Below are 70,042 nucleotides of genomic sequence, written 5' to 3' on the forward strand. Positions count from 1 at the left end.
TTCCCGATTCATGCGGGAAGCCTCGGTCTACACCGGGCGCACGCGCAACACCGCGCCTGCGGCCCCGGGCCACCTCGGCAACGAGCACCATCGACGCGACCGTCGGGCTCACCTCGACGAAAGGGTGCGCCGAGGCTACCACCCCAGGCGTAGGGGGGCGCTACGACAGCGGGGAGGATCGGAGTCCCTCGCCCGAACCACCCGGTCCGCAGGCCTTCAGTCGGGCCATCCGACGGGCGCCATTCCCGACCCGGTTCCGACCCCCGACTACTATCACGAAGTACTCGGGGGAAACGAGACCGGAACTGTGGCTCGCGGACTACCGCCTTGCCTGCCAACTGGGTGGAACGGACGACGACAACCTCATCGTCCGTAACCTCCCCCTGTTCCTCTCCGACACTGCTCGCGCCTGGTTGGAGCACCTGCCTCCGGGGCAGATCTCCAACTGGGACGACTTGGTCCAAGCCTTCGCTGGCAATTTCCAGGGCACATACGTGCGCCCCGGGAATTCTTGGGACCTTCGAAGCTGCCGGCAACAGCCGGGGGAGTCGCTCTGGGACTACATCCGGCGATTCTCGAAGCAGCGCACCGAGCTGCCCAACATCACCGACTCGGATGTCATCGGCGCGTTCCTCGCCGGCACCACTTGCCGCGACCTGGTGAGCAAGCTGGGTCGCAAAACCCCCACCAGGGCGAGCGAGCTGATGGACATCGCCACCAAGTTCGCCTCTGGCCAGGAGGCGGTCGAGGCTATCTTCCGAAAGGACAAGCAGCCCCAGGGCCGCCCATCGGAAGAAGCTCCCGAGGCGTCTGCTCCGCGCGGCGCCAAGAAGAAAGGCAAGAAGAAGTCGCAATCGAAACGCGACGCCGCTGACGCGGACCTTGTCGCCGCCGCCGAGTATAAGAACCCTCGGAAGCCCCCCGGAAGTGCAAACCTCTTCGACAAGATGCTCAAGGAGCCGTGCCCCTACCATCAGGGGCCCGTCAAGCACACCCTCGAGGAGTGCGTTATGCTTCGGCGTCACTTCCACAGGGCCGAGCCACCCGCCGAGGGTGGCAGGGCCCGCGACGACGACAAGAACGAAGATCACCTAGCAGGAGAATTCCCCGAGGTCCGCGACTGCTTCATGATCTATGGAGGGCATGCGGCGAATACCTCGGCTCGGCACCGCAAGCAAGAGCGCCGGGAGGTCTGCTCGGTGAAGGTGGCGGCGCCAGTCTACCTAGACTGGTCCGACAAGCCCATCACTTTCGACCAGGCCGACCACCCCGATCATGTGCCGAGCCCGGGGAAATACCCGCTCGTCGTCGACCCCGTTGTCGGCGATGTCAGGCTCACCAAGGTCCTGATGGACGGGGGCAGCTGCCTCAACATCATCTACGCCGAGACCCTCAAGCTCCTGCGCGTCGATCTGTCCTCCGTCCGAGCAGGCGCTGCGCCCTTCCATGGGATCATCCCTGGGAAGCGCGTCCAGCCCCTCGGGCGACTCGACCTCCCCATCTGCTTCGGGACACCCTCCAACTTCCGAAGGGAGACCCTGACGTTCGAGGTGGTCGGGTTCCGAGGAACCTACCACGCCGTGCTAGGGAGGCCATGCTACGCGAAGTTCATGGCCGTCCCCAACTACACCTACTTGAAGCTCAAGATGTCGGGCCCCAACGGGGTCATCACCGTCGGCCCCACGTACAAACACGCGTTCGAATGCGACGTGGAGAGCGTGGAGTACGCCGAGGCCCTCGCCGAGTCCGAGGCCCTCATCGCCGACCTGGAGAACCTCTCCAAGGAGGTGCCAGACGTGAAGCGCCACGCCGGCAACTTCGAGCCAGCGGAGACGGTCAAGGCCGTCCCTCTCGATCCCAGCAGCGACACCACCAAGCAGGTCCGGATCGGTTCCGGGCTCGACCCCAAATAGGAAGCAGTGCTCGTCGACTTTCTCCGCGCAAACGCCGACGTCTTTGCGTGGAGTCCCTCGGACATGCCCGGCATACCGAGGGATGTCGCCGAGCACTCGCTGGATATTCGGGCCGGAGCCCGACCCGTCAGGCAGCCTCTGCGCCGATTCGACGAGGAGAAGCGCAGAGTGATTGGCGAAGAGATCCACAAGCTAATGGCAGCAGGGTTCATCAAAGAGGTATTCCATCCCGAATGGCTTGCCAACCCTGTGCTTGTGAGGAAGAAAGGGGGGAAATGGCGGATGTGTGTAGACTACACTGGTCTCAACAAAGCATGTCCGAAGGTTCCCTACCCTCTGCCTCGCATCGACCAAATCGTGGATTCCACCGCTGGGTGCGAAACCCTGTCCTTCCTCGATGCCTACTCAAGGTATCACCAGATCCGGATGAAAGAGTCCGACCAGCTCGCGACTTCTTTCATCACGCCGTTCGGCATGTACTGCTATGTCACCATGCCGTTCGGTTTGAGGAATGCGGGCGCGACGTACCAGCGGTGCATGAACCATGTGTTCGGTGAACACATCGGTCGCACAGTCGAGGCCTACGTCGATGACATCGTAGTCAAGACAAGGAAGGCTTCCGACCTCCTCTCCGACCTTGAAGTGACATTCCGGTGTCTCAAGGCGAAAGGAGTCAAGCTTAACCCTGAGAAGTGTGTCTTTGGGGTGCCCCGAGGCATGCTCCTAGGGTTCATCGTCTCCGAGCGAGGCATCGAAGCCAACCCGGAGAAGATCGCGGCCATCACCAGCATGGGACCCATCAAGGACTTGAAAGGGGTACAGAGGGTCATGGGATGCCTCGCGGCCCTGAGCCGCTTCATCTCACGCCTCGGCGAAAGAGGTCTGCCTCTGTACCGCCTCTTAAGGAAGGCCGAGTGTTTCGCTTGGACCCCCGAGGCCGAGGAAGCCCTCGGCAACCTGAAGGCGCTCCTTACAAAGGCGCCTGTCTTGGTGCCCCCGGCGGACGGAGAAGCCCTCTTGGTCTACGTCACCGCGACCACTCAGGTGGTTAGCGCCGCGATTGTGGTCGAAAGGCAAGAGGAAGGGCATGCATTGCCCGTTCAGAGGCCGGTCTACTTCATCAGCGAAGTGCTGTCCGAGACTAAGATCCGCTACCCACAAGTTCAAAAGCTGCTGTATGCTGTGATGCTGACAAGGCGGAAGCTGCGACACTACTTCGAGTCTCATCCGGTAACTGTGGTGTCATCCTTCCCCCTGGGGGAGATCATCCAGTGCCGAGAGGCCTCGGGCAGGATCGCAAAGTGGGCGGTGGAAATCATGGGCGAAACGATCTCGTTCGCCCCTCGGAAGGCCATCAAGTCCCAGGTGTTGGCGGATTTCGTGGCCGAATGGGTCGACACCCAGCTGCCAACGACTCTGATCCAACCGGAGCTCTGGACCATGTTTTTCGACGGGTCGCTGATGAAGACGGGGGCCGGCGCGGGCCTGCTCTTCATCTCGCCCCTCGGAAAGCACTTACGCTACGTACTGCGCCTCCATTCCCCGGCGTCCAACAATGTGGCCGAGTACGAAGCTCTGGTCAACGGATTGCGGATCGCCATCGAGCTAGGGGTCAGACGCCTCGACGCCCGCGGTGATTCACAGCTCGTCATCGACCAAGTCATGAAGAACTCCCACTGCCGCGACCCGAAGATGGAGGCCTACTGCGACGAGGTTCGGCGCCTGGAAGACAAGTTCTTCGGGCTCGAGCTCAACCACATCGCTCGGCGCTACAACGAAACCGCAGACGAGCTGGCTAAGATAGCCTCGGGGCGAACGACAGTCCCCCGGACGTCTTCTCCCGGGATCTGCATCAACCCTCCGTCAAGCTCGACGACGCGCCCGAGCCCGAGGTACCCTCGGCCCAGCCCGAGGTACCCTCGGCAGAGCCCGAGGTACCCTCGGCCCCCGAGGGCGGGGCACTGAACGTCGAGGAAGGGCAGAGCGGGGCCACGCCAGACCAAGATTGGCAGGCCCCGTACCTGCAATATCTCCGCCGAGGGGAGCTACCCCTCGACCAAGTCGAGGCTCGGCGGGTAGCGCGACGCGCCAAGTCATTCGTCTTGCTGGGCGACGAAGAGGAGCTCTACCATCGCAGCCCCTCGGGCATCCTCCAGCGATGCATCTCCATCGCCGAAGGTCGGGAACTGCTGCAAGAAATACACTCGGGGGCTTGCGGCCACCACGCAGCGCCTCGAGCCCTTGTCGGAAATGCTTTCCGGCAAGGCTTCTACTGGCCAACGGCGGTGGCTGACGCCACTAGAATTGTCCGCACCTGCGAAGGGTGCCAATTCTATGCGAAGCGGACACACCTGCCCGCTCAGGCTCTGCAAACAATACCCATCACTTGGCCCTTCGCTGTATGGGGTCTGGACCTCGTCGGTCCCTTGCAGAAGGCGCATGGGGGCTACACGCACCTGCTGGTCGCCATCGACAAATTCTCCAAGTGGATCGAGGTCCGACCTCTGAACAGCATCAGGTCCGAGCAGGCGGTGGCGTTCTTCACCAACATCATCCATCGCTTCGGGGTCCCGAACTCCATCATCACCGACAACGGCACCCAGTTCACCGGCAAAAAATTCTTGGATTTTTGCGAGGATCACCATATCCGGGTGGACTGGGTCGCCGTGGCTCATCCCATGTCGAATGGGCAAGTAGAGCGTGCCAACGGCATGATTCTACAAGGGCTCAAGCCTCGGATCTACAACGACCTCAACAAATTCGGCAAGCGATGGATGAAGGAACTCCCCTCGGTGGTCTGGAGCCTAAGGACGACGCCGAGTCGTGCCACGGGCTTCACGCCGTTTTTTCTGGTCTACGGGGCTGAAGCTATCTTGCCCACTGACCTGGAATACGGCTCCCCGAGGGCGAGGGCCTACACCGAACAAAGCAACCAAGCCAGCCGAGAGGAATCGCTGGACCAGCTGGAGGAAGCTCGGGACAGGGCCTTACTACACTCGGCGCGGTATCAACAGTCCCTGCGATGCTACCACGCCCGAGGGGTCCGGTCCCGAGAACTCCAGGTGGGCGATCTGGTGCTTCGGCTGCGGCAAGACGCCCGAGGGAGGCACAAGCTCACGCCCCCTGGGAAGGGCCATTCGTCATCGCCAAAGTTCTGAAGCCCAGAACATACAAGCTGGCCAACAATCAAGGCGAAATCTACGGCAACGCTTGGAACATCAAACAGCTACGTCGCTTCTACCCTTAAGATGTTTTCAAGTTGTTCATATACCTCGCACCTACGCAAAGTTTAGTCGTCAAGGAAGGGTCGGCTTAGCCTCGGCAAAGCCCGACCCTCCCTCGGGGGCTAAAAGGGGGGAGACCCCCTCTGCGTCGATTTTTTCCTCGAAAAAGGATCTCTTTTTAGCAGGATTTCTTTCGTGCTTCTTGACTACTTCGGAAAGCGGATCCTGGAAACGACGGAGTACACGTAAGCAGCCAAGGCTGACCGAGCCGAGGGACTCCTACGCCTCCGGGATACGGATACCTCACTCATCACCTTCTGCGATAAGTAACTTGCGCTCGGATAAAGCGACTCCGTGGACCGAACAAGTCTTCACGTTCGGAAGCTCTCCTGCCGAAGCAGTCCTTCAAGCTTTCTCGACTAAGTCGGGGACAGGGCCTCATGGACGGGTGAAGAGTCCAGATGCTCGAAACAAGAGGAAAAAAGACGCAGCTTCGCAAGCGCGGCGAGGGTGTGTTTTTCTGGCCTCGGCGGCCGCAGAAAGCACACGCTACAAGATGATCTGATCCTGCAGGCTCGGGTCTTCACGCTGAAGGGAGCCGTAGCACCCTCGGCATCGACGACGTCTTCAGCAAAGTCCGACCCAGCCTCGGGCGGCGACGCGGTCCAGGGACTCCTCCGGGAATCCGGCCCGAGCAGGCGGCTCGACCGGTTACCCCTGGGGCCTCGGTCAACCGGCTTCCAAGGGCGCTAGCCCGACCCGAGGCCTCGACTGATCGACTTTGGCGTCGGCTCCGCTGACGAACAACACGACTAGGCTCCGGCCAACCAGGTTCCCATTCTCGAGCCAACTCCGCCTCTGTTCATACTGATATCGCTACCCCTGGCCTCGGTCCACCGAAGGGCGGCCGAGGGGTCTCTTTAACTAAGCTAGAGGAACCCCAGACAACAAGGCCGAACGGGCCGAGGGATTCCTACGCCTCCGGGATACGGATACCTCACCCGTCACCTTGACACGGGGCGACTCATGCTTGGTAAAGCGGTTCGGATAATCAACAGGCGAGACTTAGTGCTCGAAAATGAGGAAAAAACACGGCTCCGTGCCAAAATTACATACATGTTCAGGCCCCGACAGCCACAATGAACAAAAAACACTGGCATTCGAGATGCCACTACCAACGGAACTCCGGTTCCCACCTTCGCAGGTACGAACAACCCCCCCCCCCCCCCCCCCGAGGGGGAAGGCCTGCGGAGTAACTGAAGAACGATGAGCGGCTCGCTGCCGCCCGTTCCAACCGCGACGACAACCACCCCTGCCCTAGACAGCGAAGCTGCTTAGGCAGCAGCTTTGGGGCAGGTGTCACGGCAGGAGGACTCCCCCCCGCTGAGGACGAAAACCAGCCATTCAGGCAGGGAGACGGAGATCCAGGGCCACTAGCGCCCTACATATCCCGGCATGGCTGGAGGAAGTCTCCGTGGGGCTCAAGGACGCCCTTCACCCCCGGGCGCGGGGGGAAGGAAAGGGCAGCCGACCCACGCGGGGGCGGCCCCCCGACTCGCCTCATCTTCCATCTTGGCCTGGATGACGAAAATCCTTGAGGCCGAGGGAGGAGTAGAGGCCGCGGCCTGGCCCGCTTTCCCCACCGTCGAACTAGAGGTCACCATCTTGAGTGGCCACCGGTGGCGGAGCGTGGCCAGGCTGCGTGATGAAAATCCTTGAAGCCGAACGATGGCTGAGAGGTACCAACTCCCATGGAGTTGCGTTCCTCCAACGAGGAGGCGGAGAGGCGGCGGATACCCCCCATCCGGGGGCTTGGAAGATGGGAAGACACGACGCTTAAGGGAGGAAGAAGACATGGTTGCCTTCCGAAAGGAGTCTCCCTCCTTTTAAAGGCAACTCTCCCTACGTGCGCCCCCAGGCGCCACGGGCTGAGTCTTCTCCAACACGCTCCAAGGCCCTTCCCTGCGACTCGGGGGCTGGGTCCCGCATGTCATGCAAGCCGGCTCAGGGCAGAAGAAGCCAAACCGCCGCGCGTGGTGCGCACGGCCGTCCAGCGGTTACAAGCGACCCCCCATTTTCGCCCAGACCAACGGGCAGAAGGGGCGGGCAGCCATGCAGGCGGCATGCAACCGCGCCAGATGGACGCGCTTCTCCAACTTCTGACACGCCAGCTTGGGAACCCAGGCCCACGCGTCGAGCAACCGGCGCGCCAGTTGCTGCATGCAAGCAACCGCACCGCCACTTGTGCCACCGTCGCGCCTCTTCGGTTGCGGAGCCAATGCCGCGACTTGAGGCGACCCATCAGCGCCAGCCTGGCGCGTCGGTCAAAGCGACCGAAAGCGGGCCGGCAGTGATAGCGGTGGCAGGAGGGCGGGCGCAGCGGTCACGTCGTCAGCCAGGCTCACGTCCCATCCTGGGACAGCAAGAGAGCCTCCTCTCACGGCGTGGAGACGGTGCACCCGTGACCCGTTCCTCGAACGGATCGCACGCGCGCAACGGCCGCCCCGCCAACCACTCGCCCCGTCGCATTAACTCCGCGGCGGGACACGCGGCGCCTCTGGCAGGAGGAGCGCGCGACGCTTCACCCTCGCCGTAATAATCGCGTCAGAAAAGGTACGCCACGTCGTCCGATTTCGTATCCTTTTCCGTTTTCCTCTTTCTCTATCTCTTGCAACAGGGACCGGGAAAGGGGGATACCCCGAAAGGGATCCTTCTCCGCGAAGGAACCGGGCTCCGAGCCCCCCACTACTGATCAGGGGTTCGAAGGCTGGCCCTCCGAAGGGTTCAACAGCCGCCTCAGATCGCGTGGGCCCGACACCCACTACTGGTCAGGGGTTCGAAGGCCAGCCCCCCGAAGGGTTCCATGGCCGCCTCAGGCTACTCGGGCTCCGCGCCCATTACTGATCAGGGGTTCGAAGGCTGGCCCCCGAAGGGTTCACAGTCGCCTCAGACACCGAGCGAGGGATGACCAGGGGTACGTTCGATACATAACCAAGGCTCGGGCTGCGCTCCCGAGGTACCCTAGGACATTTCCGAGACCAGCGGGAACGATCTTGTAACGGAATCCCATCGGAGGGAGGCATCGAGCCCTCGGACCCCGTCGCCAGGGGACCGGGTCCGGCAAATCACCCGCAGGTACTTTTGGGCGTGCCTCTGGGCCCCTAGCCGACCCCAACGAACGGGGCACGGACGTCCACTCGGATTACCCGCTTGCAGCTCACCGGAGACACCATGTTCGGTGCCCATCGAGGGTAACATGGCGCACTCCCCCCCTCCTCCTTGCGGAAAGGCGACGTAGGGGCGTATGTAAAAAGTCGATTCTGTCCCTGATCGCCCTCTCGCCCTGTGCAGAGGCTCGGGGGCTGCTCTCGCAAAAACCGGCTCCGGCCAAATCGTTGACAGCGTCAACATACCAGCCCGAGAGCTTGGACCCCGACCGTGCACCCGGGCTACGGCCAGTTCGCATGAGGGAACGACCAGACCAGCCGAAGCATTGCGCGAGGTATTAAGACCTCGAAGGAGTGTAACCACTCCTCCGAGGCCTCGGGGGCTACACCCGGCGGGTGCGCTCTCGCGCACCCACCGGAACGAAATGCAACCGAGAAAGGCTGGTCCCCTTGCAAAAAAGTGCGACAAAAGCCTCCAAGCGAGTGCTAACACTCCCTTCGAGGCTCGGGGGCTACTGTCGGGGACCATAATTAGGGGTACCCTCAAGACGCCTAATTCTCAGCTGGTAACCCCCATCAGCATAAAGCTGCAAAGGCCTGATGGGTACGATTAAGTCAGGGATCAGTCCACACGAGTGACTCGATCACGCTTCACCCGAGCCTAGCCTCGGCCAAGGGCAGCCGACCTCGAGAGACTTCCGTCTCGCCCGAGGCCCCCTTTTTATGGCGGACACATCACCGGCTCGCCCGAGGCCTTGGCTTCGCTCAGAAGCAACCCTGACTAAATCGCCACACCGACTGACCAAATTGCAGGGGCATTTAACGCAAAGGTGGCCTGACACCTTCATCCTGACACGCGCCCCCGGCAGAGCCGAAGTGACCGCCGTCACTCCACCGCTCCACTGGCCAGTCTGACAGAAGGACAGCGCCGCCTGCGCCATTCCGACTGCAGTGCCACTCGACAGAGTGAGTCTGACAGGCAGTCAGGCCTTGCCAAAGGCGCCACGGCGAACTCCGCCCCGCCCGACCCCAGGGCTCGGACTCGGGCTAAGACCCGGAAGACGGCGAACTCCGCTCCGCCCGACCCCAGGGCTCGGACTCGGGCTAAGACCCGGAAGACGGCGAACTCCGCTCCGCCCGACCCCAGGGCTCGGACTCGGGCTAAGACCCGGAAGACGGCGAACTCCGCTTCGCCCGACCCCAGGGCTCGGACTCGGGCTAAGACCCGGAAGACGGCGAACTCCGCTCCGCCCGACCCCAGGGCTCGGACTCGGGCTAAGACCCGGAAGACGACGAAACTCCGCTTCGCCCGACCCCAGGGCTCGGACTCGGGCTAAGACCCGGAAGACGACGAAACTCCGCCTCGCCCGACCCCAGGGCTCGGACTCCGCCCTGGCCTCGGCCGAACGACTTCCGCCTCGCCCGACCCCATGGCTCGGGCTCGGCCACGGCAACGGAAGGCAGACTCTACCTCGGCTTCGGAGGAACCCCCACGTCGCCCTGCCTAGGGCACAGACCGCCACGTCAACAGGAAGCGCCATCATCATCCTACCCCGAATCGACTCGGGTCACGGAGAACAAGACCGGCGTCCCATCCGGCCAGCTCCGCCGGAGGGGCAATGATGGCGCTCCACAAGCTCTATGACGACGGCGGCCCCCAGCTCTCTTACGAAAGCAGGACGACGTCAGCAGGGACTCGACCGCTCCAACAGCTGTCCCTCCACCAGGCTCCGCCGCACCTCCGACAGCCACGACATCACGCCAGCAGGGTGCCCAGATCTCTCCGGCTGCCACATTGGCATGTACCTAGGGCGCTAGCTCTTCCTCCGCTAGACACGTAGCACTCTGCTACACCCCCCATTGTACACCTGGATCCTCTCCTTACGACTATAAAAGGGAGGACCAGGGCCTTCTTAGAGAAGGTTGGCCGCGCGGGACCAAGGACGGGACAGGCGCTCTCTTGGGGCCGCTCGCTTCCCTCACCCGCGTGGACGCTTGTAACCCCCCTACTGCAAGCGCACCCGACCTGGGCGCGGGACGAACACGAAGGCCGCGGGACTTCCACCTCTCTCACGCTCGACTCCGGCCACCTCGCCTCTCCCCCCTTCGCGCTCGCCCACGCGCTCGACCCATCTGGGCTGGGGCACGCAGCACACTCACTCGTCGGCTTAGGGACCCCCTGTCTCGAAACGCCGACAGATAGACCTTAAATAAATGATATAGCTATTTTGCATTTTTTTGTTTTATTAAACGAACTGAATCCGAGCCCGTTCCGTTTAGAAACGGGCCGAAAACGTTGAACGAGTCCGGCTGGGCCCTGACCCGCATAGAACGGGGTCGAGCTCGGATCGGGCCCAAATAGCGGGCTTCGTGCCGGGTTTGCGGGGCACGGGCTTGATGGCCATCTGTAGCTTCAACCCACTACACCATAAAACGACGCTGGTTGTCTCACGCTTCGACCTTTGTCGCTTCCTAGTCACACTACAACATTGGCTAGCAGATAGGGGTGTAAACGGTACGAATATTATCTGAGCATCCGACCGTCCGAAGAAGCTAATTATCCGACTGGATAGTTTTTTCGGATATCAGTAGAATTTCCGGATTTCGGATTCGGATATTACAGTTCGGATATCGGATATGGATATGAGATGACTGATATCCGTTGGATTTCGGATATCCGTATAGCTTCTCGGATACCTATCCGGATTTCAGATTTCGGATATCCATACATCTTCCCAGATTTCGGATATTCGGATAGTTACATGTGGAATCGCCTAAATATTCAAATTTTAACATAATCAATTCTTCACTTTATCATTTTCATATGGGGTCTTAAGGTTATCTTCTTATATGATGTTTATTAGTTTTGGTAACTTGTTTGCCATTTTCGATCGACATTAGAATATTTTATGGATTTAATAGCATTTTGATGATTTTCTAGAGAAAAAAATAATAATATACAAATAGCCTAAAAATTTATGAAATTTGACGGAGGGTAACATAAGTCCACATAGAATTCTAAAAAATGTTTGGACCATAAATTTCATAATGTGCCAGGGATTCTTTTATTTCACTTCCACTTATTGCGTGAGTTACATGTGAAATCACCATAAGTATCTAAATTTCAACATAATCAATACTTCATTTTGTCATTTTCACATAGGGACGTAATATTATATTTAATAGAATGTTTATTGGTCCTGGTAAATTATTTGCTATTTTTTGTAGACACTAGATTATTTTATGAATTTAATTGCATTTTGATGATTTTCCATAGAAAGAAATTAATATACACAAATAGCCTCAGAAATTCATAAAATTTGACGAAGGGTTAACATTTGTCCACATAAAATTCTAAAAAATGTTTGGGTAATAAAGTCTATAAGATGCCAGTGAATCTTTTTATTTCACTTCCACTTGTTGCGTAAGTTACTCGTGAAATCAGCTTAAGTATCCAAATTTGAACATAATCTTTACTTCACTTTATCATTTTCATGTAGGGACTTGAGGTTATCTTCTTATGGAATGTTTGTTAGTCTTGGTGACTTATTTGCAATTTTCGGTCGATACTAGAATATTTTATGGATTTAAATGCATTTTGATGATTTCCTGTAGAAAGAAATTAATAATACACAAATAGTCTCAGAAATTCGTGAAATTTGGCGTAGGGAAACATATGTCCATATAGCATCCTTAAATATGTTTGAACATAAAATCTACAGGATGTCAGCGATTATTTCATTTCATTTCCACTTATTTGTGTGAGTTACATATGAAACCACCATAAACATCTAAGCTTCAACATAAACAATATATACTTTACTTTTATCCTTTTCATGTGGGTATTTGATGTTATATTCTTGTAGAATATTTAGTAGTCTTGATAACTTATTTGCAGTTTTCGATTGACGCTAGAATATTTTATGAACTTAATTGCATTTTAACGATTTTCTACATAAAGAAATTAATAATACTCAAAAGAGCTTTAGAAATTCATGGAATTTTATGGAGGCTAGCATATGTCCACATATAATTCTCAAAAATGTTTGGACTAAATATGAGGGGCTAAATAATTACAACTATAATATGTGTGGAATGGTGTCTTACACGATATCCGACAAAAATATTCGTTACTGACACTATCCGTGTCCGACTAGTTTTGTATTTGATCCACGACTATCCGTATTCGAATTCGAAGCGAATAAAAATATGAAAACAAATATGATTTCATTGATATCCGCAGTATTTGATCTGATTACACCTCTACTAGCAGATATCGAAGAAGCGGAACCACCGGAGGATCCCCAGGTACACGTGAATCATCCCATGGGTTTGTCGACGAACCAAGTATATCACCAACAGTATCTGTCATAATCACATCACCCCATGTCTACATATTTAGCACATGATTAGTCATATGTTGCGGGTGCAGTGCAGATCATCTCCAAAAGAAGTATTCACATTTCAACGTCAATAGTGGAATGCAACTAGCGGCCTACATGCATTAAGATGGCATTTATCCTGGAACCATCCCTGGTCTGATCATGAACAGAGTCCAGCAACTTCACAAACAATGGATCCCGTGGCGTCGTACCCCGGCCGGTACCGTTCTAGTATACGCGACCCGCCTGTGGAAGGCATGTTGGCGGTGCAGAGGTTGTCCTTCACTCCCATAAGCACTCCAGCAAGCGGCCCCAATACATTCTTCTCGCCAGAGTGTTAACACTCGCGATCACGATCGGTACATGGATCTCACTCAAACGTAGGTGCGATCGATCGATCTCTGATCGCCCTCGCCCCTCGGTCGCGGCTTATTTCCGTCCTAATGTTCCTTGTATGATACTCTCGTATGTATGTGTTACTCCTATTACATTAGGCTGTCTCCAGCAGCTCTTTATTTTGTCGCGTCCACTATTTTACACGATCCATAGAATACAATCTTAGGTCTAGATTGACCATCGTGGTCCGCTGTATCTAGTATTTGGCTCGTTGGCTGCCCCTGGCCGTCGCAGCTCCGAGAAGTGACCCTGACCGTCGCAGCTCTGGTCTTCTCGCACAATGCTGATATGTATCGCTGACATCTCCTCCTTGACTATCTGCTTGTCTTCAAGCTAGCGCCAACGAAAACTGATCCTGGATCACTTGTTCAACTTACCATGTAGCGAGCGAAGAAGGCTAGCTAGACCAGCGAATGAGTAGTTGAGGGACCACATAGCTACCACGTCAGAGGAGACGTGAATTCAATACTTCTTCCCGAATCTAGAATGCCTTAGACAAATTAGGGAGCACAGAACTGACAGGGGTGTTAGCACTAACAAAAGGCTTTAATTGTGAAACTTGAAACACCAGATGAATGGCGTTGTTAGGTATAAGAGAAAGTTGGTAGGCCATTGGATTGAATCTTTTGATAACTTGGAATGGTTCAAAAAATCGGAATGACAAATTGTGACTCCTGCGTTCAACAACTGACGTCTGGGAATCCCTGTTCTTAGGATTAGGCGGCTGCATTCCGCCACCCCGTTAGAGTTTACTCTCCAACAATAACCATGAATACCACTTCAGACATGAATGGACAAAGCAGTGTATATAAGCCTCCAAATATTGATTGACTCGCTCCGTCTGTCCATCGGACTAGAAATGGTATGCACTGCTGAGACACAACTTGGTATCGTTTAGTTGAAAAACCTCCTGCCAGAGTTTGCTAATGAAAATTGGGCCCCAGTCCGAGATGATAGAAGCCGACAACCCAGCAATTTGTAGACTTCGCCACTTCGGCTAGATACACCTTAGCTACCACTAGTGATGTGAAAGGATAGGCTAAAGGAATGAAATACGCATACTTTGAGAATTGAGAATTTGTCAACCACCGGCATGATGCAGTTGTACTTACAAGAATGAGGGAGACCTGTTATGAAGTCCATACTTACGACTTGCCAAGTGGGATCTAGAATGGGCAAGGTGAGACCACCTAGAGAGGGGTGAATAGGTGATTCTATAAAAATCAATTCTAAACAACATAAACTTGGTTTATAACGAGTGTTGATGAAAACTAAAACCAAATTGTTGTGAGTAGAGATGGAGATAGAGAACTCTTCACTTGATTGCTCTTTTTAAATGTGTATCAAACTTAAGAGCAACAACACAAGTGAATATGAGAACTTAAGAAGTCAACAATCAGAATAAAGTAAATGCACAAGAGACACGACGATTTTATCTCGTGGTTCTGACAATGCCTACTCCACGTTGTTGTGACCTCCTTCGGTCAAGAGTTGCACTCAACCCCTCTCAAGTGATCCAAAGACCAAACTTGAGTACCACGGTTTTCTTCCTTATATAAAATCTCCTTTGTGAGGAATCTCCACAAGTTGGAGTCTCCCACGCCTTACACAAATGGTCTTAATCAAAGCATAAGAGTAAGGGGGGAGTAGCAATACACATAAGAAGTTAATTCATAACAACAACACGCACACGAGTGTAAGAAAAGAGCGCAAGTAAAAACAACGGAGTCACAACTCAAGATCGCGCTCAAATCTTTGTCTAGTGAAACATCAGCGTGGTCGCGGAGTCTCGGAGTTGTAGTGTTCCCATTTCTCAAAGTATGTCTGCGTAATTGCTCCATGCGCCTAGGGGGTCCTTTTATAGCCCCAAGGGCCAAATGAGCCGTTTGATCTTCATTTGGAAGGCGCTGGTTGCCTTCTGTTCGCGGGTGCACTGGATTGTCTGGTGCACACCGGACAGTGAACAGTGCGTGATTCCTTTCTTTCCTCGCGAAGTCGACTGTTGCCGGCTGTTGGGCCCATGGCACACCGGACAGTCCGGTGCGACCTGGTAACCGTTGCTCAGCACATGTGGCAGCCGTTGATTGCGCGCCGCCCGTTGATGTAGGCGTGAGCCATTGGCTGCCTAGATCACCGGACAGTCCGATGAATTATATCCAGAGCGTCCAACCAATTTCACGAGAGTGGCCAGTTTGACCACGGTGCAGTATGGCATACAGGACATTGTCCGGTGCTGCCTAGACAAGCCCAATTTTGGCCAAACTTAGACAAGTTTCTTTTCTCCAATTTTGTTTGACTTGAGGAGCTTCCTAGCACTTAGATGAATATAGTCATCGACTAGAACAATTTACTAAGTGATAGATTCATACCTTTGTTCCTTCAATTGAATATGATTTGCAATATACACCTATATTTCTCAATTTGCATTTCAATATACCTGTGTTCATACTCATAGTAGACATGTTAGTTCAAAGTGATGTGTTTGGCACTTAATCACCATAACACTTAGAAATGGCCCAAGGGCACATTTCCCTTTCACAAGGGAACCAGAAGTCCTGAATACTAGTTGGCAGGATCTGGCTTTGCCTGTTAGCAAATAGTACACGATTTCACAAAGTCTTTTATTCCATGTTTCATTCTAGACCAGCGGAAGGTGATCTTGATACACCTCTGTAAGTCTCGAGGAAGCCAGAGTGGCCCCGAGGGCGCTCTCATGAGGTGCATGCATCACTACCTTCTCTTGTAGCTCCTTGTTTGAACCTAACCACACTCGTCCCTTTTGTTTGATTACGCCATGAGGGCGCTCTCATGAGGTGCATGCATCACTACCTTCTCTTGTAGCTCCTTGTTTGAACCTAACCACACTCGTCCCTTTTGTCTGATTACGCCATTAGGCAAAAGACTCTAGCTGTCCATATGTGGCAAGAATGCCAATCACTAGTAAGGAGGATGAACGATCCAGTGAGCTATATAAAAAAAGGTCGAACTTCTATTCAACTTATATATTTATCGGTCTTTTGACTGAGATAAAATATAATATCTGTTCTTATAAGTTTAATATCTGATATGTAGATAATATGTTTAATTGGTATAAATTTATTTTTCATGGTTATCAAATATGATCGTGTGCCCTCGTAACCCAGGAGCATTGTACTTAACAACTGTAGTCCATGATCTTCTAATTAGGGCATGTACAGTGGGTATCTTAAGTTGTGTCTTAGAGTGTGTCTAGGGGGGTGAATGTAAAAAATCTCAAGACATGTATCTTGACGAAGACACAGTGTCTTAGCTCTATATTCGAGACAGGAGACTATCTGATTGGTCACTTTAATTTATTGAATGCTCTGATTGGTACAATGAATATGGTAAGACACATGTTTTAGACATGACCACTGTATTATGTTGTGTTTTAGTTGTGTCTTATACTTGGAGTACCGTGCAGCTGTATCTAGGTTGTACATGCCCTTAGATGTCATCAGCCATGACAATAGTGATAACATTACCATTATTATTATATAAATATAAATAAACCCAGGGAAAACACAGTCAGCAAGCGAAGAGACCCATAGATTGGTGTACGCCGGGGGAAGGGCAAGGAATGCCATCAGCCACATCGCCCTCTCCAGCTCTCATTAAAAAACCTCTTGCCTGGGGGCGGAGCTTTCGAAGCTCGCCCATTGCCTCCCAGTCTCCCACCCTCGCAACCATCACCGCCGCCCACCGTTCCCACCGCCGCGGCCTTTATTTCTCCCCCTTCCATGCCCCGCTCGCCTCCGCCACCTCCCCCTCCTCCCGCCCCTAGGTGACTGTGACTCCCTCCGGCGCCTGAATCTCCATCTCGCTCCCCACCCGCCGCCTCCGCCGCGAGATCTCCGGCTGCCCGCGCCATGGTCGCCGCCTCCGGCCTTGCGCTGCCGCGGGTGGCCGCACCCTGCCCGGCGCGCCCGCGGGGTGGTCTCCGCCCCGCCTTGCTCCGATTCGCGCCGCCCGTGGCACTGCCACCGCACCAGCTCCGGTGCTGCGCGTCCACCGTCGATGACGGCTTGGTGTCCGCAGCGGCCTCCAAGCCCCGCCTCCCCAGGTAACGCCGGTGTCTCTCCCCACCTGGGAACCTCGTTCGCGCAATGATTGGATGGGTGGGATGTGATTGTTTCCGTGGATGGTGGGATTGGATGCCTCTAGTCTGCTCTCGTACGAAGTGGTGCTATTCAAACGTGCTGGGGCGGCAATACAGCTGTTATTGCGCGAAACGAGGGATTTGCTCTCGTTTTTGTGAGAATGACGTGATATTCACGACACACCTATTTTGGTTTTGTCAGTTTATGTCGCTATAAGGTTGGTTCCAACCGCATAAGGTAACTCCGGGGCTTGCGTTTCTTTACTATGGGCTATATGCTCATCTTATGATCGAAATCCAGTAGTTTCATGTAGTCAGGATGCCATAGCTCATAACTGTTCTGTATGCTCCATCCTTTGATGCTCTGAAGGTGTGCTGTAGACTGTAGTGTAGACGCCTCAAGTTGATAGTGCTACTGTGTTTCACTACTCACGGGAATAGGCCACCCTGATTATAAACTAAAGTCGACGGTAGGTTGTGTTTTTTTTCTGATTGTTGACCGGGATCTGCATGTGATATGCTTGCTTTTAAATGTGATGGTGAATGTTTCCATTTTTGTAGCCGCCATTGTATGGCAATGCTTGTGCTGGCCCAACTGTATTGCTAGGATGAATCCATTTATCTGTGCCCTTTTTTTTATCATGGAGCGGAGCCTACAATATCCACCAGTGGAATGACCTCTGCTGGATGATATTACAGGGTGGTTGGTATGGGTTCAAAGCTTGTCGGATGTGGATCAGCCATCCCAACACTTGGCGTTTCAAATGATGACCTTTCAAAAATAGTTGAGACGTCAGATGAATGGATTGCAGCTCGAACTGGGATTCGTAACAGGCGAGTTCTTTCAGGTAATTATGTTTCTTTTTTTTTTCTTTCAATTAAGTAACCAAATTAAGGACACAAGTTTCATCTAGATTAAATTTATACTGCTTTTGGTTGTTGTTACTCATTTTTTATTTTAGTGGTAACCGTAAAGGATGTGCACAAACCATTTGTCATATTAGTTCTTTATTTTAGTAGTTTTCTGACATGAATAATATTTTTATATGTCTAAACAATATCATATGGGAATTCTATTACTAGAAAATAATGTAAATGTTATTATGAATAAAAACAAAAAATGACTTTACAAAGTAAAAGTACAGTGCTATTAAGTGTATATGCCTTGTTATCTTAATAAGACACGGTGTATACTGCCTTATTATCTTACTATCTTACAAATAAATGCTGTATCTTTTCTTGTAGTTCGACTACTGATTTTCATAGTCACCAGTTAGGTTTAGGACAACACCTAGAATAATTCTTTTACCATCTTTGGAGTGGTACCACAGAGGCACTAATTATAACATGAGGTATTTAAATTGGTACTCAGGTACCGAATTATGGTACCTCTTGGTACTTTCCCAAGGCCTATGGAAAATAAAAATTGATTTCTGCCCACCTTTATTGAATCTCAACAGAAAATTTTTGATTGTTGCTGGAAGCTTGTTTGGTAGTACTAATTTACTATATATGTGGGTAATAACGTTTAAAAGCTTGTGTCTACATGTCAGCTGGAAAGCATATTTTACAGTCACACTTTCAGTTGCAATAGATTCTTGGTTTTGCTTCCCCTTGGTTTTCCTTTCTTACTTTCCAAATGTGACAGGAGATGAAACATTGCGGGGGCTCTCAATAAAAGCAGCTCAAAGGGCACTTGAAATGGCCAAAGTAAAAGCTGAAGATGTTGACCTTGTTCTCCTTTGTACATCTACTCCAGATGATTTGTTTGGAGGTGCCACTCAGGTATCGTGTAACATATATTTAAGTGTTATGGCATTTGCCATTAATATATTAGAAAATTTGTTTTCTACACGTGAGAAGCCTCATGTGGCTCTTTCTCAGTGCATTGAAACCTGTCTCTGAAAAAAAATGAAAGAAAAGCTTTGCTTAACTTTTGAAATTTTGTGTTGTTATTCTGAAATGTAAAGTGATAATGTCAATCTGTGGACATTAACATGGACAATAATCTTGCACTATTTTTATATATTTCTTGCTAGTATTTAGAGAGTACTGCCCATTTATACTTTCAGTGGGCACCATTATTTGCCCGACATCCATTGTCTACTTTACACTTTTATTGTCTGCACCATGAGCTAGGCCTAGTTTGAAAGGGTACAATTGTTATGTGGGGTCACACTTTCACCTATGGTTGCTGCAACAAGAACAATCCGGTGCTTCCCTTGCCAGGCTGTAACATCGATTTTCTCGTTGCCTTTTGAGGATTGATATTGATATAACTGTTCTTTATAGTCTTATTTTCAGTTGTTACTATGAGCATGTTGTTTTGGTGTTTTATTAGAAGTTCCAATCCACCCATATCTATCAGGTGCTGACGGACGTGGGGTGCACAAAGGCTTTTGGATTTGATATTACAGCTGCTTGCAGTGGGTTTATAGTTGGCTTAATCACAGCTACTCGTTTTATCAAAGGTAATTAAAATATTAAATATTTATCTGGTTGATGGTGAATGGCTTCCACAAAAACAATATGCCGCATGAATAATATAAATGCATACTTCTGTAGGTGGAGGTTTTCAGAATATCCTAGTAGTTGGTGCTGATGCTCTTTCAAAATATGTGGATTGGACAGACAGAGGTACATGCATCCTTTTTGGTGATGCTGCTGGTGCTGTGTTGGTACAGGTATAGCTTATCCCCTGTGTAAATATTTATATTTCTCCCTATCCCAGTAAGTCAGTGTTCCATGGCTAAATCTGATTGAAATATGGATGGAACTTGTTCAGTAAGAAGCATGAGCAGCCATGCTGTGGGTGATGTGACACTGTTAATTATGAGACCTTTATTCAAATTCTCTTGTCCATTTTTTTAATTTAGAATTTTGCAGGCATGCAGCGCTGATGAAGATGGCTTGCTAGGTTTTTGTGTTCAAAGTGATGGCAATGGGCAAAAGTGCGACTTCCTTGAGAATGTTGTGAGATGCTGAGAATCCATTCTAAATATATGTCGGCTTACATAGTTTCTCTTTATTTACATGTAGACACCTAAATGCCGCAACGGCAAACGATGAGTCAATCTTGTCCAATACCAATGGTGTTCCTGGATTTCCGCCAAAGAAGGCAACCTACTCATGCATTCAGATGAACGGAAAGGAAGTTTTCCGCTTTGCTGTCCGATGTGTGCCACAGTCCATTGAGAAGGCACTCCAAGAAGCTGGTTTGCCCGCCTCCAGTATAGACTGGTTGTTGTTACATCAAGTGAGTGTGCTTAACTAGAAATATGCTTGACCTGAATCATTGCTATTATAAATGATCTTCTGCGTTGCAGGCTAATCAGCGGATTATTGATGCGGCTGCCAGCCGATTAGATATCCCGTCCGACAAGGTTATTTCAAATCTTGCCAACTATGGCAATACCAGTGCGGCATCCATCCCGTTAGCTTTGGATGAGGCTGTTCGCAGCGGCAAGGTGAAGGCTGGCGATATTATTGCGGCGTCAGGTTTTGGTGCTGGACTTACCTGGGGTTCAGCTATTGTCAAGTGGGGCTAATTATTCAACGTGAACCGGAACAACACATCAATGAGATAGCTTCAAGCTTTCAAAGGCCTTGGGAGGCCTACATCTGTTGGTTCTTTCCAGTGTTTTTCTGTGCAACATTTTTCTTTCGCATGTGCCAGTTTTCCTTGCACATGAAAATGCAGTGCGCCATTTTACCGTAATCCATCTGTTCCTTAGGCTCATTACACAGTTGAGAGAGATTGTAATGTAGTTGGCAGTAGTTTGAGTGGTGGATGTAATGTAAGTTCTTGAATTTTGCATGGAGATAAATTTGGTGGGGTTAAAAGATGAGATCACACTGTAAAGCTAATTGGCCTTTTGTCTGGGAACTGTACTGAGCGGTTTCCGATCTTGTGGCCCCAGGCAATAAGCATGTTACAAGGAGAATTGGACCGTGGACGTATGCTGTAGGTCAATTCTTAGTAATTTTGATCTGTTTTTATTATACACCATTCTTCGTGTATTTTTTTTTCAAGTGGCCTTGGTTTGTGCGTTGTTAGATGTTTTGTGTTTCAGCTATCCAATCGAGGTATAGCAGGAATGTAGATGACATAATTGCTTTGACGGTATCTTGAATTTCCAGGTCTATAAAGTATATAAACATATTGCTACGGAGTACTGACTAGCCGCGATAGTTGCATTGGAGTTTGGAGATTCGATATGTGCTGAGTGCTCAATCGTGGCGGTACCATTTAGTTTTCTTACTGCGAATGGCAAGTTTGATGGCAACGTTTGTTCATAGGTCTTCCCATAAAAGAAGCTAGAATCACGTCCCGGTCACGGCGGGAAGAAGGCGAGCAGAAGGAATAAAAAGAGAGAAGCAGAAGAAAACACAAAAAATTAACATTTCCATTGCCGGGATTTGAACCCGGGTCGTCTGGGTGAAAGCCAGATATCCTAACCGGACTAGACGACAATGGATTTGTGCTATGTGAATCTTTTAATGATATGTATACTATGCTTTACCCCACCCTCAGACCTCCTCTCCCCTCCCCAAAAAGAAAACCCGCACACAGATCATCACCCCCTCTAATTCTAGGTCGCTTCCAAAAGTGTCAGCCAGGTTTTTAATCGCTTGACCTTGTCAGCCAAGAGTATAGCATTGTGATCCTACAATAGTATCCTCCATTTCTTGACAAAACAAAAAAAATTGTCATTATGTGATTTTGCAAACTCTTCTCTATCCCCATTTTGTTCCTAACATTCCACAAACACTACAGGTTAATAGCTAGCATAAACATTTCATATGCTAACCCTCAAACCGAATCCAATTCTCAAAAACATAGTGCAAACTACAAGGAACCCTATTCCAGCCTATTGCTGCCATCCTTAAAGCAGGACCAAACTGAACTAGCTATATGAGTATATGACATGAGAATAAAATAGTGATCAGCTGATTCAGAGACCCCGCAAAGGCAGCAATTTTCGTTTTTCCTTTCCACTTTTTCCTTTTGAGATTTCCCCGCCTGTAATGTGTCCTGCATAGCCCGCCACATGAAAACCTTAATTTTATTTGGTTGCCCGCTTCTCCGTAGTTTAATCACTTTTTATTAGTTATATTGAATTTGTGATTCAAATTCTGCATATAGAAGCCGTGTTGACGAGCGGAGCGGAGACCCATCGTTGAGAGACTTGGGCCCGAGCGTAGCGACGCCAACTGACCCATCGGCCTACAGACATGCACCATGGGGTGCCGGGGCGGAGCCCCCTACGGTATAGGTATATATTAATGACCCTAATTAAAGTTTGCTACGCGTCGTCATTTACTCCTCTTGTAAGCCGCCGTCTATGGACATCATCTGTATATATTCCACATATAGTGAAGGTTTCGACTGACTGATGCATGTGGTTTTTCCATTCGCATAGAAGTATTTCCACGTAAATCTATATGTCATGCTCCGTGTTTTATTGGTTGATCTACTTCATTTTTCCTGCCATTTCTGCTAACAAGTCACACCCATAAAACTTAGCCTTCTATACATGGATCCTGTAGTGTATTTTTCTGATCCGTTCAGCATCCAAATAAATTGACCCTCTTCCTTGTTCAGCCTGTAAGCTTCCAACACATTCTTGTTTCTCGAGGAGTCAAATAATCTTAGGTTTAACAAAATCTAATTAAACAATATCATATTTTAATATTCTTATATAATTTATTATAAAATATACCGTATAATTAATCTAATAATTCTTTTTTTTGATAATGGAAACATGAGTTCTGGCTTTAGCATGGTAATGCGTATAGCCAACACAAGACAATTATTACATCCGAGAAATGTTGCATAGAAAATGAAACTAATTCTTATTACACATCATACATATGGTTTTTTTTATTTAATCGACTCGTTGGGAGACGACATCTCCATTTTTTTGGTGGTGGTGCAGGTTCCATTTTTGGGAGACATCATAATATTCTTGGGAATCGAAAATAAAACTTGTAATTAAGAATCAGAGAATCGACAAAAATCGATAATAACCGCAAGAATTATGCCTAGGGAAAAGCGGAAACAACGACGACAGTGCGTAGCTGGATTTGTTGTTTATTTAATCTCGATTTTAATGATAGCAAGCATGGTGCGTGCGATGGCCAGACTACAACAATCTTAACAAGAGTAGACACAGCCATTTGTGTGCAGGTTGCTTGTTTATGCAGTTTCTGCGCCTAGCAAGCTAGATGGCGTAGTGGGTTATGTGGACGACGTCCTCGGGCCTCGCCGGTGGATGGGTCTTGTTCCTCATCCGCAGCTGCATGTACTCGTTGTACACGAACCCTCTGTACCGCGCCGCTTCGCCGATCTTGGCCGTGAACTCCGGCAGCGGCTCGATCCACTTGGCCCCGTGGATGTTGAAGAAGAACACGAACGAGTGCCTGTGCACGGGCTTCCTCACCACCCGGTGCGTCGCGCTCTTGAGCTTGTTGTTACTCAGCACCTACAAAGTGGCCTTGCCTGTTTTAGTTTAAACGGATAGTATGATGTAACTTAATACAATTTTTGTTTCTTATAACAGTATAAATGTAACATGATGTTTGTTGATACAAAAATATAGAATTCACCGAATCCAAATAGTAATCACACCTAGTAAAACCAAAACAGCCGGCTCACATGGAGATGGAGAAGCGTGTGTTCTCTGTACGTAGTACCTGTATGACGTCGCCTAGGTTGACGATGATGCTGCCCTCGACGGGCTCCGCCGGGACCCAGTCGCCGTCGTCGTTGAGGACCTCGAGGCCCCCGACGCCGTCCTGGATGACGAAGGTGATGCAGTTCCCGTCCTCGTGCGCGCTGATGCCGTTGTCCTCCTCCTCCGTCGCCGGGAAGTAGCGCAACGCCGCCAAGAAGTCGAAGCTGCGGTCGCTGTTGTAGTCCGTGAGGAAGCCCGGCGGGAGGTCCATGCACTCGTTCAGGACCTCCTGCACGAGCAGCCCCAGCTCGGTGAGCTTGGTGTAGCACTCCTCCACTGCCTCTCTGGATCGACCGCGGTTTGGTGAAATTGACAATTGAAATATGATCCAAATTATATAAGTTAGAATACGACCTTTGATTCGGGTTATATTAACTAGCGGATTCGTTTCAGTTGCTCGCGAAAATAGACGATTCGTTATATTTTCTGTATTGTTTATAATTTTCTAACGATATTGAAGATTGTCGACTGATTATGAGATAACACTTTCTATAAATCCTGATGATCAAACAATACTCCAATTCCTTCGTGCAAACTAAATCTTGCATCTCGAGTTGGGTTCTCGATCGACTGACCTGAATCCTGATGGCTCGGCGGGGTACACGTTGAACCCAAGCTTGGGACCAAACACCAGGAGGTACTCGTTCTTGTCCGCCGAGTGCGCCGGCTGCCGCGCGTAGCCCGCGGGGAGCGGTGCTTCGGAGCCCTCGGGCGCCCGAGCCCTGGCCTTGTCGTCGTCCGGCAGCGCGAAGAAAGCGGACGACAGCTCGAGCGCGCGCGCCATGAGGTGTGCCGGCACGCCGTGGTTGACGACGCGGAAGAAGCCATGCGTCCGGCACGCCTGGCGCACGGCTTCGGTGGCTCTGGCGCGGGAAGCGCCGCCCTCGTCGCCGTCCGTGAAGAACGGCGCCAGGTCCACCACGGGGAGCGCGCCGCTCGCCGCCATGTCCATCGCCAGTGGTGACACGATCGAAGATGCCGCACAGCTCGTCGTCATGTCCCTATGCTATGCTATTATATTGTTTGTCCACATGGCTCCGCTAGTAGACAAGAGAGTAAGAGACAATGCCACAGTCGTTGCTTAGTAGTAGGTTGTTGTCACTGTTAAGTAACCCTAGTTAGGTTTATGTGGGCCTTTGCCTCTGAGAGGTATCACATCTCTATATAAAAAACCTGTACACCCCTTCATATTATAGAGATCAGAAAGAGGCCAGAGGCTCAACCCTATATCCAGTGTCTCGTGTGTTTTCTCTGTCGTGCTTATGGAAAGGGAGACGGGTTCTCTACATCTTCTTGCGCCTCTACTGCTGACGAGAGGGAAGGGAGCGGATCTGGTGATCCGTGGTAACGTAGTTCTTAACACGTTATCAGCACGCTCTACCTCGCCGTTGCTGCGGCGAGATCAGATCTGCATCAACTCTCCGTCAAGCCGGCAGGTCTCCGACCTAGCCGAACTCTCCTACGCGAGAGACTTCGATTTTTCCTCTACGGAATAGATCGGTATGTTTAATGTTCTTGATATGGACTGTGATCCATGCGCGATAAACTACCATCGCCGATGTGCTTCTACGCACGTGCCATGACCCCTACTCCCACGCATGGATAAAGGGGGAGCTCGGTCAAAGTGCTACCGAAAAAAGTGGATCTGACGGGTTAAAACTTGAGAGAGGATAAAGGGAAAAAATGCTTGCATGCATGCTCTCGGGTAAACTGGATCCGAGACAACGTCTGGCGCTCCCTCGAGTGAGAAAAGAAAGGCCCGTCAGAGCTGCCGTGCATGCGTACGAGACAATAGTTTTTCCATAAGTTCTTAATTAACAAGTTTCGCTACAATTCTATACTATACTTAAAGCACCAGTTTCAACGGTCGTCATGCGTCATCTTTTTACAAATATCCCCTCACAGCTATTTCAAATTAATCTGTTGCACGTCTATAGATGCCAAATGACGCCCGACACGGACTAGATACACGCGGTCTACAACTATGGACAGACACGTCATGCCGCGCCCGACACGAGCTAGATGCACGCGGGCCACAACTATGGCACAAGCACGTCATGCCGGTCTACTAACTGTGTCGGACCAGCCCGCTAGCCCGTCAATCTATTTAATTAAATCAGCGTAAAATGTTAAAAACGGTGCAGGAGGTGGGGTTCGAACCTATGCCCTGATGGAAGAAGGGCGGAGGACACTGGGTGAAACTGTCTAACCAGTAGAACATCATGCTAAGATGATTTTAATATTGAATGTAAATTGTATATAGGTATATACATTTTTTGTAAAATAAAAAAATAATTGTGTCGGGCCAGGCCAGCACTACGGGCCAAGGCTGCAGCCCAAGCACGACACGACGTTCTTTGCTCTTGCAAGCATTAGGTCGTTTCTGAGACCACATTGGCGCAATGGACTACATGGTGTTTGAGGTTGCTGAATTGGATAGAGCAGCAATGATTTGTCACACTAACAGCAAAATGAAAGGTTATTTATTGGTTTTAAACGTTAGTAATTGCTACGAAGTAGCGTAATTTATATGGAGCACATCCAGTTTTTATTGATGTCTGACTTTAGCAATCACTCCACATTTTGATCTATCTTTTTTTGTAAGTTTGACTTCATGGGACTTATTTTATAAACTTGATCTCACAAACTTTCTCTTATTTGGTCTCTGTATGATGGAATTATGTCATTTTATAATCTCTGTTCATTCAGTCAATCGTTGTGAACTCTCTTCTAATCGCTCACTTCATTGGCCGTGTTGTACCAAGATATATTTGTATGGAGTAAACAATAACATCAGTTAGCCAAATCAAAAAATATATTATACAGAGAGCGGAGACAATCAATAATAAATCTTGAATTTTTTTTTGATGGATAGTTTACGTGGGTATTGTTGTAAGCCGTCGCAACGCACGGGCAACCGACTAGTTTAATTTATATGTGTGCTCCATATTACTTATTCTATTTATTCCTATTGCAAATAATAAATAGAATAAAATATGTTTTATGTTGCAATTTCTACCTTAATTAATTATTTCCTGACGCAAATAATTAGTAGAAAAATACATGCTTGATTATGGTAAAATGATAGTTACACCTGATGTGTTATGTTTGTGTATTAATTATGGTGTTCATTTTTTTCTGCATTAATAATTATTTCCCGTAGTAAATAATTAGCAGAAAATTATTAAAACGTGTGTGCAGACTATACTACGCAGACTAAAATCGCTCTAAATATTTATGATGTGTTGAGCTTTTGGACTCACGTCGAGCGATTAAATTGTATAATGAGTACTCAGACACGCCGATCAGGCTGCGTTGGTAATCGGCTGAGTCATGACATTAGCTGAATATTGACTGCGCCCTGGCAATACGACGCAATATTTGTGCCGTTCGAACTTGGCTGCGTCATGTGATTACTATGTCGCGCTCTCCATTAATCAGATCGCTCCCGTTGAGTCAGACTGTCATCGCTGAGTCGCGTATTTTTTGCATGCCCTGTAGGCACTGTCTGTCTGCCGCGAGCCACGATTGTGCCTGTTGCGCACGTTGCGTGGATTTATCGTGTACCACAATTACCGAGCCATAATTGTGCCTGTTGCGTTTATTACGAAGGCTTGCTATATTGTCGTAGCCCTGATGGCCGCACACGTGTTGACGCTAGATACGCTAGAGCTTGTACTCGCGTGAATTGTGGTGGGTTGTTCAAGCCCCTAAAGTCACATTATGCACAACCTTCGTAAACAATTTTGTTTAGCTCTATATTTTATTTGATTGTGTTGTGTGGCATTATATATTTATATATCGCCAAGTGGCCATAACAACTATATCAAGCTCTATAGTGCTTGAATAATCTGGGAAACTAAATTGAAATACAACAGAACTTGGATAAGTTAATTCTCTACTCTCTCCTCATGCATAAAATTTTACCCGAAGTAACCCGAAAATATATAATATAATGCATGAAAGCCTTTTTGGCATAGAAGATATCACAAATTGAGATTATATTAGTAAGCAAAAAGACCTTACCAAATGATTTAAGATCAGAAATCTCAGTCATACATTGCTCAACCAGATGTTAGCACATTGCTCTCTTTGTCGCTGAATGACATGAAGCAAACTATGAGATAAAAGGATATGTAACCGCTAGCAACACGATGTTGCGAGTATACCGAGAGGTTATTCTAAAAAAATTCACTATGTTGGTGTGAAAATCATAGTGTGTTCCCGTCGAACCACTTTACTCGTTCTATCTAGAACCTCTATGCTTGTGTCGCATACATCTCTCGGAATTGTAAATACTTATAGTCACTGAATTGACTCGGGATAGTCTTTTGACAAGTTTGGTATATACTGTAAACTAAATGGTAAAGGTCGGTCCTGAATGGACACATACCTGGGGTTTATGTAGCCGAACTACACTGAATTCCACCCTTTGGCATGCTTACCATTATCTACCTCCGATCTACCTCCAGATGAACAATGAGACATATATCTTGAAGAATATGCTTGAGTTATGAGGGATAACGACTTTGACAGATGTCATCGTCAGGGGGAGTGAATGCTTATATTGATCAGAATCGTGAGACAATAAATGTCATATTCTATGCCCTGAAGGCGTGAGCTTGATGATCAATATGTGAACCTTTATGGAACTTTCTATCAAATATATAGATCCAGTCGATCGAACACCACCAGTTAAAGTGGCTTATTTATATTAATACGTGCACTTACCTCGTATATCCTAGAAGTGAGTAGAGGTAAAGTTCCTGAAATAGTCCTTGCAAGGATATGCAATCCGTTTGCTAAATCTTTATGTGCATATACTTCCAGAAGAAGATGTTTTGCCTTATTGATACGGTTTTGCAAGGATCAAGGGGAGCGCATTTCTAAAAGTTAGCTCTTGTAGAAGATTCGATAGAATCTAGATCTCAGAGGATCGAAATCTGTCCCGATGATAGCTGTTGTACTCTTTTCCCCTTTGTGAGTTTTCTTGAAGTTTCTCACATGAGGTTTTTAACGAGGCAACAAAGTGCAAATGCAATTTGTATCACCATGCTCTCTTAACGGTCACGAGATAATTGTGCGATGGCCGTCGGAGGATGTTCTTTTCAGGGACAACACATGCAACCATGCAATTTTGTTCAGACTGTTGTACATGAGCGACGACTTGGACAAAAAGGTACATCTCAACCAGTATGAAAAAGAATTATGATATGCTCATGGGCCTCCACCCAAGTTGACATAAGAAGCATATGAAAGGGCCGAGAAGAATTAGAAATAGAGCAAAAGCCCATGTAGTTTGTAAAACTTGGCCAGACAGTGACAGCTTCAACTCGCTAGACGGCCTCATAGCGAGACCTGGAGTCCTGGACCAGGAATTCTTTAGGTTTTATTCAACCAAATTAACATTTTCTTGGCCCGTTTATTAATGAACTAAATTGGGATAGAAAGTTGAAATGCAGATCTTCATGTGGTTGCTCCTTCAACTGCAGTCTTCACAGCAGACAAATTGCTTGGCAGGGAATGGATGGAAAATTGGCAATCATGGCATGCATACTCAACTTCAACATGAACCCGGTTCTCCTTTGATTATGAACTGGCTGTTGGTATAGCGGATTTGGCATGCAGTGGCAGCTTTTGGTCAGGTATAGACTCTGTTGAGCCTTGAGATGCTTCACAAAATAGTTGAGGAAGGAACTGTGAACAACGTGGACTGGATCAGAGAGTAGCTCCCATAACATGTGCAGATGCTGTTTTCGTATACTTGGGAGCAAGATTTATGTTGAAAAAAAAACTTCGAAAATGTTTAGATGCCTTGCCTTGAAGGGAGTTTTGTGCTAAGCCGTGAGAGCTCGATCAGTCATTGTATCGTTGCTTTCATGAGAATCAAGATTTATGTGTGCAGATGCTGTTTTCGAATAACTCAAATCCAGGCAATCATATCATGCATGAAATTGATGTCAACTCGTTCAATTCATATAAATGCATGGACCCTATATATGCATATTCTTATTAATGCTTGTATCAACAACTTATCCACCAAACTGTCGACAGCCTCGCCAGAACGGCAGCGTCTTGTTCCTGCTGCCTTTTTGTCTGGCCACGGGTACGTAGGCACGGCCTGCTCCCGGTACGCTAGCTATACGGGTCGCTCATGGCCCCCATGTCTGCAGGCGCGCGTACCGGCCGGCAGCTACCATGCATACTGTCTCCCTCCCTGCCCCGGCCCCAACGACGACGACTTGCCTGAGATCGAGACGGGTCCTGCACGTCCATGTACCATGTACGCACGCAGGTGATCGAGCTAGCTGCAGCTAGCGTATCGCCGAAGAACCACCGTTGCACCTGTGTGGGGCAAAACAAAACAAAAAATCCACTGGCCATCGGCCGCGCGGCGGGGCCGGGCCGGCGTGGCTGGAGGCGTCCATGCGGTCCGTATCGGCCGGGACCGGAGCATGCGTCGACCGGCCGGGAGAGCATCGCAGTAATGGCGCCGTGCCGACGGCCTGGGACATGCTGTCGTCTGTCGACGACACTCCCGGGCCGCGCCCCACGGGACCACGACCACGGCGCCTGGGTGCGTGCGCGCATGCAGTGCAGGGCGCCCGCGCCTCCGATCCGCTGGATGGCGCCCGCGGCCTCGCGTTAACGACGTTGTCCCTGGAGGCCTGAACAGGGCGGCGCGCGACAGCACCCAACGGGCGATGGGCCATGGCCAACGACCCCAGCGCGCGCGCGCAGCGCAACCGTCGGTACAGCGAGTCGGCGTCAGCGCGCGGCGCCGTGGAAAACGAATGACGCTGTGCGCCGCCGGGCTCCACGCACGGAAAAAAGGTCGTCGATCGGCCGGCTCGCGCTCGCCGCCTGATGAGATATGTGTTCACACGAGCCCTCGTCTTCTTGTCACGTCGCAGTCGGATCTGCGTGAATGGTGACCTAGGCGCGTCTATCTCTCTCACGGCCGCCAAGGTGCACGACATGAAAGCATCGACGATAGATTGATCTCCATCTCCGCCGTGGTGGTTACAATACACTCGCGGTGGCTTAACTGATTGCGCACGCATGTCGGACCGTCGAATCTATCGGCCGTCCGTCGACGGAGCAAGCCAGCCGGGGCGCCGCGATCGAAAGCGGCGCAGCTAGGTAACCGGCAGCAAGGCTCATACGTCTACTTGCATGCCTGGCCTGGTGATCAGAAACGGCGGCGACGACGACGGTGATCTGATCCCTCCATGACCTCGCACCTATCGATCCATCGGGATCATGCATCCGGGCGTCGATCGCCGTGGTGGCTTCCTGGCTGCGTACGTCACATCGTGCTCGTGACAGCAGCAGCTTATGGCTCCCTATGCCGGCGACAGTGCGGTGGCAGCGGGCAACAAGGCCCGGCCGGTCACGCATCTATCGTCGGTCGATGAACAGCCTCGGTTGATCTGATGGACATGGCGAGTGATGGAGACGACGACGTGTTGTACGTGCGTGCCGGCGGTCTGCCGGCCGGGCTAACCGCTGCATTAACCCACGGCCGGTCGGCTCTGCTTTTTTGCATTGTTGGAGTACCGTCTTGTGGCAAGTTTTTGTTTGTCCACGCACGCTTCTCCTTACAAAGTGATGCATCGTGCTTGTTCACGAAAGCTTTTCGAATTATCAGCGTAGTTGTGCATTTTATTGTGAGCACACGGCGTTTCCTATAAACTAAATTAATGATGTGTTTGGTTTGAGTAATAATTCTATCTAAATATGAGATGGTGTAGTATAAGTTTATTCTTCAAATTTTGTGGGACGACTCAATTCTTTATATTCATGTTAATAATAACTAGTAATGATATGGTGATGGATCAACTTATTACATTGTACAAACAAAAAAAAGTGAGAATTATGCCTCAAACCAAACACACTATATAAATCCTTGTAGATTTAAAATCCAAAAAAAATCTTGTATGCTGGAGCCTGGTGAACCCTCCTTTATTTACCCTCTACAAGTTTGGTAAAAAAAAACCTTGTGATCCTTTTGTTTCTCCTATTATGATGTTCATATTGCTTCGCATAAAATCAAAATCCCTGAACGTAGAAACGCTCGTGTGGCCGCGGGTGGTGCAGTGCACGTACTAGCTAGGCAGGCTCAGGCTGTCCCACGAGCCGATCTTGTATCCGTGTCAGGCGTCGAATCGATCCGGCGCGCATCAAAAAACGCGAGCGCGGGCTTCGTGGCCGGGCGACCCGCACCACCGCCGCTTCGTACACGTGTACCGGGGCCGCGCGTAAGCGCGCGGCGGGTGTGCCCGGGCTTTGAACAGCATCTGGTCAAAGGCGCCGCCGGGATGGATGATGACGGTCGATGGCTGCTGGCTGGTGAATCGGATCGATCTCCCACCTGGCCACCTGGACTTGTCAGCGAGAGCAGTGGCACACCAGACAAGCACACCTCCTGATGACCTGATCCACAGACAGAGACACGGGAGGAAGAGCCTGCCCGACCCGAGAGCTTTCAGCTTTGAATCGATGAGCCTACGATCCGCCTATACCTGCACATGGTACGGTGTCCAAGTTCCGACGTGCCCAAACTCCGACGCCCACCTCGGCCAGGACAGAGCCCAAGGCCACTAATGTACAGTGGAGTACCTCCCAGTTACCTGGGCCTCCACCTTTTATCTACTCCACTCCCCTTCCAACATCTGCACGAGCACGGCATCCACACCGGTTCTCCTCCTCCTCCTCCTCCTCCTCCTCCTCCTTTTTTACCACACACGCATCCACATCCACACCTCTGTCCTTATTACCTGTCGCTACGTGCCTGTAAAATCTCTTTCTTAAACTAAAAAATAACTAGGTTTATAAATAACATCTTTAGATAATTATAAAACTAGATAAAGACTAAAAGACGACCTGAATTTATTAAACCTAATTAATTACATAATTCATAGTTGATATTCAAATATTTGATGAGACACAAACTAATAACACTCCGAAACTTACATGCACTGCTGGGAGACAAGGGGACAGGATTCTTGTTCGCTACAAAAAGTCACGGTACGGGCCGGTACAGTTCAGGGCCGGAGAATCATATTTGACCTTCTCAAAAGAATCGTGTGCCAGACCTTTCCGGCCAGTCACCGGAGGATCTTGTGAGGATCTAATGCCCCGCATTATTATATATTCTAGTGGTTTCCATCCTGGTGTGCATGTGCTGCTGTTAGAGCATGGCTTATAATAGAGCCTGCTGAAGGCTTTATACCACTGTCATGTTATATAGAGCCAGACACACAGCCAATTCATATAATGGGTTGGCTTTATGATAGGCTGGATGCACTCAACCGAAGCATTCAATGCTTCCATATATACATCATCTGCTATGCACATCTTTTCGTTGTGGGCCGGCACATCTTCTCATTGTGGGCTGCAAGCGGTCTTTTTTCCCTCGAGGACGACGCTGCGGACGGGCTGCGAAACAAGAGCCCGTTTCTTTCTGTTTCTTGGTTTCTCACCCCTCCACGTAAGAATCTGATGACGTGGAACACCTTACAGCCTGCTGAGGTGTACTTATAATACTTGCTCTTAAGGTACGGTACGGTAGGGTGCTTAGCTTAGCTAGGAGTATTTGTTAATGGATTTATTAGGCCAGACAGTAATATACTATACAATTAATTTGACCATGCATGTCATCCGTGCCCAAGAGACGGGGCGCGATGTGTCGGCCGGTCCGAAGGAGAGCCGCGCGCGAGATATCAGGTGGTAGTGGTACATTGGCATGTTTGCTGTATGAGCGGCATTGACTCGGTTGGAACTCGGGAGCTCCCTCTCTGCCTTGGGAACGAAATTTAATTGTTCAAACTAACGTACACTTCCCTTGGCGTTCTTTTTCGTTGGGCACATGCGCATCGTGTCGTGCGCACACGTACGAGATACTACCACAACTACTAGCTAGTACTATGTCGTTATTTAAAATGTATTTTTCTTTCTTTTGTTCTTGCTAGCTAGTGCCTAGTATGGTCTTCTATATTGTATCAATGAAATATTTTACTGCAGGATAGGAACTTACGGTCAAAGATCAATTTTTTTGAACCCGTCAAAACTATTGTCTGCTAAAAACAAGAGTACAAGTACTGCTCCTAGTAGGAAGTAAACTAGGCGGATATGGTGTACGTAACGTAACTCGTCTGATTTAACAAACAAAAACAGTCGTGGTAACTAGTTTGCATAGTGGTTGTTCGAGCGTAAGTGCACGGTTTGCAAATGTCACCAGCAGCCAGCTGCAATCTCTATCAGAGTTAACTAAGAAACTGTTCAGTCTGAAACGAGCTTGCATCAGAGAGCGCAGGGCTGAAGTCAACCTTACCTTCCTCAAGACAGCTGCAATTTGTATTCGTAAATAGACAAGAAAGAAAAAAAAAGTTCCAGTCACCTGCTTCCGGATTACCTGTGCTAACACATCTGAATCCAACTGTACTTTCAAGCAGCAGGGACCATCATCTGACCTCGTCTTCTGCTAAAGAAAGATTCAGGAATCAGAAGCTAGACCAGGGGAGTTTGGGCTTCTGTGCAGTAGTCACAGGTACATCAAAGCTGCAAAGACTCAGCTCCTGCAGTTGAGTTTGTAGCTGCAATCAGTGGCAACCAACCTGGGCAGTGCTCCATGGTAGGAGTAGTTTTATACATGACATGCATCACGACAAGCAGAGTGAGTTGTATAAAAACTAACGAAACAAGCGCCGAGTTTTGGATCGGAGGGGACATATCCTTCTTTAAAAAGTGTGATAGGCGCCCAACCAAAACTCACAATATACCGCCACGCTACATCGCTGGATTTTAAGAGTTGTCCACGCTCCAGCCTTCCTACTTCCTAGATTGTTTTTTTAAGCTGCCCTTAATTAGGGAGAGTTTGACATGTCAGTGCTCCACCACTGCCAGTGTGTCAGTGCCTGTATATAAATACAGGCGACTGAGGTCACTTGGCCTCAGCCTGCTTGCCGCTTTGCTTCCTCCCATTCCATACTCCTGCTCGATCCAGCTACTTCACATTAGGCAGGAGGACAATACTTTAAAAAAAAACACATTCAGCAGGAGATCGATGAAGATGAGGGCTCCTGCCGTGGCCTTTGCTGCTCTTCTCATGCTGCTGGTGGTGGCTACAAGAGCACATGGTATGCTTGCTAAGGGCATAGCCATCTCCTCCACCACTACTAGTGCTCCTTGTTAGGTGTATCAGTATGTGTATCCGTCCTGGGACTGATCTGACCATGTATATTCCTCCCTGTTTCATTCTCCGATCGAGCAGGAATCAGGCTGGACAGGCAGTTACATGATGCAATCAACAGCAGCAAGGTCAGTACAGTATATATATAACGAGCTATACGACTGTGATCCAATCCAACAAGAAGCGCTTCTACGATCCCTACACAGCGTGGAATCAAACCAGATTTCAGTCTTGCTTATTATTCTAGTCTGCTGTCTTCTCTCCGCGTGCCAATGAGCAGGAGATGGCCGATCCCAGGAGGACCGGCGATGCCGAAGCGTCGTCCATTGCTGCTGGCGACTCGGTGAAGGAGCACTGCACTCGCGACGGGCGTTGCTCAGGTACGACGAAGCAGATGACGACCCCCGGCTTAGTCCTGTCGTTGTTACCAGTGATAGCGAGGTGATGGTCATTGGTCAGTGCGCACGCGGCGCCGAGGTTCCATGACCATGAGGATTACTATATATGGGCCGAGTGGACATGAGTGAGGCTAATCATGCACCACTGGATCATCGTCGAGCTGTCCGAGCAAACCATTTCTCGTCAGCCTCTACCCTTTTTCTTCATCCGATCAATTAGCTTTGGCTACCCGTAGCTGTTGTTCTCCGTGTCTCTCTCTGTCTTCATGCTTAGCATTGTTCTGTTCCGCACCGTGTCACAATATCTCTGTTATAGTTGTAGTCTAGTCGATTTAAGCACATTTTAGCTCTGCACACAGCTTCGGTCTTTCCTGCTCCAACTGCTTTTTCTCCATGTTCTCTATGTGGATGCATGCATTTGTTCGCGTGCGAGCGAGACTAGTATGTTTTATGTAACGGTACCACTGGCACTGTACCAGCATAGAGGTCGGCACTGCCAAGACGTAGAAGAAAAAAAAAATCAGCGTGTCAGTGGTCGGCAACGGTTTGGTGGTCCCGTGTGCATTAGTCAGTTGCATCAAGTTGGGATACGCTAGGGAAGCTTTTCTTTTTTTTTGTTTTACGTTAGCTTCGCATCAGTACAGTACAGGTACATCGACTTTTTAATCTAACAGGTGGTTTATTTGATGCCTTTTGATGCAGGAACGAAGGCGGAAAAGGCACTGGCGCACGCTGAAGCAGCAGCGGAAGCGAAGCAGCAGCAGGTCAGTGTGCGTTTTCGGGGTAGCTAGGTTTAGGGGGCGTTTGGTTGGAGGGACTAAAGATTAGTCTCTAATTTTTAGTCTCATTTAGTCCCTTTTTTACCAAACACTAAGACTAAAATATGGACTAAAATGATTTAGTTTTTAGTCCTTCACATAGGTGCTAAAAGAGACTAAAAACCCATAATTATCATGTTGCTCTTACCTTTTTTATAGATAACTAATATTATGAGTATATTCTAAGGGTATTTGAGTTTTTGACAATGTATTTAATGACTTTAGAATCTATTTAGTCTCTAGAACCAAATATGTAGGGACTAAAGTTTAACCCTAAGACTAAAGTTTAGTCCTAGGACTAATTGAAACCAAACATGGACTTAGTTTCAGCCGCCGCCGCCGCCGCCATCTGAACATTCTCAGAGTGTGTCACTCGTGCATGGCAACTTCCACGCGTGTTTATTACTCTACACTGGAGCTACCAACTTAATTACTTCTTGGGTATCAATGTACTTATATATATGCGCAGGGCGACTCGACGGGAAACGATCACCGCGGCACAACGGTGGGCGGCGAGGCCGCCACGCAGCAAGGGCGGCGTCACGAAGAGGAGGCGGCGGCGGCGCCCACGGATTCTTATTCGTCTTCTTCCCCGGAGGCGCCGGGCGTGGCGGCCCGGCAGCGGCAGACGTACCCGGACATCATGGACATCGCCGGCATGGACTACTCGCCCGCCGCGCGAAAGCCTCCCATCCACAACTGAAGGCCGGCCGGGCTTGGTGGTGGCGCACGTGAGTGGTGCACGCAGCACAAGTACTAGCTAGAGCTAGAGCTAGTAGCTAGCTCTATACAGGCCTATGAAGCTGGTGGTGCTTGCGATCGACTGGACTGGCCTATTAGCTTTCCTTGTTTGTTTGTTCATTAGGTTAGTTGCTATTAGCTAGCTGTCGTAGTAGCAGGTAGCTAGCGAGCGAGTGCTCGACCCGGTCAGTCCTGCTAGCTGATCCTGAATAGAATAGCGCGCGCGTACAGTCATCTATAGCTAGTGACCCATCGATACCGGACAGCATCGATCGCAGGATTTTGTGACGACTTCTATATACTGGTAGTACAAAAGCTTCCCTTGGCGTGTTTTCCATCTCCGTCCAGTGTCCCCCGCGCGCCCCGCGGACCGACGCAACTGCAGTAACATGCCGTCCTGCCTCTGATCACTGCTGCTTCCACTTTGGTTCTTTTATTTGTTTGCTAGCTTTTGTAGTGATCCGCTCCGCTCATTACTTCGTCGGAAGTAGCCAGAGCCTCAGATCAGACCAGGGGATGACCGGGTTGGTGAGGCTGCCGGCCGGCGATCGACAGGGAATGATCTGCCACATGCGGCTGTGTGTGCGCGCGCTCGGCTCGAGTAATTAGGCGGCCCCCGTACGTCCCCGGCCGTATAATACGAACTGGGATGGCACGTAGCTGTCGCGCGCCCGCCGAGCCGCGGCCCACTCCTGCGATGGCGACGCGGTCGGCGCGGGGGCCGGCAGCCCGGGCGGGACAGCGAGGCGGATAGTACTCCCTCCATTTCTTTTTATTTGTCGCTGGATAGTGTAATTTTGCACTATCCAGCGACAAATAAAAAGAAACGGAGGGAGTATGTTTTATGTAACGGTACCACTGGCACTATACCAGCATAGAGGTCGGCACTGCCAAGACGTAGAAGAAAAAAAAATCAGCGTGTCAGTGGTCGGCAACGGTTTGGTGGTCCCGTGTGCATTAGTCAGTTGCATCAAGTTGGGATACGCTAGGGAAGCTTTTCTTTTTTTGTTTTACCTTAGCTTCGCATCAGTACAGTACAGGTACATCGACTTTTTAATCTAACAGGTGGTTTATTTGATGCCTTTTGATGCAGGAACGAAGGCGGAAAAGGCACTGGCGCACGCTGAAGCAGCAGCGGAAGCGAAGCAGCAGCAGGTCAGTGTGCGTTTTCAGCCGCCGCCATCTGAACATTCTCAGAGTGTGTCACTCGTGCATGGCAACTTCCACGCGTGTTTATTACTCTACACTGGAGCTACCAACTTAGTAATTACTTCTTGGGTATCGATGTACTTATATATGCGCAGGGCGACTCGACGGGAAACGATCACCGCGGCACAACGGTGGGCGGCGAGGCCGCCACGCAGCAAGTGCGGCGTCACGAAGCGGAGGCGGCGCCCGCGGCTTCTTATTCTTCTTCTTCCCCGGCGGCGCCGGGCGTGGCGGCCCGGCAGCGGCAGACGTACCCGGACATCATGGACATCGCCGGCATGGACTACTCGCCCGCCGCGCGAAAGCCTCCCATCCACAACTGAAGGCCGGCCGGGCTTGGTGGTGGCGCACGTGAGTGGTGCACGCAGCACAAGTACGTACTAGCTGAGCTAGAGCTAGCTAGTAGCTAGGTCTACACAGGCCTATGAAGCTGGTGGTGCAGTGGTGCCTGCGATCGACTGGCCTATTAGCTTTCCTTGTTTGTTTGTTCATTAGGTTAGTTGCTATATATTAGCCGTCGTAGTAGCTAGCGAGCGAGTGCTCGACCCGGTCAGTCCTGCTCTAGCTGATCCTGAGTAGAATATCGCGCGCGTACAGTCATCTATAGCTAGTGACCCATCGATACCGGACAGCATCGATCGCAGGATTTTGTGACGACTTCTATATACTGGTACAAAAGCTTCGTTCCATCTCCGTCCAGTGTCCCCCGCGCGCCCCGCGGACCGACGCAATTGCAGTAACATGCCTGCCTCTCGCTACTGCTTCCAGTTTGCTTCTTTTATTTGTTTGCTAGCTTTTGTAGTGATCCGCTCCGCTCATTACTTTGTCATTAGTAGCCAACAAAGCTTCCGATCAGACCAGGGGATGACGGGTTGGTGAGGCTGCCGGCCGGCGATCGACAGGGGATGATCTGCCACATGCGGCTGTGTGTGCGCGCGCTCGAGTAATTAGGCGGCCCCCGTACGTCCCCGGCCGTATAATACGTGCGTTGCGTTTGCTAGGTTATTAGTTGTGGGACACCACCGTGCGGGCGGACGAACTGGGATGGCACGTTGCTGTCGCGCGCCCGCCGAGCCGCGGCCCACTCCTGCGATGGCGACGCGGTCGGCGCGGGGGCCGGCAGCCCGGGCGGGACAGCGAGGCGGACCGTCCGGAGGCGCCGCGTGCCGTGCGGTGCGGTGCCCACACAGGGAACTCGTTGCTCGCGCGCGCCACCATTACGTTACCTGACGGCACGGCGTTGCTAACCTACCTGCCTGTCGACCGTCATCCTCGCGTACGCTACACCACCGGCCACCGCGCAAGGCCGGTCCCGTAGGGGTTAAAAATACTGGTATAGTGTACGGGCCACGGCTCGCACGCTGACTTGCACAGAGCGTGATGATGATGCTGGCCGACGCCTGTACTGTACTGTACGTACGAGAGTTGGGATGCTGCGTCACCGCTGTTAAACGGTCAGAGGTTATTACTGGCCGATACAGCTTGTCGATCGGGTCTTCAGTCCATCTTGACTCCCCTCTGGGGGCACATGTATGAATGCATTTATGCCTTGGGACGTGTATCTACAGTAGTCACCAGACCAGGTGCAGTCAATGCATGCATGCATGGCAGGGTGGTGGAAGCACCGGCCGGACGGAGCGCGCGCGTATAAATTGCCTTCGATTCAGCTCTGACCGGGGAGGGGGCGGACCGGCGGAGGCCTTTGTTTATAGGCTCCACGCTGGCAACCACCTGAAGATGTTGATGATTGCCCTGCCCTGCCCTGCCCCGACTGCGCCTTTCTGATGGATCGCAGGCGAAGCGCGCGCTCGCTCGCGACTCGCGAGCAAGGGACAAGTCGCAGCGCCGGGCATACGCGGAACAATAAGGATGGATAGGTTTTCTTCCGTGCGCGCCCATCCATCAGAGAACCTCATGTTGTCTTTTTAACGTACTCCGTATAAAATACTCCGGGAAACAAAACTGCCCCCGTGAATATAGTAGAGTATTATATTATGCTGGATTGCTGCGGGGCCGGGGGAGCACAGAACCTCGGAGTTGGTGAGTATGTTATATTTTCCATTTTTCCAGTACCACAAATATTCCATCGTCTCAAACAGAGTGGAATTTATACTTGAACCAAGGCAAGTTCTCACAAGATTTATACAAGCTTACGTCTTTAAATAGGTTTCCTGTGGCTATATGATTAATCTAACAATGTTTATACGTGAAGTGTAAGGCTTACCAAAGAGGATGGTTAGAGCTGAGCATTGCTTTTAAAGTTGGTCAAAATTTTATTAGCAGTTACTAAGTATAAGTAAATACCAACCCAATTAAGTAGTAGAACAAAGTAACAACATCACCTGCAATGCAATGCATATGACAAATTGAATTTAAGTTCCATAATTTAATCATCAGAGAGTCCTGAGCTGCTCATGACCGTGAGCTCGGCTAGTATACCAGTTTTACACTCTGCAGAGGTGGTACCCTTTACCCACAAGTCATGTTACCCATCTGCCAAGGGATCGCGACTTCCCATACACCTCTACCGAGGAGGCGAGGCAGGGTAACACTACGAGGCCTTTACAAAGTTCCACTAGCTTCAGAAAACCCGCTACAGTTTATGGGAAGCTCCAATGCAGGAATCCCTTGCAGGACCGCCATCGCAGCAAAATCCTCCCGAGGGCCTCCCTACACTGACCACTCCCCTACTGCCCTTGCCCCTTTCGGGTAAGGTAGTCCTCCACTAGCTTTCCTAATTAATCAGCCAAGGGCGTCCATAAACCCTTGTGGTGGCACGTGTTTCTCAAGTTAAGCTCTATGTTCCAATTAACATTTAATGATCTTGTCATGAACATAAATAAAATAACAACATAATTGGAACATAGATATAATGAAATATTAACCCAAAACCATATAAAGCAGTAGCAGAACTACCCAAGTGATTCAGGGGTAAACAAGGTATTCAGGATAAACAAACTAGGGTGACCTATTGTGTCCCATCAAAATTAACCTATGCAGATCATTATGATTAATTAGAACATGAGTGGGTAAAAGAAGTGATCAAGGGCACAACTTGCCTGGCACTTGAGATTCCAGGTACCAACTTGCTCTTTAGATGACACGTGTCCTTACTGCTAAACGTAGCAATACAGCCAAACATGGTATAGGAAAAATTAACAGCACACCAAACATAAGCATAAACTGTGTAATAATATTCTACGCTGCGTAACGAGATCGTAGAAACAAGAACCACTAAATTCGGAGCTACGGTTATTAAGTTAGGAATTTCTGAATTTATTTAATACCTAGAATAGAGTTATTCATGTGAATAATTTTAAATCAAGTTTCATGGTTAGACAAAGGTACTAGGTAATAAACAATACTTAAACAAAATTAATGCCACTGGAATGAATCAATTTGGAGCTAAATTCATCAAGTTATGAATTTTCTAAGTTTATCATATTTATTTTTATACTGAAAATCATTTTAGATTTTATTTCCTGAAACTCCCAGACTCTGGACGGCGGCCATTATTTCTCGAAAACTTGGGGGCTAACACGTGAAATCCCCCAAGACACAGAGAACTCCGCACAGGATGGCGGGTTGAATCTCTAAAACCGTAAGGGCTCTTTAACAAAAGTGCCAGCGAAGGGGTATGGGAAGACTCGGACCACTCAGATCAGATCCGAGGGCTAGGATCGAATCTCGTCCATTATGAACCCGCGAGCGCACAAGACCGTCCGATCACTGATCGATGGTTGGGATTAGGGCTGGACAAAATGCTCGTGGCTCGCTGGCTCGCTCGTTTCGTGGTCAGCTCGGCTCGGCTCGGATCGGCTCGTTTGAATTTTGTTACGAGCTGAGCTGACATCCTAGCTCGGTTCGTTAACGAGCCAGCTCGGTTCGTTAACGAGCCAGCTCGCGAGCTAAACGAGCTACCATATTCTAATAAAACGAAACTATATACATATCATTTATAGAATAATTGATGAACATGTTATATATATGTGAGGTGTCTATGACCTATGAATTAAACTAATGATTAATGAACTATGCCTATGTGTTAATTTGGTCTATGCAAATATAATTATGGGTTAAACTGATGAACATGCATGCGAATTGTGAATTAATGAGTGATGAATTGTGCTAATTTGGTGTTATATTGACATGGTTTGTGAAACTATGAGTATAATTACTATTTTTTATTGTTAAATTAGTTTGAAATTAACTAAAAAATAATTATTATATACATTTTATTTTTTTCTGCTCTGGCTCGCGAGCTAAACGAGCCAGCTCGAGCTCGTAAATGAGCCGAGCCGAGCTGACTCTGTGGCTCGTTACCTTAACGAGCCGAGCCGAGCTGGCTCGTTAGCTTAACGAGCCAGCTCGGACGAGCCGAGCCGAGCTGGCTCGTTATCCACCCCTAGTTGGGATTGATTAAGCCGAAAGTAGGCCACCAGATCTAATCCTAGCCGCTATTCACGGATCCATCGGTTCTAAACACCCTTCCCCCATCAACGCACCAGGGCCGTCCATTAAGAGATCTACGGTCCTGGCACGTCATCAACCTTGAGCTCCCTTGCTACGGCAGTGCGCCCAGCCATCCGCGCCAATCTAGCTTCGCCCGCCATTACCGGCCACCACAAATTTTACGTGACAGCGGAACCAATACCTAATCGAGAGATGCTACACGTAGCTAGGGATCTAGTGAGTTCGGCCAGGACTTCTTACCCCGGATCGCGCGGCGCAGAGGTCCAATGCCGACGTCTTGCGGCACAGCGGTGATTTCTCCGGCCCGGCGAGCAATCCCGCAGGCGCAGACCTCACGTAGCCACCAGGTCTCTCCCCCGCGATGTCCGCCGTGTCAACTCGGTCGCCCAGGGCACTTCGCACGAACAGATAAGGGAAGGGGACAATGTTCTACTGGCGGGTGGACTCCCAGATCGCCTCGCGGCCAAGGGGTCTGACAACCGAGGGAGCGAGAGATGGGATTACCAAGGGGAAGGCGAGAAGGACTCAATGGCTCCAGCTTTTAACCACAAGCGCGGAGGAGGTCAACCCGATTCCCCCGGAAGCACATCGCGAGGTGGTTGAGCTCGCGCCCACGGAGTCCGCGGCGACGGACTCACGTTCTGTGCGCGCGATGCGCGGGCTGTTGCGCGGAAGAAGGAGATCCTGACGGCGCAGGGCCCTCCTGGCGGTGATGGCAGTCGCGGTTGAAGCGCAGGTCCCGGTTAGGCCGTGAGTCAGCACGAGTTGCGGAAGGTGGTTATGGCGGCCGCGGTAATCGCGCGCCCGCCAGTGTGGTCCGCGCCTGGCGCCCGCGGGGAAGACGGAACAAGACACGCTCGTGCGGTTGTGTGGCTGCCAGCAGAACCCACAGGTCAGTGCCCGGATAAACCGCGGCGGAGAAACAACCGGGAGGGGGTTGGGAGACTGGAGAGCGGGCCCCGCCCGTCGGTGGCACAAGGTGTGAGCGCGATTGGGCTGGCGCGGGGAAGGGAGTGAAGTGGGCCGAGTGAGAGGGATTAGGCCCAAACAGTGTTTTTTTCTTTTTCTTTTATTTCCTGTTTCCCATTTCCCTTTTCTTTTCTCCTTTTAAATTTCAAATTTAAGTCCCAAATTTGAACTTCAAATATGCATGTGAATTTAGTACTCAAATTAAAGGTAGACTTTAATCATACCATTTATGGTTGGGTTTATATTTTTATCAATTTTGTTTTATATTTTATGATGTTTCTTCTCTTTCTTTTCTTTTTTCTATGTCATTTTGTTTTCAATTTAGAGGTTATATCCCATGTGTCCATTAACATATTAATTTATTTTTAATGACACATTTATTTTATTATCCACAAATGCACAACCCAATAAAACTCAGCATGATGCACATATTAATTTAAGTGTCATTAGCTAATTAATGATTTTTTTTGAAGTGTTGATTCACCTGTTATAATAAACAAAGGCAAAAAAAACATGTGTGTAAATCAACTATGTTTTGAATTTTACATTTTTGAGTATTACAGTCGCAGGTAGCCGTTGGCGCCGAAATAGCCGTTGCCCCGCTGTTGCACCGGACAGTCCGGTGCACACCAGACAGTCCGGTGAATTTTAGCGAAGCAGCCGAAGTTAATTCCTGAGGCTGGCGAGTTCCGGAGGCCGCCCTTCCTTGGAGCACCGGACATGTCCGGTGTACACCGGACAGTCCGGTGAATTATAGCGGAGTGGCCTCTGTAAATTCTCGAAGGTGACGAGTTTGAAGTTTGAGTTCTCTGGTGCACCGGACATGTCCGGTGGCACACCGGACAGTCCGGTGCGCCAGACCAGAGGAGCCTTCGGTTGACCCTTTGCTCTTTTGTCGAACCCAATACTTGGTCTTTTTATTGGCTAAGTGTGAACCTTTTGCACCTGTATAATTTACACACTAGAGCAAACTAGTTAGTCCAATATTTGTGTTGGGCAATTCAACCACCAAAATTATTTAGGAACTAGGTGTAAGCCTAATTCCCTTTCAATCTCCCCCTTTTTGGTGATTGATGCCAACACAAACCAAAGCAAATATAAATGAACTAGTTTGCATAATGTAAGTGCAAAGGTTGCTTGGAATTTGAGCCAATATAAATACTTACATGATGTGCATGGATTGTTTCTTTGTTTTTAACATATTGGACCACATTTGCACCACAAGTTTTGTTTTTGCAAACTCTTTTGTAAATTCTTTTCAAAGTCCTTTTGCAAGATAATCAAAGGTAAATGAATAAGATTTTTCAAAGCATTTTCAAGTTTGAAATTTTCTCCCCTTGTTTCAAATGCTTTTCCTTGACTAAACAAAACTCCCCCTCAAATAAATTCTCCTCTTAGTGTTCAAGAGGATTTTAAGATATCAAGTTTTGAAAATACTACTTGCTCCCCCTTTAGAACACAAAGAGATACCAATTTGAAATTTTCCAATTGAAAACCATTAATTTTAAAATTAGGGTGGTGGTGCGGTCCTTTTGCTTTGGGCTCATACTTTCTCCCCCTTTGGTATAAATCGCCAAAAACGGAATCATTAGAGCCTTTAGAAGCACTTTCTTCCCCTTTGGTCATAAATAAATGAGTGAAGATTATACCAAAGACGGAGAGTGAAGCGGAGCGACGATGAAGAATGAGTAGTAGAGTGGAGTGGAAGCCTTTGTTTTCGCCGAAGACTCCAATTCCCTTTCAATATACCTATGACTTGGTTGGAAATATACTTGAGAACACATTAGTCATAGCATATATCAAAGAGACATGATCAAAGGTATATTTATGAGCTATGTGTGCAAATTAGCAAAAGAAATTCCTAGAATCAAGAATATTGAGCTCATGCCTAAGTTTGGTAAAAGTTTGTTCATCAAGAGGCTTGGTAAAGATATCGGCTAATTGATCTTTAGTGTTAATGTATGAAATCTCGATATCCCCCTTTTGTTGGTGATCCCGAAGAAAATGATACCGAATGGCTATGTGCTTAGTGCGGCTATGCTCAACGGGATTATCCGTCATGCGGATTGCACTCTCATTATCACATAGAAGAGGAACTTTGGTTAATTTGTAACCATAGTCTCGCAGGGTTTGCCTCATCCAAAGCAATTGCGCGCAACAATGTCCTGCGGCAATGTACTCGGCTTCGGCGGTAGAGAGAGCGACCGAATTTTGCTTCTTTGAAGCCCAAGACACCAAGGATCTTCCCAAGAACTGGCAAGTCCCCGATGTGCTCTTTCTATTAATCTTACACCCCGCCCAATCGGCATCCGAATAACCAATTAAATCAAATGTGGATCCCCGAGGGTACCAAAGCCCAAACTTAGGTGTGTAAGCCAAATATCTCAAGATTCGTTTTACAGCCATAAGGTGTGATTCCTTAGGGTCGACTTGGAATCTTGCACACATGCATACGGAAAGCATAATGTCCGGTCGAGATGCACATAAATAAAGCAATGAACCAATCATCGACCGGTATACCTTTTGATCGACGGACTTACCTCCCGTGTCGAGGTCGAGATGCCCATTTGTTCCCATGGGAGTCTTGATGGGCTTGGCATCCTTCATTCCAAACTTGCTTAGAATGTCTTGAGTATACTTGGTTTGGCTAATGAAGGTGCCCTCTTGGAGTTGCTTGACTTGGAATCCTAGAAAATACTTCAACTCCCCCATCATCGACATCTCGAATTTCTGTGTCATGATCCTACTAAATTCTTCACATGTAGATTCGTTAGTAGACCCAAATATAATATCATCAACATAAATTTGGCATACAAACAAATCATTGTCAAGAGTTTTAGTGAATAAAGTAGGATCGGCCTTGCCGACTTTGAAGCCATTTGCAATAAGGAAATCTCTAAGGCATTCATACCATGCTCTTGGGGCTTGCTTGAGCCCATAAAGCGCCTTAGAGAGCCTATAGACATGGTTAGGGTACTCACTATCTTCAAAGCCGGGAGGTTGCTCAACGTAGACCTCCTCCTTGATTGGTCCATTGAGGAAGGCACTCTTCACATCCATTTGATAAAGCTTGAAGCCATGGTAAGTAGCATAGGCCAATAATATACGAATTGACTCAAGCCTAGCTACGGGTGCATAGGTTTCACCAAAATCCAAACCTTCGACTTGTGAATACCCCTTGGCCACGAGTCGAGCTTTGTTCCTTGACACCACACCATGCTCGTCTTGCTTGTTGTGGAAGACCCACTTGGTTCCTACAACATTTTGATTAGGACGTGGAACTAAATGCCATACCTCGTTTCTCGTGAAATTGTTGAGCTCCTCTTGCATCGCCATCACCCAATCCGAATCTTGTAGTGCTTCCTATACCCTGTGTGGCTCAATAGAGGAAACAAAAGAGTAATGCTCACAAAAATGTGCAACCCGAGATCGAGTGGTTACCCCCTTATGAATGTCGCCGAGGATGGTGTCGACGGGGTGATCTCGTTGGATTGCTTGGTGGACTCTTGGGTGTGGCAGCCTTGGTTGTTCATCCTCCTTGTCTTGATCATTTGCATCTCCCCCTTGATCGTTGCCGTCGTCTTGAGGTGGCTCATCATTGTGTTCTTCAACTTCATCAACTTGAGCCTCGTCCTCATCTTGGGTTGGTGGAGATGCTTGCGTGGCGGAGGATGGTTGATCTTGTGCATGTGGAGGCTCTTCGGATTCCTTAGGACACACATCCCCAATGGACATGTTCCTTAGCGCTATGCACGGAGCCTGTTCTTCACCTATCTCATCAAGATCAACTTGCTCTACTTGAGAGCCGTTAGTCTCATCAAACACAACGTCAAAAGAAACTTCAACAAGTTCTGAGGACTTGTTAAAGACTCTATATGCCCTTGTGTTTGAGTCATATCCTAGTAAAAAGCCTTCTACGATTTTAGGAGCAAATTTAGATTTTCTACCTTTCTTAACAAGAATGAAGCATTTGCTACCAAAAACTCTAAAATATGAAATATTGGGCTTTTTACCAGTGAGGAGTTCATAGGATGTCTTCTTGAGGATTCGGTGAAGATATAACCGGTTGATGGCGTAGCAGGCGGTGTTCACCGCCTCGGCCCAAAACCGATCCGGTGTCTTGTACTCATCAAGCATGGTTCTTGCCATGTCCAATAGAGTTCGATTCTTCCTTTCCACTACACCATTTTGTTGTGGAGTGTATGGAGAAGAGAACTCATGCTTTATGCCCTCTTCCTCAAGAAAGTCTTCTATTTGTGAGTTTTTAAACTCCGTCCCATTGTCGCTTCGAATTTTCTTGATCCTTAAGTCGAACTCATTTTGAGCCTGTCTCAGGAATCCCTTTAAGGTCTCTTGGGTATGAGATTTTTCCTGCAAAAAGAATACCCAAGTGAAGCGAGAATAATCATCCACAATAACTAGACATTACTTACTCCCGCCGATGCTTATGTAAGCGATCAGGCCGAATAGGTCCATGTGTAGGAGCTCCAGTGGCCTGTCACTAGTCATGATGTTCTTGTGTGGATGATGAGTGCCAACTTGCTTTCCGGCTTGGCATGCGCTACAAATCCTGTCTTTCTCAAAATGAACATTTGTTAGTCCTAAAATGTGTTCTCCCTTTAGAAGCTTGTGAAGATTCTTCATTCCAACATGGGCTAGTCGGCGGTGCCAGAGCCAACCCAAGTTAGTCTTAGCAACCAAGCAAGTGTCGAGTTCAGCTCTATCAAAATCTACCAAGTATAGCTGACCCTCTAACACTCCCTTAAATGCTATTGAATCATCACTCCTTCTAAAGACAGTGACACCTACACCAGTAAATAGACAGTTGTAGCCCATTTGACATAGTTGCGAAACGGAAAGCAAATTGTAATCTAAAGAATCTACAAGAAAAACATTGGAAATAGTATGGTCAGGTGATATAGCAATTTTACCCAATCCTTTGACCAAACCTTGATTTCCATCCCCGAATGTGATAGCTCGTTGGGGATCTTGGTTTTTCTCATATAAGGAGAACATCTTCTTATCCCCTGTCATGTGGTTGGTGCACCCGCTGTCGAGTATCCAACTTGAGCCCCCGGATGCATAAACCTACAAAACAATTTTAGTTCTTGATTTTAGGTACCCAAACGGTTTTGGGTCCTTTGGCATTAGAAACAAGAACTTTGGGTACCCAAACACAAGTCTTGGAGCCCTTGTGTTTGCCCCCAACAAACTTGGCAACTACCTTGCCGGATTTGTTAGTAAGCACATGTGATGCATCAAAAGTTTTGAATGAAATAGCATGATCATTTGATGCATTAGGAGTTTTCTTTCTAGGCAACTTAGCACGGGTTGGTTGCCTAGAGCTAGATGTCTCACCCTTATATATAAAAGCATGGTTAGGGCCAGAGTGAGACTTCCTAGAATGAGTTCTCCTAATTTTGCTCTCGGGATAACCGGCAGGGTACAAAACGTAACCCTCGTTATCCTGAGGCATGGGAGCCTTGCCCTTAACAAAGTTAGATAAATTCTTTGGAGGAGCATTAAGTTTGACATTGTCTCCCCTTTGGAAGCCAATCCCATCCTTGATGCCAGGGCGTCTCCCATTGTAGAGCATACTTCTAGCAAATTTAAACTTTTCATTCTCTAAGTTATGCTCGGTAATTTTGGCATCTAATAATGCTATATGATCATTTTGTTGTTTAATTAAAGCCATGTGATCATGAATAGCATTGATATCAACATCTCTACATCTCGTGCAAATAGAAGTGTGCTCAACGGTAGATGTAGAGGGTTTGCAAGATTTGAATTCTACAACCTCAGCATGCAACATATCATTCTTAGTTCTAAGGTCGGAAGTAATAGTATTGCAAACATCAAAATCTTTAGCCTTAGCAATCAAATTTTCATTTTCTATTCTAAGGCTAGCAAGAGAATCATTCAATTCCTTAATCTTAGCAAGCAAATCATCATTATCATTTCTAAGATCGGGAATTGAAGCATCACAAACATGAGAATCAACCTTAGCAATTAATTTAGCATTTTCATCCCTAAGGTTGGTAATAGTGTCATGGCATGTGCTTAGCTCACTAGATAATTTCTCACATTTTTTTACCTCAAGAGCATAAGCATTTTTAACCTTAACATGCCTTTTGTTCTCCTTAATAAGGAAGTCCTCTTGAGAGTCCAAGAGATCATCCTTCTCATGAATAGCACTAATCAATTCATTTAATTTTTTCTTTTGTTGTATGTTAAGGTCGGCAAAAAGGGTACGCAAATTACTTTCCTCATCACTAGCATTATCATCACTAGAGGACTCATATTTAGTGGAGGATTTGGATTTAACCTTCTTCCTTTTGCCGTCCTTTGCCATGAGGCACTTGTGGCCGACGTTGGGGAAGAGGAGTCCCTTGGTGACGGCGATGTTGGCGGCGTCCTCGTCGTCGGAGGAGGAGTCAGTGGAGCTCTCGTCGGAGTTCCACTCGCGGCACACGTGGGCATCGCCGCCCTTCTTCTTGTGGTACCTCTTCTTTTCTCTCCTCTTGCCCTTCTTGTCGTTATCCCTGTCACTGTCACTTGATAATGGACATTTAGCAATAAAGTGACCGGGCTTACCACACTTGTAGCAAACCTTCTTGGAACGGGATTTGTAATCCTTCCCCTTCCGTTGCTTGAGGATTTGCCGAAAGCTTTTGATGATTAAGGCCATCTCCTCATTGTCGAGCTTGGAGGCGTCAATTGGTTGTCTACTCGGTGTAGACTCCTCCTTCTTCTCCTCCGTCGCCTTAAAGGCCACCGGTTGTGCCTCGGACGTGGAGGGTTCATCAAGCTCGTTGATCTTCTTTGAGCCTTTAATCATACATTCAAATCTCACAAAATTTCCGATTACTTCCTCGGGAGTCATTAGTGTATATCTAGGATTACCACGAATTAATTGAACTTGAGTAGGGTTAAGGAAAATAAGTGATCTCAAAATAACCTTAACCACCTCGTGGTCGTCCCACTTCTTGCTCCCGAGGTTGCGCACTTGGTTCACCAAGGTTTTGAGCCGGTTGTACATATCTTGTGGCTCCTCCCCTTGGCGAAGACAAAAACGACCGAGCTCCCCCTCGATCGTTTCCCGCTTGGTGATCTTGGTGAGTTCATCACCCTCGTGCGCGGTCTTGAGTAGGTCCCAAATCTCCTTTGCATTCTTCAACCCTTGCACTTTGTTGTATTCCTCCTTGCTTAGAGAGGCGAGGAGTATGGTTGTAGCTTGAGAGTTGAAGTGCTCAATTTGGGCCACTTCGTCCGTATCGTAGTCTTCATCCCCTACGGATGGTACCTGTGCTCCAAACTCAACAACATTCCATATACTTTTGTAGAGTGAGGTTAGATGAAATTTCATTAAATCACTCCACCTTGCATAATCTTCGCCATCAAAGGTTGGCGGTTTGCCTAATGGAACGGAAAGTAATGGAGTAGGTCTAGATGTACGAGGATAGTGTAAGGGGATCTTACTAAACTTCTTGCGCTCTTGGCGCTTAGAAGTTACAGATGGCGCATCGGAGTCGGAGGTGGATGTTGATGAAGTGTCGGTCTCGTAGTAGACCACCTTCCTCATCCTCTTGTGCTTGTCGCCTTTCCGATGCGACTTGTGGGAAGAAGATTTCTCCTTCTTCTCCTTGTGGTGAGAAGAGGAGGATCTTTTCTCCTTCCGTTTGGAGGAGTCCTTCTTCTTCTCCTTTCTCTTGGTGCGGGACTCTTCCGATGAAGTGCTCCCTTGGCTCGTAGTGGGCTTGTCGCCGGTCTCCATCTCCCTCTTGGTGTGATCTCACGACATCACTTCGAGCGGTTAGGCTCTAATGAAGCACCGGGCTCTGATACCAATTGAAAGTCGCCTAGAGGGGGGGTGAATAGGGCGAAACTGAAATTCTCAAAAAATAATCACAACTACAAGCCGGGTTAGCGTTAGAAATATAATTGAGTCCACGAGAGAGGGTGCAAAACAAATCGCAAGCGAATAATGAAGTGAGACACGCGGATTTGTTTTACCGAGGTTCGGTTCTCTCAAACCTACTCCCCGTTGAGGAGGCCACAAAGGCCGGGTCTCTTTCAACCCTTACCCTCTCTCAAACGATCCCGTGGATCGAGTGAGCTTTCTCTTCTCAATCACTTGGAACACAAAGTTCCCACAAGGACCACCACAAGATTGGTGTCTCTTGCCTTAATTACAAGTGAGTTTGATTGCAAGAAAGAATCAAGAAAGAAGAAAGCAATCCAAGCGCAAGAGCTCGAAAGAACACAAGCAAATCTCTCTCTCTAATCACTAGGGCGTTGTGTGGAATTTGGAGAGGATTTGATTTCTTTGGTGTGTCTAGAATTGAATGCTAGAGCTCTTGTAAGTAGTTGGGAAGTGGAAAACTTGGATGCCATGAATGGTGGGTGGTTGGGGTATTTATAGCCCCAACCACCAAACTTGACCGTTGGTGGAGGCTGTCTGTTCGATGGCGCACCGGACATGTCCGGTGCCCCAGCCACGTCACCAGTGCCGTTGGAATCTTACCGTTGGAGTTCTGACTTCTGGGCCCACCTGGATGTCCGGTGGCGCACCGGACATGCACTGTAGATTGTCCGGTGCGCCAGTATGGGCGTGCCTGACCTCTTCGCGCGCAGCGCGCGCATTTAATGCGTCGCAGGTAGCCGTTGGCGCCGAAATAGCCGTTGCCCCGCTGTTGCACCGGACAGTCCGGTGCACACCGGACAGTCCGGTGAATTTTAGCGAAGCAGCCGAAGTTAATTCCCGAGGCTGGCGAGTTCCGGAGGCCGCCCTTCCTTGGAGCACCGGACATGTCCGGTGTACACCGGACAGTCCGGTGAATTATAGCGGAGTGGCCTCTGTAAATTCCCGAAGGTGACGAGTTTGAAGTTTGAGTTCTCTGGTGCACCGGACATGTCTGGTGGCACACCGGACAGTCCGGTGCGCCAGACCAGAGGAGCCTTCGGTTGACCCTTTGCTCTTTTGTCGAACCCAATACTTGGTCTTTTTATTGGCTAAGTGTGAACCTTTTGCACCTGTATAATTTACACACTAGAGCAAACTAGTTAGTCCAATATTTGTGTTGGGCAATTCAACCACCAAAATTATTTAGGAACTAGGTGTAAGCCTAATTCCCTTTCAGAGGCGAGAGGGCAGGTGCCTCCGAAGCCCTTGCCGTTCGAGACCCTGCTCGGGGGATCAGCAATTAGGTTTTTGGGGAGCGTCTACGCGACTGCCCAAACGTCTGTCGTTGTCTTCATCGCTGGTTCCTGGCGTCTTCATCTCAATCGGATGACAAGAGAAGCTGGACAAGGATCAGGATCCTTGGAGCGCATGGGAGGGTATGATCAATTCAGTTCGTTACTGTTTTATATTCTGCATATTATATATGTCGTATGTACCTCTGTTCTATCATGTTATAATATGTTATATCTGTCTGTCTTACAGTCATCCTGTTTATATTGTTATCTGTTTATTTCCAGTTGTTCCGCAATAATCCATGAACCATGCTTATATACTTATTTTATTTATATGATTTACATGCTTCATATGCTTTGTGTTCTCATGATCCATATTGTTATGTATTTTTTTGAGATCACGTTTTCTATGTTTGATTATCTATTATATGTCATCATCATAATGTTAATTTATGGAATTAAAATAATACAGAAAATGCCTATAATTCTAACAATCCAAAAACCTAAAGTTAGGCATTTTTCTGTCAGAGGTTTTGCTGCTGTGCTAAAGCCTGATCCTTTTGATGGTAAAAACTTCTTGATATGGAAAGCTAAAATGGAATTGTGGCTAACTGCAATGTCTTGTTTTCATGCCGCTGAGGGCAAGCCTGCCAACTTACCTCCTGAGGATGAGGCTAAGTTTAAGGCTGAAGACAACCTCTTTCGAGGAGCAGTTATTAGCGCACTGGACACAAAATTCCAGAAAAGCTATATCATCCTTCCCACGGGGAAAGAGCTGTGGGATGCTCTTGTTGGAAAGTTTGGAGTTACTGACGCTGGTAGCGAGCTGTATCTCATGGAGCAGCTGTATGACTACAAGATGGTTGAGAACCGATCTGTAGTGGAACAGGCTCATGAGTTTCAGGCACTAGCTAAGGAACTCGAACTTTTTCCTTGTCCTTTGCCTGATAAGTTTGTGGCTGGCGGTATAATCGCCAAGTTGCCACCTTCTTGGAAGGACTTTGCTACCTCTCTCAAACATAAGAGACAAGAGTTCAATGTGGAAGAGCTCATTGGTACTCTTGATGTTGAGGAAAGAGCTAGAACAAAAGACAATGGAAAAGGTGTGGAGACCTCTACTGCTAATGTGGTGCAGAAGAGAAACTTCCGCAAGTTTAACAAGAAGAAAAACCAGAACAAACCAGAGAACGCGAATAAACCTGTTCAACCAGCACAGTTTAAAAAGAAGAACAACAATAACAAGGGAAAGGGAGGATGCTTTGTCTGTGGCAGTGATCAACATTGGGCAAGAGAGTGCCCTGATCGCAAGTTCACTCAAGACAAGAAATCAGCTAATGTTGTAACCACTGAAACTGAAGAAGGAACATCTGGGTATGGTAATTCTTTACCATTTGTTCTCTCAGTCTGTAATTCACCTGAGTGGTGGATGGACAGTGGTGCAAACATTCATGTGTGTGCTGATGCCTCTATGTTCACTTCCTATCAGGTCGGGAGGTCTGGCGCCTTGTTGATGGGAAATGGGTCGCGTGCTCATGTTCTTGGTGTTGGTACAGTCATTCTGAAGTTTACTTCGGGAAAGACGGTGCCATTGAAGAGCGTGCAGCATGTGCCCTCTATCAAGAAGAATCTCGTTAGCGCTTCTATGCTATGTCGAGATGGATACAAAATTGTTCTTGAGTCTAATAAATGTGTTGTGTCAAAACATGGTACTTTTGTTGGTAAAGGATATGACTGCGGAGGCTTGTTCCGCTTATCTCTGCATGATGTGTGTAATAAACTGGTGAATTCTGTTCATTTTTCTGATGAGTCAGATTTATGGCATTCACGTTTTTGTCATGCAAGCTTTGGTTGTCTTATGCGGTTAGCAAATATAAATTTAATTCCTAAATTTAACTTGGTCAAAAAGTCTAAGTGCCATGTGTGTGTTGAATCAAAACAACCCCGCAAGCCTCACAAGGCTGCTGAGGCGAGGAGTTTGGCACCTCTAGAACTTGTTCATTCTGATCTGTGCGAGATGAATGGAATTTTGACCAAAGGTGGTAAAAGATACTTTCTCACTTTTATAGATGACTCCACTAGATTTTGTTATGTGTATCTCTTAAAAACAAAAGATGAAGCGTTCAATTATTTTAAGGCCTATAAAGCTGAAGTTGAGAACCAACTTGAGAGGAAAATAAAACGGTTAAGGTCTGATCGAGGTGGAGAATATTTCTCTAATGTGTTCGATGAGTTCTGCGTGGAACATGGTATTATTCATGAGAGGACACCGCCATTCTCACCACAATCCAATGGGATTGCTGAAAGGAAAAACCGCACTCTAACAGATTTGGTGAATGCCATGTTGAGTACAGCGGGATTATCCAAGGCATGGTGGGGTGAGGCGATTTTGACAGCATGTCATGTCCTGAATAGAGTTCCAACAAAGAACAAAGAGATCACTCCATTTGAGGAATGGGAAAAGAGAAGAGTAAATCTCTCATATTTGCGCACTTGGGTTGCTTGGCTAAAGTGAATGTGCCAATCAACAAAAAGCGTAAACTTGGGCCTAAAACTGTTGACTGTATATTCCTTGGATACTCTTTTCACAGCACTGGGTATAGGTTCTTAATTATAAAATCGGATGTGCCTGATATGTATTTTGATACTATCATGGAATCAAGAGACGCAACATTTTTTGAGAATGAGTTTCCCATGAAGAATACACCTAGTGATACAAGTCATGAGACTATAATTCCCCATGAGCACGAACTGTCGATTCCTATAGATCATGCTGAGGATTCTCACGTGCACATCCCTGAGGAGGATGACACTATAGTCACTCGAAAGAGCAAGAGACAGAGGGTTGCAAAATCCTTTGGTAATGACTTTATAGTGTACCTTGTGGAAGACACACCAACTACCATTAGTGAGGCATATTCCTCTCCTGATGCTGACTTATGGAAGGAAGCAGTAAGGAGTGAGATGGAATCTATTATGTCTAATGGAACTTGGGAGGTCGTTGACCGTCCTTATGGTTGTCAACCTATAGGTTGCAAATGGATCTTCAAGAAAAAGCTTAGGCCTGATGGTACAATTGAGAGGTACAAGGCAAGGCTTGTGGCCAAAGGATATACCCAAAAGGAGGGTGAAGATTTCTTTGATACCTACTCACCAGTGGCTCGATTGACTACAATTCGCACATTAATAGTCGTGGCAGCCTCTTATGGTCTTATCATTCATCAGATGGATGTTAAGACAGCTTTCCTAAATGGAGAGTTGGATGAGGAGATCTATATGGATCAACCAGAAGGGTTCATTGCGGATGGTCAAGAGAACAAGGTGTGCAGGTTGATAAAATCATTGTATGGCCTAAAACAAGCACCTAAGCAATGGCATGAAAAGTTTGATAATACTCTTACAGCAGCTGGCTTTGTTGTAAATGAATCTGACATGTGTGTATACTATCGGTATGGTGGGGGTGAGTCTGTTATGCTGTGCCTTTATGTTGATGACATTTTGATCTTTGGATCAAATCTCAATGTGATTGAGGAAGTTAAAAATCTTCTATCGAGCAATTTCGAGATGAAAGATTTGGGAGAGGCTGATGTCATTCTAAACATCAAGCTTGTTAGAGAAGCTGATGGTGGGGTAACTTTGTTACAGTCCCATTATGTGGAAAAGGTATTGAGTCGCTTTGGTTTTAGTGATTGTGATCCTGCTCCAACACCTTATGACCCCAGTGTGCTATTAAGAAAGAATCGGAGAATAGCAAGGGATCAATTGACATACTCCCAGATCATTGGCTCGCTCATGTACCTTGCAAGTGCAACAAGGCCAGACATCTCTTATGCTGTGAGTAAGCTAAGTCGGTTTGTGTCGAAACCAGGAGATGATCACTGGCGTGCTCTTGAGAGAGTGTTGCGGTATTTGAAAGGTACTATGACATACGGTATTCATTATACCGGAAACCCAAAAGTGCTGGAAGGCTATTGTGATGCCAACTGGATTTCTGATGCTGATGAGCTTTATGCCACAAGCGGATATGTGTTTCTGTTTGGAGGTGGCGCTGTTTCCTGGAAGTCTTGCAAGCAGACTATCTTAACGAAGTCTACAATGGAAGCAGAACTCGCAGCATTAGACACTGCTGGGGCTGAGGCTGAGTGGCTTCGTGATTTCCTATTGGACTTACCGGTGGTTGAAAAACCGATACCAGCTATTTCCATGAACTGTGACAACCAAACGGTGATTACAAAGGTTAACAGTTCTAGGAATAACATGAAGTCTACAAGGCATGTTAAGAGGAGATTGAAATCTGTCAGAAAGTTGAAAAACTCCGGAGTTATAACTGTGGATTATGTCCACACATCAAATAATCTGGCAGATCAATTTACTAAGGGTCTATCACGCAATGTGATAGAAAGTGCATCGAGGGAAATGGGTATGAGACCCATGTGAGATCTACTCTAGTGGTAACCTGCTCTATGTGATCGGAGATCCCGTGAAGTAGAATGGAGAAACAAGCTAGGAGTAGATTGTGAGGAAAGATCCCTTCTTTAACTCATTTCTGATGCACATCTTTCCTATCTGTAAGGCAGGATGGTTTTTCCCTTAATGTATTCCAAGAGTTTTATAAAGGTGAGATGTTGTCCTACAGAACATCTTTTGAGGAATACACCTATATGAGTCAGACTACTGGTCACAGTCTATGGGACTTGGGTAATCCCTAAATACTCATGAAAGGCACTGAAGTGTGACTTATATGCTTCTAAAAAGCGGGAATACCCTTTTGCAGCCTAGTATCAGCAAAGGATTTGAGTGAATCTTATTTCGCACAAAACTGTCAATTCAAGGCATAATCCATTGTTCAGTTGTGAATGAGTGAAACTCTTATTCTAGATGGATGTTCAACTTAACAGTCTCCATCGAAACACTGGTATATCAAAGGATTGTGATTTTGATATTTCATCATTACAAACCCTAGAGTTTGGTGGGGATTGTTGGATCTTTTATGGGCTTGGCCCATTTATGGAATAAACTCTATGGTGTGTAATGGTGGAGAATACCAATAGTACCACATTGGAAGTCCAAGGGTCTTTTGCCTTGACTTATATGGTGGGATTTATTCCACTTAACTTGAGAAGTCAAGAAATGGACAAGGGCGTGCCACACGCGCGCGCGCGTCGCCGCCGCCGCCGGCCGGGCCGGGCCGGGCGTGGCGTGGCGTGGCGAGGCAGGCAGGCAGGCAGGCGAGCGGGCGTGGTGTGGTTGTGTTAATTTTTAGCACTCACTAACCGCGTACGTCAACCGAGTGACCCTGTCTCTTCGTCAGCCAGCTGAGTGACCCTTCTCCTTCAGCTGCCGACTCATGCCGTGACTCGGCTAGAGCTGGCCGACTCATGGCATAACTCGGCTAGAGCTGACCGACTCTTGGCGTGACTCGGCGACCTTTCTCCTTCAGCTTCCCTCTGCGAGAGGTTAAATAGAGGAGCACCCCTGTCACTCGGTACACGCGAGAAACACTTTCAGAATCACAGTTCAGCCGCCAAGTGAGGGTATTTCCATCTCGTGGCTCTGCGCGCACAGAGAGGCGAGAGGGCAGGTGCCTCCGAAGCCCTTGCCGTTCGAGACCCTGCTCGGGGGATCAACAATTAGGTTTTTGGGAGCGTCTACGCGATTGCCCAAACATCTGTCGTTGTCTTCATCGCTGGTTCCTGGCGTCTTCATCTCGATCGGATGACAAGAGAAGCTGGACAAGGATCAGGATCCTCGGAGCGCATGGGAGGGTATGATCAATTCAGTTCGTTACTGTTTTATATTCTGCATATTATATATGTCGTATGTACCTCTGTTCTATCATGTTATAATATGTTATATCTGTCTGTCTTACAGTCATCCTGTTTATATTGTTATATGTTTATTTCCAGTTGTTCCGCAATAATCCATGAACCATACTTATATACTTATTTTATTTATATGATTTACATGCTTCATATGCTTTGTGTTCTCATGATCCATATTGTTATGGATTTTTTTGAGATCACGTTTTCTATGTTTGATTATCTATTATATGTCATCATCATAATGTTAATTTATGGAATTAAAATGATACAGAAAATGCCTATAATTCTAACATAATCTAACAATGTTTATTCGTTATAGTAAGTGATATGTTAAAATTAATACAAATATTTATATTAGCATTTTTAGCGAATACGAATACAAACAATTCAAATTTTCAAGACATGTACGCAACCCTACGATAAGACCTAGACTTTCGGTCTCGGCCCGTTGCCTGTCTTGGTGAGACAATCAATGGCCATGCTTCTAGATTGGGCTCAATGGATCTAATGACTGGGCCGAGCAACGAGATGCAAATGCAATGCAATGCTATTTTCGGAGGCGTTTTCTCGTATGGCTGCATCGTGTGCTTGGTGTTGCTATTTCTGGCATGGCTGTTTTGGAGGCGCGGCTGCAGGTCGACCCCCCTCCGTGACCGTCTCCGTCCGCCCCCCGCCACCACCGCACTCCCATCCAGATGGGAGTGCGCAAGAGGAGCTTTCGGCATTCCGGTCTCGCTCGACCAACCGGATCCCCGTGAGAGTCCCCACCCACACCCCGAGGGCGGCGTCGGGTCGTCGGGGACAGCTGATTTCACACGACGAGCCGGCGAGCCGGCCGGCATTTCGTCGTCGGATGGCGCCGGCCTCCTCCTCGTCCGCCGGCGTCGCGTGCCTCGTCCTGCTCCTGCTCCTGCTCCTCGCCGGCGCCTCCGCGGCGCACGGCTCGTTCCAGGCTAGGCGTGCTCTGTCAGGTGCGCCACTCTGTGCTCATGCTTAATTTGTTATACAGTATATAACTTTGCGCCATGTATTCGAGGCTTCGAGCAGATGACCATGGGAGCGGTATAGTGGCGCGATGGCGGAGGTTGCTCGCCGACGCTGCGACTCCAGCGAACAACTCTCTTGTGCTGGCTGCGGCGAGGACTCACCGGAGCGACCCCTTCGCCAACCTTACCGCGTACAGCGGCGGCTGGAACATTAGCGACGAGCACTACTGGGCTGTACGGCACATCACATCACATCCAACGATGTCACAATCCTTCGCCTCATCTTCTTCCTCTCTCGCCGCTCATCCGCGCTTCCTCTGCAGTCCGTGACGTACACCGCGGTGCCCCTCTTCCTCATGGCCGTGCTGTGGTTCGTCGGCTTCGGCATCGTGATGCTCGTCATCTCCTGCTGCTGCTGCTGCTTCTGCCGGGGCAAGAACGACGCCTACTCGCCGGGGTGCTACCTCAGCTCCCTGGTGCTCCTCATCATCTTCACCATGGCCACAATGTGACTGCTGCTGCTGCTTCAACCTATATGCATGTTTCCCTCCCTCAGTGCAAAGATCTCTGCACGTATGCCCTGACGACCCCGCTCGTTTCCTTGTACAAACTGCCGATCCCAGCGCCGGGTGCCTGATCTTGCACGGCGGCAGCGACCTGTTCCACGGGAGCACCATCAGGACCGTCGAGTACGTCTTCGGGCAGGGCAACCTGACGGTGGACCACCTGAGGAACTTCGCCGACAGCTTGGCGGCGGCGAAGGACATCACGATCAACCAGATCTTCCTCCCGGCCGATGTCCAGCAGAAGATCGACGTCGTCGAGGAGAAGCTCAACTCCTCCGCGGGCGTCTTCTCCACTCGCCTGCAGGAGAACTCCAGGAAGATCAAGGGAGTGCTGAACCACATGTGCGTATGGATGGATGGCAGCTTTGACACGATTTGCTATTTTGCTATGGATTTTCCTGGTCTCAGCAAGATCATCAGATTGAGGGGGGCGTTTCTGATAACCGTAGTAAAGAACGTACTTTCGTTTTGCTGATTTCAGGGAGCACGAACTGTTTGCTGTTGCAGCTGTTATGGCTGGCCTATCAATACTCGGATTCTGTAAGCATTCACCTCTCCATGATTCTGTATTCAGCTACATGACATGAGCCCGGAGCCCTCTGGCTGCATGATCTGAACCTTTTTTTTTTTTTGTTTTTTTGTTTTGGGCAGTGTTCTCCGTACTGGGGTTGCGGTTTCTTGTCTCCCTGTAAGTAGTTACAGCATGTAGCTGACTAGTTAACATCTAACCATGTTTGGTGAAAATCATCATTGTTCGTGTCAATTTCTCATCTTGTTAGACATCCATATCATACCTCTGCAGACTGGTGATCGCTGCTTGGATCCTTCTCACCAATACCATCATCAGTTCTGGTCTTTTCCTCCTCTTGCACAAGTAAGCTCTGTTCTCTGAAATTCTGGACATGCAATGCAAATGCAGTATATTGCAGCATGCGTTACAGAACGGGGCCGTTCCGTGCGTGGCAGCGTGGTGGCGGACACGTGCGTCGCGATGGGCGATTGGGTGGCGCACCCGCAGGCGCACACGGCGCTGGACGACATCCTCCCGTGCGTGGACGTGGCCACGGCGAACGAGTCGCTGTACCGGAGCCAGGAGGTGACGTCGCAGCTGGTGGCGCTGGTGAACAACGTCGTCGTCAACATCTCTAACCGGAACTTCCCGCCGGGGCTCCGCCCGCTCTACTTCAACCAGTCGGGGCCGCTCATGCCCGTGCTCTGCAACCCGTTCAACCCGGACATGAGCCCCCGCCGGTGCGCGCCCGGCGAGGTCGACTTCGGCAGCGCGGCGCGGGAGTGGAAGCGGTTCGAGTGCCAGACCACGGGGCCGCCGGGGTCGGAGCTGTGCGCCACGCCGGGGCGCGTGACGCCCGCGGCGTACGGCCAGATGACGGCGGCGACGAGCGTCAGCAAGGGGCTCTACGAGTTCAGCCCGTTCCTGGTGCAGCTGCAGGACTGCTCCTTCGTGCGAGAGACATTCACGTCCATCACCAACTATAACTGCCCCGGCCTCGAGCAGTACAGCCGGGACGTCTACGTCGGCCTGGTCGTCATCTCTGCCGGCGTCATGCTGTCCGTCGTCTTCTGGATGGTTCACACACGGCACCGACGGCGGCGCGCCATGCGCAAGCAGCTGTGACTGAGATCTTGATGGCGCGCCAGGCCACGCCACGATTGAGCTTTAGCTGTTACAACCGTGGTCCACGCATCCGTTTCAAATTTGTACAATACTCACTCGGTTCTAAAATTAATCGTTGTCGTTTAATTTCTAATTCTGAAGGAGTCAAATATTTTCAGTTTAATTAAATATATACATATTAATATCTATGATATATAATTTATATTATTTAGATACAACGTCAAATCTATTTTTATAATAGTCTATTCAGAAATATAAATATCATTTATTTATTAAATATTTAAATCTAAAAAAGGTTTCATTGACATGAATATGGTTAAAATATCTATTTTAAAACGGAAAACAGTACCATTACATATCTTTAAATGAAAAATCGAAATGACGCACGTGGTGTGGTTGCTCTACTAGGTAATTTTGTGTGTCGGTTGTTAGACTGTCTAGTAGAGCGTAAAAAATAAGAGACGTGTAACTGTAAATCATATTGTTTGACATTGTTTATAAAAATAAGTTTAAAATAAGAGATTAGATAAAAAAATAGGTTAGGAGATCTATTAAAGATAGTCTAGACGTACTGGAAGGGACAAACGTAGCAGCTCAGAGTTAGGATGTTCGTGAACTAGAAGTCTAGAAGCGAGGATAAGCAATGAGAACTAGGGTCGGACCTCGGTGACCTCGGGATGCCACGACACTGGCTCCCTCCATCCCAAAAACCATAGGACTCCTATCTATCAACTAGGGATAGATTTAGATGTCTGAAGATCCGAATTATCCATATTCGTATTCGCTTAAAATGCTAATATAAATATTCATATTCCTATTCGATTTTGATAAGGATATTAAATGGATGTATCCGAATTCAGTTTCTAGTTTTTTCTCTATCTGAATCCAGATTCCTATTCGACAAAACCGTGGAATATTCGATACTATCTGTATTCGAGAAGAAAACAGTATTTCATGAAACCATTAAAAAATTATTTATATTCGAATTACAAATTACAAAGGATTATATTTTCTATAATATGCTAGAAAAATTATGTACACCATTTAAAGTATTAAAATATATTTATATGATAAATAAATAATTATAGTAATCTTACATTACTAGTGATATAAAACGATAAACTAATTAATATTAAAAAGATTAATTGTAAATACATTACATTATTGGGATTTTTTGAGTCCAGGATACAAATATACCTAATATAAATAATATTTAGAATTCAAAATACCTAATTGTCGCTGTTTCGACCCCGGGGGGTCCCTGGACCGACGAGTAAATTGTCGCTGCGTGTCTCAGCCCAGATGAGTCGGCGCGAGATGGAACACAAGGGGGGAAAGGGAACTGCGGCTCGTGTTATCCTGCGCCTAGGGCGGATACGCTTGCAGTAGGGGGTTACAAGCGTTCGCGAGAGAGGGAGAGAGCCTGCTCGTCAGCCCGTCCTCCCGCGCGGCCACCTTCTCGTACGAGGGCCCTGGACCTTCCTTTTATAGATGTAAGGAGAGGGTCCAGGTGTACAATGGGGGTGTAGCAATATGCTAACGTGTCCAGCAGAGAGGAGCCAGAGCCCTATGTACATGCTGACGTGGCTGTCGGAGAGGTGCTAGTGCCCTGTGCATGTGACGTCGTGGTCGTCGGAGGAGCGCTCGAGCCCTGTAGAAGCACAACTGTCGGGGCTGACGGGACCTTACTGACGTCTCCTTGCTTCCGTAGGGGGCTGAGAACCGCCGTCGTCACGGGAGCACGCGGGGTGTCATCATTACTTGTTTACCGGGGCGAGCCAGATGGGACGCCGATCTTGTACCCCGTAGCCTGAGCTAGCTAGGGGTAGGGTAATGATGTACCCCCCTGTGGCGTGGTCAGCCCGAGCCCAAGGTCGGGCGAGGCAGTGACTCCTCCGAGGTCGAGGTTGAGGCCGAGCCCTGGGGTCGGGCGAGGCAGAGACCGTCTTCCGAGGTCGAGGTTGAGGCCGAGCCCTGGGGTCGGGCGAGGCGGAGACCGTCTTCCGAGGTCGAGGTTGAGGCCAAGCCCTGGGGTCGGGCGAGGCGGAGCTTCTTGTTGCGCCTGAGGCCGGACTTAGCTGTTGTCAGCCTCACCCTGGCGGGTGGCACAGCAGTCGGAGCGGGGCAAGCGGTGCCGTTTTCCTGTCAGGTCAGTCAGTGGAGGGGTGAAGTGACTGCGGTCACTTCGGTCCTGCCGACTGAGGAGCGCGCGCCAGGATAAGGTGTCAGGCGATCCTTGCATTGAATGCTCCTGCGATATGGTCGGTTGGCGAGGCGATCTGACCAAGGTTGCTTCACTGCGAAGCCTGCCCGAGCTGGGCCTCGGGCGAGTCGAGGGTGCGCCCGTTGCTTGAGGAGGCCCTCGGGCGAGGCGTGAATCCGCCTGGGTCTACTGTTCCTGCCCGAGGCTGGGCTCTGGCGAGGCGAGATCGTGTCCCTTGAGTGGACGGAGCCTTGACCTGAATTGCGCCCATCGGGCCTCTGCAGCTTGTGCTGATGGTGATTATCAGCTGAGTTTAGGAGTCTTGGGGTACCCCTAATTATGGTCCCCGACAGTAGCCCCCGAGCCTCAAAGGGAGTGTTGGTACTCGCTTGGAGGCTTTGTTGCACTTTTTTTGCAAGGGGACCGGGTCTTAATGCCTTTCGTGATGCCTCGACCGATCTGGTTGTTCCCTCATGCGATCTGATCGTAGCCCGGGTGCATGGTCAGGTTCCGAGTTCTCGGGCTGGTATGTTGACGTTGTCAACGGTTTGGCCGGAGCCGGGTTTGCGAGAGCAGCCCCCGAGCCTCTGCACGGAGCGAGAGGACGGTCAAGGACTAACTCGGCTTTTATCATACGCCCCTTCGTCGCCTTTCCGCAAGGAGGGGGGAAAGCGCCATGTTGCCCTCGGAGGGCACCGAACATGGTGTCTCCAGTGAGTTGCTAACGGGTGATCCGAGTGGACGCCCGTGCCCCGTTCGATAAGGGTCGGCTAGTGGCCCAAAGGCGCGCTCCAGAAGTACCTGCAGGTGATTTACTGGACCCGGTCCCGTTTGATAGGGTCCGAGGGCTCGATGCCTCCCTCTGATGGGATTCCGTTACAAAATCGCTCCTGCTGGTCTCGGAAATGTCCTAGGGTACCTCGGGAGCGTAGCCCGAGCCTCGGCCATGTATCAGACGTACCCAGAGTCATCCCTCGCTCTGCATGTTCTGGGGCGGCTGTCGAACCCTTCGGGGGGCCAGCCTTCGAACCCCTGATCGGTAGTGGGCGCGGAGCCCGAGTGGTCTGAGGCGGCTGTCGAACCCTTTCGAGGGGCCAGCCTTCGAACCTCTGATCAGTAGTGGGCGTGGAGCCAGAGTGCTCTGAGGCAGCTGTCGAACCCTTCCGAGGGGCCAGCCTTCGAACCTCTGATCAGTAGTGGGCGCAGAGCTGGAGTGCTCTGAGGCGGCTCTCGAAACCCTTCTGAGGGTCCAACCTTCGAACCCCTGATCAGTAAAAGGGCTCGGGGCCCGCTTCCTTCGCGGAGAAGGATCCCTTCCGGAATATCCCCTTTCCCGGTCCCTATAGCAAGAGAGAGGAAGGGGAGAAGGAAAAGGATATGAATTTAAACGGCGTGGCGCACCTTTTTTGACGCGGTCATCATGGCGGAGGTGAAACATTGCCCGCTTCACCTGCCAAAGGTGTCGCCTGCCCTGCCGCGAAGTCAATGCGACGGGACGGGTGGTTCGCGGGCCAGCCGTTGCGCGAGCTGTTCGAGGGACGGAACACGGGCGCGTCGTCTTCACGCTGTGGGAGAGGGCTCCCCTGCTGCTTCGGGAGGGGATGTGAGCCTGCAGACGATTTGACTGCTGCTTCCGCCCGCCTGCTGCCGCCATTACTGTCGGCCCACTTTTGGCCATATCGACCATCGCGCCTTCTCCCGCGGCTGACTGTCCCGTGACCGATGCGCTTGGTTGGCACTGTAGGGCCATGCGCGGGGTTGCCTCGAGTCGTGGCACTGGTTCTGCAGTCGAGAAAGCGCGGTATTGGCGCAAGTGGCGGTGCAGTTTTTCGCACGTAGCAACTGGTGCGCCGGTTACATGACGTGTGGGCCTGGGCCTCCATGCTAGATGCGTCGAAGTCGAAAGGGTGCGTCTCCGTGGTGCAGTTGCATGCCACCTGCATGGGGGTCCACCCTTTCACCTGCTTGGTTTAGGTGAAGATGGAGGAGTGCTTGTAACCGCTGGGCGGTTACACGCTCCGCGCGTGGTGGTTTTGCTTCTTCCGTCCTGGGCCAGCTTGCACGATGCGTGGGACCCAGCCCCCGTGTCGTAGGGGGAGGACCCCAGAGCACGTCGGTGAAGACTTAGTCAGCGACGTCTGAGGACGCGAGTGGGAAGAGTCGCCTTTAAAAAGGGATCGACCTCCTGGGTGGTAGTTACGCCTTCGCATTCCCCTCATGCATTGCGCCCTTCCTCCTTCCGAGCCCCCGAATGGGGAGCACCCGCGTTGCTTTCGCCTTGCTGCTGTTGGAGGAGCGCAACTTCGCGGAGGTTGGCACCTTTCGGCCATCGCTCGGCTTCAAGGATTTTCATCAGGCAGCCCGGCTGCATCCCCTCACCAATGGTCACGCAGGAGGGTGACCACCGGTTCGATGGTGGGGAGAAGCAAGCCGGGCTGCGGCCTCTGCCCCGCCCTCAGCTTCAAGGATCTTCATCATCCTTGCTGGGGCGGGGGGCGAGCTGAGCCGGAGCTCTACCTCCCGTACGGGCCGGCGGGCCACCTCTTCCTTCAGCATTCAGGGGAGAGGGCGCTCACCGGCCCAGCGGAGGGGGCAGACTTCGACAACACGGGGCCGATCGGCCGCAAGCGTCGTTAGCTCCAGCATGCCTGGTTCACTGGCTCAGCTGGCTCTGGGGCAGCTTCCGGTGCCACCTCCCACCGCTGGGCGGAGTGTGGCTATCTGCCCGCCGTACGGGCGGCTGTTGCGCCGCGCGCACCGGGGGACCGCCCAAGACGTCGCACGCCGCTAGGGCGGCGTTCGTGTTCTTGGGTTGTCCTGCCCTCGCTCCGGCACGACGCCTTCGCGCGGAGGTCGGTGCTCGCCCGTCCAGGAGGACTTGAGTGGGGATCTGCCGGTGGGCAGGTGGCTGCCATCGTCGGTGCTGAGGTGGTGGCAGCCGGAGAAGGCTTCTCCGCCAACGAGACCGTCGGCGCCCCCCGCGGACTGACCTCCGGCTCTTTGGCTTTGATAGCTTGTCCTCGCCCCTCGTGTGGGGACGCGGGCGAGGGACTTGTCGCAGCAGCGTCTGCCCTAAGGTCATCGCTGCTGCTGTTTAGCCGCCCGGAGCGGAGGTCGTTGTCGCTGCTGACAGAGCGGGCGGCGGCGAGCCACCTAGAATTTGTCGTCCCGCAGGCCCTCCGATGTGGGGGGTTGTTCGTACCTGCGGGAGTGGAACCAGAGTTCCATTTGTAATGGCACCTTGAGTGCCGGTGTATGTTCATTGCGGCTATCGGGGCCTGAACATCTGTGTATTTGGGCGTGAAGCCGTGTTTTCTCCTTATTTCGAGCATTGGGACTCGCCTGTCGACTAGCTGAGCCGCTTAACCTAGTGTGAGTTGCTTTGCGCGGAAGGTGACGAGTGAGGTATCTGTATCCCGGAGGCGTAGGAGTCCCTCGTCTCGGTCGGCCTTGCCACTCAAGGCTTCTCTTGCTCAGTTAAGGAACCCTCGGTTGCTCTGCGATGAGCCGGAGCCGGAGGCAGCTGTGTCAGCATGGACAGAGGCGGAGTCGGCTCGAAAAGGGGCTTCGTCGGCCCAAGAGCAGGCAGCTTCCTAGGTCGAGGAGGTGCAACAGCGGTGGCCGGAGCCTGGCCGGGTCATCCGTGAGCGAGACCATCTTCAGAGTTATGCTGCCGAGGCCGTGAGCCGGGCTGATGTCCTTGGGGGACAGCTGGCTGAGGTTACGGAGCAGCCGGTCGAGGTGTTTGCCCGGGCCAGGACCCTGGAGGAGACCCTGGCGGCGATGGCCCAGGCGCGGTGCCGACATCTTCCTTCGTGGTGGGGATCCTTTCGCCCGTGTCGCCGTCCGAGGCCGGGCCAGATCCCGCCGAAGGTGGAAACAACGCAAGGGTGCTGTTGTTCCCTCTGTTGATGTCTGAACCTTCAGGAACAGTTTGTCTGTAGCATGCGTATGTCTTTTGCGGTCGCCGAGGCCCAAACATATCATTGTCGTGTTATAAAGTTGCGTTTCTTTTCCTCTTGTTTCGAGTATCAGGTCTTGTTTGTCGGTAGCAGAATTACTTGTCCGAGCGAGAGTTACTTATCGCGGAAGGTGATGAGTGAGGTATCCGTATCCTAGAGGCGTAGGAGTCCCTCGGCTCGGTCGGCCTTGCCGCTTACATGTACTCTTACTCGTCCGCGGGATTCTGTTATCGATATAGTCAAGCAGGCACGAAAAATCGTTCTGGCAGAAAAGTTTTCGAGCGTTAAGACTTGTTCGGTCAACAGAATCGCTTATCCGAGCGTGAGTTACTTATCGCAGAAGGTGATGAGTGAGGTATCCGTATCCCGGAGGCATAGGAGTCCCTCGGCTCGGTCGGCCTTGCCGCTTACGTGTACTCCGTCGTTTTCAGGATCCCGCTATCGAAGCAGTCGAAGAGCACGAAAAGATGTTCTGGCAGAAAGACTTTTTCTGAGGAAAATTTTGACGCAGAGGGGGTTCCCCCCTTCTAGCCCCCGAGGGAGGGTCGGGCTTTGCCGATGCAAGGCTGACCCTTCCTTGACGGTTAGACTCTATTTGTGTATGTAAAGAGAACAAGGCATATGAACGAATTGAAAACATCTTAAGGGTAAAAGCGACGTAGTTGTCGGATGTTCCAAGCGTTGCTGTAGACCTCGCCTTGACTGTTGGCCAGCTTGTATGTTCCGGGCTTCAAAATCTTGGCGATGATGAACGGCCCTTCCCAGGGAGGAGTGAGCTTGCGACGCCCTCGGGCGTCTTGCCGCAGCCGAAGTACCAAGTCCCCCACCTGGAGGTCTCGGGACCGAACCCCTCTCGCGTGGTAGTGTCACAGAGACTGCTGATACCGCGCCGAGTGTAGTAAGGCCATGTCTCGAGCCTCCTCCAGCTGGTCCAGTGAGTCTTCTCGGCTGGTCTGGTTGCTTCGGTCGTTGTACGCCCTCGTCCTCGGGGAACCGTATTCTAAGTATGTGGGCAAGATAGCCTCGGCCCCATAGACTAGAAAAAACGGCGTGAAGCCCGTGGCTCGGCTTGGCATCGTCCTCAGACTCCAGACCACCGAGGGGAGTTCCTTCTTCCATCGCTTGCCGAACTTGTTGAGGTCGTTGTAGATCCTCGGCTTAAGTCCCTGCAGAATCATGTCGTTGGCACGCTCCACCTGCCCATTCGTCATGGGGTGAGCTACGGCGGCCCAGTCCACATGGATGTGGTGGTCCTCGCAGAAGTCCAGGAACTTCCTGCCAGTGAACTGGGTGCCGTGGTCGGTGATGATGGAGTTCGGGACCCCAAAGCGATGGATGGTGTTGGTGAAGAACGCCACCGCCTGCTCAGACCTGATGTTGTTTAGGGGTCGGACCTCGATCCACTTGGAGAATTTGTCGATAGCGACCAGCAGGTGCGTGAAGCCCCCGGGTGCCTTCTGCAAGGGACCGACGAGGTCCAGACCCCAGACAGCAAACGACCAGGTGATAGGTATTGTTTGCAGGGCCTGAGTGGGCAGGTGTGTCTGCCTTGCGTAGAATTGACACCCTTGGCAGGTGCGCACAATTCTAGTTGCATCGGCCACCACGGTGGGCCAGTAGAAACCTTGTCGGAAGGCGTTTCCAACGAGGGCTCGAGGTGCTGCATGGTGACCGCAAGCCCCCGAGTGTATCTCTTACAATAGCTCCTGACCTTCGGCGATGGATATGCATCGTTGGAGGATGCCTGAGGGGCTACGGTGGTAGAGCTCCTTCTCGTTACCCAGCAAGACGAACGACTTGGCGTGTCACGCCAATCGCCGAGCTTCGGCTCTGTCGAGGGGTAGCTCTCCTTGGTGGATATATTGCAGGTACGGGGTCTGCCAGTTTCGATTAGGCGTGACCCCATTCCGCTCTTCCTCGACGCGCAGTGCCTCACC

The 70,042-nt window shown here is 49.5% G+C and overlaps 5 protein-coding genes and 2 non-coding genes across 7 annotated transcripts; 5 read left to right on the top strand and 2 right to left on the bottom strand.

Moving 5' to 3' along the window:
* Positions 1 to 16,086: 16,086 nt before the first annotated feature.
* On the top strand, positions 16,087 to 16,289 carry LOC111590434 (U2 spliceosomal RNA). Its single transcript, XR_004853542.1, has one exon. It is a non-coding gene; the product is annotated as a U2 spliceosomal RNA (small nuclear RNA).
* Positions 16,290 to 16,675: 386 nt separating this feature from the next.
* On the top strand, positions 16,676 to 21,042 carry LOC100280787 (3-oxoacyl-synthase III). Its single transcript, NM_001153708.1, is given in 8 exon segments — positions 16,676 to 17,163; positions 17,899 to 18,047; positions 18,848 to 18,984; positions 19,568 to 19,670; positions 19,765 to 19,883; positions 20,086 to 20,150; positions 20,239 to 20,455; positions 20,526 to 21,042. Coding segments are annotated over 8 exon segments (1,206 nt in total). The 5' UTR covers positions 16,676 to 16,969; the 3' UTR covers positions 20,748 to 21,042.
* Positions 21,043 to 21,603: 561 nt separating this feature from the next.
* On the bottom strand, positions 21,604 to 21,677 carry TRNAE-UUC (transfer RNA glutamic acid (anticodon UUC)). Its single transcript has one exon. It is a non-coding gene; the product is annotated as a tRNA-Glu (tRNA).
* Positions 21,678 to 23,278: 1,601 nt separating this feature from the next.
* LOC100384012 (uncharacterized) lies at positions 23,279 to 24,977 on the bottom strand. The gene is made up of 3 exons (NM_001361218.1): positions 24,512 to 24,977; positions 23,896 to 24,220; positions 23,279 to 23,684 (listed from the first exon to the last, which is right to left on the bottom strand). Exons 1-3 carry the CDS (start codon positions 24,931 to 24,933, stop codon positions 23,424 to 23,426), a joined length of 1,008 nt encoding a protein of 335 aa, NP_001348147.1. The 5' UTR covers positions 24,934 to 24,977; the 3' UTR covers positions 23,279 to 23,423.
* A 9,817-nt stretch (positions 24,978 to 34,794) lies between these two features.
* LOC103642115 (uncharacterized) lies at positions 34,795 to 37,424 on the top strand. Its single transcript, XM_008665428.3, has 5 exons — positions 34,795 to 35,077; positions 35,212 to 35,258; positions 35,411 to 35,510; positions 36,231 to 36,292; positions 36,816 to 37,424. Exons 1-5 carry the CDS (start codon positions 35,005 to 35,007, stop codon positions 37,047 to 37,049), a joined length of 516 nt encoding a protein of 171 aa, XP_008663650.1. The 5' UTR covers positions 34,795 to 35,004; the 3' UTR covers positions 37,050 to 37,424.
* A 585-nt stretch (positions 37,425 to 38,009) lies between these two features.
* Positions 38,010 to 38,989, top strand: LOC103642116 (uncharacterized). Its single transcript, XM_008665430.3, has 2 exons — positions 38,010 to 38,242; positions 38,392 to 38,989. The coding sequence occupies exons 1-2, from the start codon at positions 38,165 to 38,167 to the stop codon at positions 38,617 to 38,619; spliced, it is 306 nt and encodes a 101-aa protein (XP_008663652.1). The 5' UTR covers positions 38,010 to 38,164; the 3' UTR covers positions 38,620 to 38,989.
* Positions 38,990 to 59,333: 20,344 nt separating this feature from the next.
* Positions 59,334 to 62,071, top strand: LOC100277960 (uncharacterized). The gene is made up of 8 exons (NM_001151394.1): positions 59,334 to 59,723; positions 59,800 to 59,972; positions 60,062 to 60,246; positions 60,362 to 60,646; positions 60,786 to 60,844; positions 60,956 to 60,992; positions 61,107 to 61,178; positions 61,271 to 62,071. Exons 1-8 carry the CDS (start codon positions 59,606 to 59,608, stop codon positions 61,938 to 61,940), a joined length of 1,599 nt encoding a protein of 532 aa, NP_001144866.1. The 5' UTR covers positions 59,334 to 59,605; the 3' UTR covers positions 61,941 to 62,071.
* The last annotated feature ends 7,971 nt before the right edge of the window (positions 62,072 to 70,042 follow it).

The sequence above is a fragment of the Zea mays genome, chromosome 10 (assembly GCF_902167145.1).
Source record: "Zea mays cultivar B73 chromosome 10, Zm-B73-REFERENCE-NAM-5.0, whole genome shotgun sequence".
NCBI classification, from domain to species: Eukaryota; Viridiplantae; Streptophyta; class Magnoliopsida; order Poales; family Poaceae; genus Zea; species Zea mays.

Coding starts and splice junctions, on each gene's coding strand:
- LOC100384012 (NM_001361218.1), bottom strand. CDS start 24,933: ATGACGACGAGCTGTGCGGCATCTTCGATCGTGTCACCACTGGCGATG. Junction 24,221..24,511: donor GCCGAGCCATCAGGATTCAG/GTCAGTCGATCG, acceptor CGGTCGATCCAG/AGAGGCAGTGGAGGAGTGCT. Junction 23,685..23,895: donor ACCTAGGCGACGTCATACAG/GTACTACGTACA, acceptor GCCACTTTGTAG/GTGCTGAGTAACAACAAGCT.
- LOC103642115 (XM_008665428.3), top strand. CDS start 35,005: ATGAAGATGAGGGCTCCTGCCGTGGCCTTTGCTGCTCTTCTCATGCTG. Junction 35,511..36,230: donor TCGCGACGGGCGTTGCTCAG/GTACGACGAAGC, acceptor CTTTTGATGCAG/GAACGAAGGCGGAAAAGGCA. Junction 36,293..36,815: donor CGGAAGCGAAGCAGCAGCAG/GTCAGTGTGCGT, acceptor ATATATGCGCAG/GGCGACTCGACGGGAAACGA.
- LOC103642116 (XM_008665430.3), top strand. CDS start 38,165: ATGCCTTTTGATGCAGGAACGAAGGCGGAAAAGGCACTGGCGCACGCT. Junction 38,243..38,391: donor CGGAAGCGAAGCAGCAGCAG/GTCAGTGTGCGT, acceptor ATATATGCGCAG/GGCGACTCGACGGGAAACGA.
- LOC100277960 (NM_001151394.1), top strand. CDS start 59,606: ATGGCGCCGGCCTCCTCCTCGTCCGCCGGCGTCGCGTGCCTCGTCCTG. Junction 59,724..59,799: donor GGCTAGGCGTGCTCTGTCAG/GTGCGCCACTCT, acceptor GGCTTCGAGCAG/ATGACCATGGGAGCGGTATA. Junction 60,647..60,785: donor AAGGGAGTGCTGAACCACAT/GTGCGTATGGAT, acceptor TGCTGATTTCAG/GGAGCACGAACTGTTTGCTG.